The sequence below is a fragment of the Bos taurus genome, chromosome 14 (assembly GCF_002263795.3).
Source record: "Bos taurus isolate L1 Dominette 01449 registration number 42190680 breed Hereford chromosome 14, ARS-UCD2.0, whole genome shotgun sequence".
NCBI classification, from domain to species: Eukaryota; Metazoa; Chordata; class Mammalia; order Artiodactyla; family Bovidae; genus Bos; species Bos taurus.
In genome coordinates, this window is record NC_037341.1 from 3,936,890 (window position 1) to 4,008,978 (window position 72,089).

The following is a 72,089-nucleotide window of genomic DNA, read 5'->3' on the forward strand; positions in this document are numbered from 1 at the left end:
GCAAAGAGTTGGACATGACTTAGTGACTAAACAACAGATACAGATGGTTATTTGGGTGGTTTAATTGTTAACAGATTGTTTCCTATTTAAAATTTTTGTCTTTAGCAATATTGTACTGAACACACTAGTGTTTGCTATTTTTCTTTTCATTAGGATAAAATATAAGACTTGGAATTGTTCAAAGTGAAAACCCTCTTTTCACAAGGACTTTTACAATCTCCCCAAAGATCATGCCAGCTCACACTCCTTGCTAGCAGAACACCTCAATGCCAGCACTCTCATATCCTCCTGCGCCATGAGTATCTTCAGATTTCTGATCTAACCGGGCATGTCACTACATTGTTTCAGCGGTGTGTGTACGTTTAAGAGCTTTTGCAAAGTGTTTCCAGAGACTTTCAGCTGCTGTTAACAAGTACCCCTATGAAGCTCAAGACCCAGGAAAATGTAAGGCTGAGGCCTCTTCGTAACAAATCTTTGATGGATCTCTGTGATGCATTATAGCGTCTAACATGCTTTCCAATATTATATAATTTAAAAAATGAATGAGATTAGGCCCACTTCACAAGGTTAGTATTGGCAGTAAAGGACAGAACACTTTTTAGTGGAATGCTCTTTCTTACAGAAGCATTGGAAACCCCTCAATTTTCAACACCTAGAGATTAGCTCAACAACGTATACCATCCATGTAATAAAACACACTGATAGCTGTAAGGCTGTTGTAGGAATGGGCTTATTGAGCTGGGGAGATGGTGATGATGTTTGTGAAGTGGAGGGAAAAACAGGTTATAAGTAGGCATGCACACTGTGGTTGCATTCTTTTGGTAAAGAATCATATACAAGTAGAAAATGATCTGAAATTACATGCATTTTTATATTCACATTGATTTTTCTGGATAGGTGGGTGAACTTTTTATCTTATGTTTTTCTTTGGATTCTTCTGATGGCCAACGTGTTGGCTGTAACAACAAAAAGGCAATTTCATAAAAACAAGCAACACCAAAATTACTTAAAGTGCCTAATGGGTGCCCAGTAAATACTTATTATCCTCTGACATTTCCGCATCTCTGAGTGAGGGTCATTATCTTCTCCACGTGCCGTTTGACGCTGGGGAAGTTGAACTTCTGGGGCTGCGGGTACTTGACCCAAGGTTACCCAGCTAATGGGAGGCAGGGCAGACATTTCAACCAGTCCTCCGACCCCAAAGAGCACGCCTTTCTGCTTCATTCGTCACTGCACAGCTCGATTGCCCCAAACCCTTCCTCTCCTCTGCCTTCTGGCAACAAAATTCCATGGCAACTTGGTCCTCATCCTACACCTGCTCTTCCAGCACAGGTCAAGAGGACTTTGAGAAGTTTCAGCAGGTGGATGTCTTTAGAAAGGACCCAGGCTCACCTGCATGAATGGGGGCCCTGCAGGGACAGCTGGCCTTCCCACAGCCACCCTACCCTGCCCCAGTCCCCACAGACCATGAGCCAGGATGCTTCGGGCTCTAGGGAGAAGCTAGGATGATGATGCTGTAAAGAGAGCCGCCTCCCCGCCACTGTTGGAGTGGCATGGTGGTTGCTGTGACCCATCCCAAGCGCCATCAGAAAGGTGGATGGAGGGGGCCCTGGAGGAGGAGCCGCTGAGGTTGCCCAGGGCCCAAATAGGTTCTCATGTCTCAGACTGCAGCACCACCCTCACGATGCTGAATGCTTGATGAATAAAGCCTCCGTCTGTGTGATTGTTACTCCGCAGCAGATCACCCGAGGAGGAAACTGGGTAGATGCTAGCATGGTACCCACTTCACATAGAAGTTAAATGGCTGAGACACAGCCAGTGTGTCGTCCAGGTGGGTTGGGACCAACACTCTTCAGGTTCAAGCCACAACCGCCCGATGGAGATGCACTGAGCACAGTGCCTGCCATCAAGGTGTGTCCTCCTTTCTTCGGGCTCCCCTTCCCTGGGAGGCAAGAGCTAGGGGACCCAGAGGGCTCTGTGTTGCAAGCCTAGTTCTACGGCTGTGGTCAGTGGCTTAGTCCTCTCTGAACATCACCTTCTACTTAAGCAAAATGGGGATGTAACTTGTAGGAGAGTCAAGACTGGAGCTGCTGGCTATATGAAGCACCTGTTAAAGCAAACCAGGGTGTAGCATACAGGGCATCCGTCCATGCAGACAGGCCCGTGTGTGAGCAGGTAGAACTTCTGCTCCCTGGCGGTGGTGTGTGTGCAGCGGGGAGGCACTTCAGTGAGCTCAGACTCCCCAGGGCTCATCACTGGCCCCCACCGCTCCCAGAGGGTGTCATGACTCAGGGTGGAAACAAGCCCCCAGCAGTCAGCCAGACACACATTTCAGTCCTTTCTTTGCCACTTCCTAGCCGTGTGTCTTGCGTGGGCTGTTTAATCTCTCAGTCTGCCCATCTGTAGTGAAAGTGAAAGTCACTCAATCGTGTCTGACTCTTTGCAACCCCATGAACTATAGAGTCCATGGAATTCTCCAGGCCAGAATACTGGAGTGGGTAGCCTTTCCCTTCTCCAGGGGATCTTCCCAACCCAAGGATTGAACCCAGGTCTCCCGCATTGCAGGCAAATTCTTTACCAGCTGAGCCACAGTAAATTGAGGGTGATTACACCCACCTGGAGAGATTGAAAAAATTAAATCCAGCAGGTACAAAGTGACCCTCAAGAGGGCAGGGCTTGCTGTCTTTTGTTTGCTGCTCTCTTCCTAGCCACCAGAAGAACTGCTTAGAGCAGACAATAAATATATTGTGGACACAGGGACCCAGTGGAGCATGACGCAGCGTCGGCTGGGTTCTGAGCCTCGTTTTGGAACGGAGGGCAAATGAGCTGACGTCTGTGTGTTAGTCGCTTCAGTGGTATCCGACTCTTTGTGACCCCATGGATCGAAGCCCGCCAAGCTCCTCTGTCCGTGGAATTCTCCAGGCAAGAATACTGGAGTGGGTAGCCATGCCCTCCCTCCAGGGGATCTTCCCCACCCAGGCATCATACCCAGGTTTCTTGCACTGCAGGCAGATTCTTTACCATCTGAGCCACCGGGGACGTCTGAGCTAACATTTACTCTCAGCTTAATGATCACCATATCCCAACATACACTAACATGAACGTGGAAGTCTTGCATCCTGATGGGCACCACATATGAATACTGCTGGTCACTGGCACTGCACGTGGCTCTCAGCATCCCTGCCCCTCCAAGCCCCACAGATTCTGCTTGGCAGGGATGCTCCACCATGCCCCTCGAAGCTCCCCCTGCCTGTATCCTCTCAGAAGAGATGGCCCCTTTACCCTGACTAGCACAGTTTCTCCTTCACCAATGCTCCACGTGCCCGGAAGATGGCGCTTGGCCATCAAACACCAGCTGGAATCCTGGGCCACCAGTTCGGAGGTTGGTTACCTTTGGGTGGCTCACGATCCCTCACTGAGCCTGTTTTCTCATTGGAGTAATGGAGCTACTTGTTTTGCACAGTTGTTGGAGCTAACAATATCTAAAGGTCCCTCCACCCTCCACTCCTCCATACACTAGGAATCCTGCAAGACCGTCTCCACCATCGGCACCAACGGCGAAAACTTTGTCTCTGGTGACACCTACTGGTGCCTGGTCCGTGGGGGTGGAAGACACCCTGAGGCTTTTGGAGTCACAGGGTACGGGGAGCTAGAGCTTAGGACACCCTAGTGTTAGAGCTGAGGATGAGGCCTGCGTCCCCATGGCTGCATGGCGCCCCCACCACTGGGATCACCTCCTGCTCATGCTCATGACCCCCACAAACCTCTCTGCAGTTCAGCAGCTGGGGGAAGCTTTGGGAAGAAAACAAGAGGTAAGAGCCTGCCTCTCCAAGCCTGCCCTTGGCTTCCCCTTACATGTGGGATGAACCCAAGCTCAGTGCCTTGGTGACAAGACCCACCCACGCCCGGCCGCTTCCTCCATGCCCTCCCTGTGCTGGGGACCCTCACAGATCCTTCTGCCTCGGACACTCTTATCCTGCAGGTTCTTTTCCATCCAACGGTCTCTGTTCACCAGCTGCGCAGCCCCTTCCCGAGCATGTGGTCTCTGCCCCAAGTCCACCCTGCATCACTCTGCTTCCTTCCCAGCAGCAGCCATCAGCTCAAGAAATGAGCAGAGAGCAGACCAACGACAGGTCCTAGTTACATCGGTCTCTCCCACTGGAGGGGGCATCCCAGGTGGTGCTAGTGGTAGAGAATCTGCCTGCCAGTGCAGGAGACGTAAGGGATGTGGGTTCGATCCCTGGGTCGGGAAGATCCCCTGAAGGAGGGCATGGCAACCCATACCAGTATTCTTGCCTGGAGAATCCCATGGACAGAGAGGCCTGGCAGGCTACACTTTATGGGGCCGTGAAGAGTCAGACATGACTGAAGCAACTGAGCACTCTCACCAGAATGTGAGCCCCACAAGGTCTGGGGCCCATTTTTATGCTCCGGTGCTGACACACAGCAAATTCAGGTTTGCAGACTCTTAGGTTTTTCATCACTTAGTCACAGTGAGGACACAGGAGATGCAGCACCTCTATCCATCGCAAGACCTCCCAGCTACTCAAGTACAGCTTCCTTCTGCCCCTCACCCTTACAGGTGTGTCTGGGAAGAAAGCTGGCAGTGGGGGGCGGTCCCCCTGGCTGAGAAACTCCAGACCCGTTTTCTCACTAGCCTCTTATGTCCTTCTGGTCCTGTCTAGTCTACTGTTTAAGGGCTATTTACTACCGACTTTCCATCCCCCAACCCCGCACCCTGGCCCTGTGAATTCCCTAGATCAGAAGCAAACCCAGCACACGTGGATCTGTTGATAGATTTATCCACATTGATCAGAACTGCTTGCAGGACTTTTTGAGGTTTCAATACCATAATATGGGTATTGTGTGTGGTTCAGGGTAGCTGGCATTACATAGCTGGTTGGCAAATAGAAGCAGATAATCAGGTGCTGTTTATGGCCTTTCCAAGTCAGTCTGTGTGTGAAGGGACCAGTGTGGCTTTTAAAACGTGTTTCAGGAGGCTCCTTAGAGACTGTGATGGGCTAGACCACGCCCCTTGCCTGTTCTACATCTTGGACTTTGGAGAAAGGTTTTGTTTAAGGAAAACCTCTCTCCCTCCCCTGCAATGCCCCTCCCCATCTCCCCCACCCCTCTCCAAAAGAGTAGAATGTTGAACTGTGTGTCATCATCTGTGTGGAAAGAGGTCTGCTCACCACTCAAGGGTCCTGGCTCTGATCCCAGTTCAGTCTCATCTGGGGGCTGTGACCAGGGACAACTCACTTCTATTTTCTGGGAGTCAATTTCCTGGAATATCCACAAACTATTTCACCTCCCTCTCTGGTATGTGAGGATTAAATTCAGTGTCTGCCTCCCTAGACCACTATTAACCACTTAGCAGAAAGCTGCTCTAAAGCCAGGGAGCCTGGTGCAAATATTCCTCTGCCCGCCCATCTAGCTGTGTGATAGTGGATTAATGTCTTCATCTCTCTGGGCCTCAGATTTCACAGGTGGAAGATGGCTAACCTTAGAGTTGCTGTGAAAATTGATTGAGCCAAGCGTGGGCATGGTGGCTAAAGCACCCGAATCCACAGCTGGCGCATCAGCCCTTGGGACTGAAAAAATGTGACTTCCCCTGCCTCCCAGGTTCTGACCCCAGACTGCCTGGAGCTTTCTGAGGGCTGCTGGGGAGGGCTGCACAGAGTTCTTGTCATCCAGGAAAATGCTCTGCAGCTCTTGGGCAGGACCAGCCCTGGACCTCCCTTGTGGCCCTGATGCTGCTTCTGCTGCTAAGTCGCTTCAGTTGTGTCCGACTCTGTGCGACCCCATAGATGGCAGCCCACCAGGCTCCACCGCCCCTGGGATTCTCCAGGCAAGAACACTGGAGTGGGTTGCCATTTCCTTCTCCAATGCATGAAAGTTAAAAGTGAAAGTGAAGTCGCTCAGCCGTGTCCAACTCTTCGCGACCCCATGGACTGCAGCCTTCCAGGCTCCTCCATCCATGGGATTCTCCAGGCAAGAGTACTGGAGTGGGGTGCCATTGCCTTCTCCGCCTTGTGGGCCTACCTTCCTCCATCTCCAGCATCCTGTGGATGGTCTGCCACACCTGCAGGCAGTGGGAAGTGCGATGGTCCAGCTGGTGGGTTCTCCTCTGTTCTGACACCATGGTGAGCATAGGGGGTCTGCAAAACGTTTCCTCAAAGTCAGAGCTCTGGTTTCTTCCACTGAGAAAATTCTGAGTTAGGACCTGGTCTCTTTCTTTCATAGCGACGGAAAGAAAGGGAATCCAGAAGCATCTGCAACAAAGCCAGCACTGCGCCAAACCACAGGGTACTTTACCTTAATTTCCCCTAAATTCAGGAAATTGTGATCATTATACCCACTTCTTGGGCACTTATATGTGCCAGGTTAGAAACGCTGAAAGTAAAATACTTGTATAAGAAACTGAAGCCCATGAGCAATGCTTTTTGACCAAACTTGAGAAGGCAGAGATTAGCAAAAAGAAGGTAAAAATTCACCCCAAGGGCCAGCACTGTTGACATCTTCAAGTACATTGTTCTGGACTTAGTTTGAAAGGTCCCTGTAAGTGGAGTGGCATGGTGATATGAAAGACTTGTGGAATTACACTCTGAGTTTGAATCCTGTTCCAACTACTTACTAGCTGTTGACCTTCAGTAAGTCTCACTCTTTGCCCTTTATTATCTTACCCCAAAATGACAGTGTTAGTATGGGTGTATTTGGAGATATTACGGGTTCAGTTCCAGAGCACTGCAATAAAGCAAATCACACAAATATTTTTTGGCTTCCCAGTGCCTATACCAGTTTTGTTTCTATTATACTATAGTCTATTAAGAATGCAATAGCATTATTTAAGAAAACAACATACATACCTCAATTAAAAAATACCTCATTGCTAAAGTGTAACTTTCCCAGTGGCTCAGTGGTAAAGAATCTGCCTGCCATGCAGGAGACACCCTGGATTGGGAAGATCCCCTGGAGGAAGAAATGGCAACCCATTCCAGTATTCTTGCCTGGGAAATTCCATGGACAGAGGAGCCTGGCGGGCTACAGTCCATGAGGTTGCAAAGAGTCGGACATGACTGAGCACACACACACACACATTCCTAAAAAAGCTGGCTGTCATCTGAGCCTTCAGCAAGTTGCAGTAGGAACAAAGGTCACTGATCACAGATCACCAGAACAAATACAATAATTAAAAAGCTTGAGAAAAAAAAAAAAGCTTGAGATTCTGCAAGGATTCCCAAAATGGGACAAGAGAGACATGAAGTCAGTACACGCTGTTGGAAGAATGGTCCTGGTAGACTTGCTTCATGCAGGGTTGTCACAAGCCTTCAATTTCTGAAGAAAGAAAAAAGAAGAGAAAGAAATGGAGTATCTGCAAAGTCCAATACAGCAAATCACAGTAGAAGGAGGTGTGCCTTTGTCTACGCAATGGGGACACTGTCAGGAGCAGAGGAGATGGATGTGCAGGTGAAGTACTGGTTTGTGAGAGCTCAGGAAAACCCAGCACAGGTGTGCGGAGATGTAGCCATTCAGAACATGGAGCCAGCATTATAAGCCAGGCAGCTCGCTAAGGACTCGTGTGTGTGTGTGTGTGTGTGTGTGTGTGTGTGTGAATTGTTTACCAAATTTGATTTGACCCTTCACACCACCTGTCATTCTGCAGGTTTGTCTGGGTGAGGAAAGAAAGTTTAACCCAAAGAAGAGCACTCTTTTAATCCCTGTCAATTACTTTTGAAAGCAAAAGGGGGCAAACTGACCCTCCCGTTTTCAATGTGGTGCCCAATGTCTAGCAAGCATCCAAGAAATGTTTGTTTGGTGAGGAAATGAATGGTGGAGCAAGTGAGCAGGTTAATTCTGAGAGCAGTTTTAGATGAATAGCCCTGAAGGTTGGGAGGACAGATTCTAGTTCTCAAAGATCTTGGTCCACAGCAGAGCTGTCCAAGAGGGTACTGTAGGCAGACAAACTGGTGTGCAGGGGCTGCCCATACCCACTGTGTGAGGTCAGGAGCACTTCAAGCTTGGCACGTCTGCTCTCCTATGTGGACTACACCATTTCAGGGGGATCACCTCCGAGCCTCAGTCCCTGGTAGCCACTGTGATCATGATCACTGCTGACCCTCCTGCCAATCCTGGTGTTGGCTGGCTGGCCTTGGGGCTGCGAAGGAACTGTGCCATGAGGCTGCCAGCTGTCTGACTCATCCGTCTCCTCCTTTGCTCCTCCCCGGCCCACTTGGAATGTCATCATCTCGTCTGTGGTTAGCTGCACTCAGCAGCGGCTGTTGGGAGGTGATGGATGGGCAGTGATTGCTTCCTGTCTGCTACCCAGCAGGGCCATCCGTGCATTCTTCCCCAGCTTCTACTGATCCTCTGCCTGGTCTCCAGCCTGCATGTTGAATGTGCCTGAATTTTAAAATATGACTCTCCATTTGGCAGAATTTACCTAATTCTCCACTATTCAAACCTCCAAACATTTCTTTTTTTTTTTTTAATTTGTGCAATGGGAAAAGAAATCTACTCCCTGCGATGGCCATTGTGTGGGAATTACCCATCCCCGTGCTCAGGGGCAGCCTGTTAGTGTTGGCTGTCTGTCATTGCTGACTGTTGGAGGAACATACAGGCAACTCAGAAACAGGAGCAAAGGAAGGACCAGAGGCTGGGTGTGCTTGTTTCTCTGTAGAAAAACTGTCTAAGGATGACTGAAGGTAGATGGTCTTCAGAGATACCCTGTGTAATGCTGGACTCCTCCCACCTACAAAACACACAGCCTCCCATTTTGCCAAAGAGAAAGATGAGCCCCAGGTCACACGGTGGATGCCAGATGCTGGAGGAGAGCCGTGCCTCACAGCTGCAACAGAATTTTCCTCAGAGCAGCAGCTGTGAACAACATAACTGACATCTGCTTGATTGCTTCTAGTAACAGGGAGCTCACTCCCAAGTAGAGGCCTTTTTCACCTCTAGGATTCCAGGAGGGTTTTAGTCATACAAGATCTGAGGGAAACTAAAGTAAATGAGTAGAGAAACTATGGCCCTAGAAAAGATGCTTCCTAGTGGCCAAGCTCATGGTAAGCAGATTTTATCCCTCATATTAGAAGGACAGTGAGGAAAAAAAAAAAAAAATCAACCCACAAAAACTAAATAGATACAATCCCAAATTCTGATAACTCATCCTTTTCTTGGTAAAAGGATTACTTATCTGATCCTAAATGATTGCCAGCTGGACCCGAGATGACTATTATAGTAAGTCCCTCTCTCCTTTACCAGAAAACAAGGTATTTGTTTTTGTTTTTTCTTAACCAGACTCATTAACTGGTTCCAGAAGTCTGGGAGGAAACCCAGCACCCAGATCCACTCAATGGCCTTGGAAAAAAAGGTGCAGTAACAGACACCTGAACTTGAATGATTTAAACAAATAGGTATTGGTGGAAAGAAAGGGATTTATTTTAAGGTATTGGCTCACATGATTTTGAAGGCTGAGATGTCTCACAACCTGACATCTGCAAGCTATAGACCCAGGGAAGCCCGGATGGTTTTAGGATGCAGTAAAGGATTACTCAGCAGGGGTCCACATCCTGCACTTTCTGAAGTCAGAGCCTTGCCTGATTCCTGGGAGGTCACCTCTAACCCCTTGGAATGTCTTACCTGATATGAGCGTCTAATGGCTTTGCTGAATCCCTCTAGTGAAATACTGTGACTGAAGGTGGTTTTGGGGACCCAAAACACAACTATTCTGAACTCATGGGTTGCCTGTGCCCTGTTTATATTTTACCCTCAGAAACACCAGAGTAAATGTTTAGCAAGTGTGTGAAAGTGGTAGAGGATGGATAAACGCGGGCTCATCGGTTCCCTCCACCTTTGCTGCGGATGGAATGGTCCTCCCACTATATGCCGGGGGTGCCTTTCTCAAGGTGACGGTGAGCGACTTTTGTTCATCCATCTGCCCATCTCCCCTTGGCTTTCCCAGGTGTGTTTCCTTGGTATCTGGCCGAAAAGTCCTCTTTCAGTGTGCTGGTGGAGAAACCAAAGCAAGCCCAAGTAAGAATCAACAATTCACATATCATTTACCTCTGTATATATTTTTCTTGATTCTGATGTTCATTTTACCTGAATTTAGCCTCCATCAATAACCCTTTTCTCATCTTCATCAAAAGTTATTATAAAACAATACACACTTTTGTGTGCAGGCTTCAACTCACTCCAGTGGACCATCTTAGGGTAAAGACAGGTCAAGTCTAATTCATTCGACCCCTTCATCTCCTCCAGGCCAACTACTTGCTCCCACTGCCCTGGCCACGGTCAGGAGAAAGTCAACGTCACTTTGCAGGAGCGTCTTTAATGGTCTCTGAAAGGTCCGTTTCCAGCCCTCCTTGCTCACCCCCCTCTTGGCTGTCAGAGTGACATCCTCCCCTGTGGCTCTGATCATGCCTCCTGCCCTCCCTGTGCTGAGCATCTTCCCATGGCTCCCCATTGACTCACATCTTGCAAAGGCAAACACCCCGGCGTGGCCAATGTCCAGACTGATCTGGTCCCCAGTGCTCCCTCCTCCACGTTATCCCCAGGAGGCTTTGCTGGCCCCTCTGCACCTGCTGTGAGCTCCTGACACCCTGAAACAGCTACTTTTTCCAGAACAAACCTGACTCACTCAGGCCCTTAGGCCTTTGCCCAGCCTTTATAGCTACATGGCATTTCCCTCTACCTGATCAACTTTGACCTATCCTTCCAAATTCAAAGCAGGGGTTCACTCCTGCAGGAAGCCCTCCTTGACTTAGCAGCTGGGTGAGGAAAACAACCCATGTGCTCCTATAGCATTTTGGGCATCCACAGCTCATCATTTGCTCATTATACTGAAATGATGGATTTATGGGTTTGTCTTAGTCTCCGTATATTGAACTCATGGAAAGCAGAGATTTTTGTTAATCACTAGAATCTGAGCTAATAGAGGCACACCTCATTTTACTGCATTTTGCTTTATGGTGCTTCATAGATACTATGGTGTTTCATGGGTTTTTGTTTGTTTAAAAAACAACAGAAAAAAAGTGAAAGGCTGTGGCAATCCTGTGTTAAGTCAGTCTGTTGACCCAATTTTTCCAAGGACATCTGCTCACTTTGAATCTCTGTGTCTCATTTTGGGAATTCACACAATATTTCAAAGTTTTTCATTGTTATATATGTGATGATAATCTGATCAGTTGATGTTTGATTCTACTTTCACAAAAAGATTATGACTCACTGAAGGATCAGAGGATGGTTAGCATATTTTAGCAATAAAACATTTTAAACCTTTTTCAGACATAATGCTGTTGCACACTTAGTACACTGCAGTCTGATGCTGTTTCAGTTAGTTCAGTTGCTCAGTAATGTCCAACTGTTTGCAACCCCATGGACTGCAGCACGCCAGGCCTCCCTGTCCATCGCCAACTCCCGGAGTTTGCTCAAACTCATGTCCATCGAGTCGGTGATGCCATCAAACCATCTCATCCTCTGTCGTCCCCTTCTCCTCCCACCTTCAATCTTTCCCAGCATAAGGATCTTTTCCAATGAGTCAGTTCTTTTCATCAGTTAGCCAAAGTATTGGAGAGTTTCAGCTTCAGCATCAGTCCTTCCAAAGAACACCTAGGACTGATCTCCTTTAGGATGGACTGGTAGAATCTCTTTGTAGTCCAAGGGACTCTCAAGAGTCTTCTCCAACACCACAGTTCAAAAGCATTAATTCTTCAGCACTCAGCTTTCTTTAAAGTCCAACTCTCACATCCACACATGACTACTGGCAAAACCATAGCCTTGACCTTTGTTGACAAAGTAATGTCTCTGCTTTTTTAATATGCTGTCTAGGTTGGTCATAACTTTTCTTCCAAGGAGTAAGCGTCTTTTAACTTCATGGCTGCAGTCACCATCTGCAGTGATTTGAGCCCCAAAAATAAAGTTTGTCACTGTTTCCCCATCTATTTGCCATGAAGTGATGGGACCAGATGCCATGATCTTAGTTTTCTGAATGCTGAGATTTAAGTCAACTTTTTCACTCTCCTCTTTCACTTTCATCAAGAGGCTCCTTAGTTCCTCTTCACTTTCTGCCATAAGGGTGGTGTCATCTGCATATCTGAGGTTATTGGTATTTCTCTACCAGGTCAGTAGATGCCCAGTATGCTACTGGAGATCAGTGGAGAAACAACTCCAGAAAGAATAAAGAGACAAAGCCAAAGCAAAAACACTACCCATTTTGTGGATGTGACTGGTGATAGAAGCAAAGTTCAATGCTGTAAGAGCAATATTGCATAGGAACCTGGAATGTTAGGCCCATGAATCAAGGAAAATTGAAAGTGGTCAAACAGGAGATGGCAAGAGTGAATGTCGACATTCTAGGAATCAGCGAACTAAAATGGACTGGAATGGGTGAATTTAACCCCGATGACCATTATATCTACTACTGTGGGCAGGAATCCCTTAGGAGAAATGGAGTAGTCATCATAGTCAATGAAAGAGTCTGAAATGTAGTACTTGGATGCAATCTCAAAAATGACAGAATGATCTCTGTTTATTTCCAAGGCAAACCATTCAATATCACAGTAATCCAAGTCTGTGCCTTGACCAGTAATGCTGAAGAAGCTGAAGTTGAATGGTTCTATGAAGACCTACAAGACCTTTTAGAACACCCAAAAAAGATGTCCTTTTCATTATAGGGGACTGGAATGCAAAAGGAGAAAGTTAAGAAACACTTGGTGTAACAGGCAAATTTGGCCTTGGAGTACAGAATGAAGCAGGACAAAGGCTAATAGAGTTTTGCCAAGAGAACATTCTGGCCATAGCAAACACCCTCTTCCAACAACACAAGAGAAGACTCTACACGTGGACATCACCAGATGGTCAATATCGAAATCAGATTGATTATATTCTTTGCAGCCAAAGATGGAGAAGCTCTATACAGTCAGCAAAAACAAGACTGGGAGCTGACTGTGGCTCCATCATGAACTCTTTATTGGCAAATTCAGACTTAAATTGAAGAAACTGGAGAAAACCACTAGACCATTCAGGTATGACCTAAATAAAATCCCTTACGACTATACAGTGGAAGTGACAAATAGATTCAAGGGATTAGATCTGATAGATGGAGTGCCTGATGAACCACGGATGGAGGTTCATGACTTTGTACAGGAGACAGGGATCAAGACCATCCCCAAGAAAAAGAAATGCAAAAAAGCAAAATGGCTGTCTGATGAGGCCTTACAAATAGCTATGAAAAAGAGAGAAGTGAAAAACAAAGGAGAAAAGGAAAGATATTCCCAGTTGAATCCAGAGTTCCAAAGAATAGCAAGGAGAGATAAGAAAGCATTCCTCAGTGATCAGTGCAAAGAAATAGAGGAAAACAATAGAATGGGAAAGACTAGTGATCTCTTCAAGAAAATTAGAGATACCAAGGGAATATTTCATGCAAAAATATGCACAATAAAGTACAGAAATGGTATGGACCTAACAGAAGCAGAAGATATTAAGAAGAGGTGGCAAGAATACACAGAAGAACTATACAAAGAAGATCTTCATGACCCAGATAACCACAATGGTGTGGTAACTTACCTAGAGCCAGACATCCTGGTATGTGCAGTCAAGTGGGCCTTAGGAAGCATCACTATGAACAAAGCTAGTGGAGGTGATGGAATTCCAGGTGAGCTATTTCAAATCCTAAAAGCATCATTTCAAATGATACTGTGAAAGTGCTGCACTCAACATGCCCGCAAATTTGGCAAACTCAGCAGTGGCCACAGGACTGGAAAAGGTCAGTTTTCATTCCAATCCCAAAGAAAGGCAATGCCAAAGAATACTCAAACTACCACCCAATTGTACTCATCTCACATGCTAGTAAAGTAATGATCAAAATTCTCCAAGCCAGGCTTCAACAGTATGTGAGCCATGAACTTCCAGATGCTGTTGTTTAGTATAGAGTAAACATAATTTGGGGGCTTTCCAGGTGGCGCTAGTGGTAAAGAACCAACCTGCCAATGAAGGAAACAAAAGGGACCTGGGTTCGATCCCTGGCTTGGGATGATGATCTGGAAAAGGGAATAGCAACCGCTTCAGTATTCTTGTTTGGAGCATCCCATGGACAGAGGAGCCTGGTGGGCTACAAAGTCCATAAGGTTATTATAAAGAGTTGGAACACGATTGAAATGACTTTGCATGCTTACATACATTATTTTTATACACACTGGAAAACAAAAACATTCATAAGACTCCCTTTATTGTGGTGGTTTGGAACATACCTCCATGTCTGAGGTATGATAGGTGAATATCCTTTGGATTCCTCTCTTCCGTCTCCACCCGCTCTCTTGATTTCCTTTGGATGAGAGCACCTCAAACAAAATTATATAATTTTCGGGGTGAATGAAACCCTTTTCCAAGCTCACCACCTGTGAGAGGGGGAGAAAGGAGCAGTGATGTTTCTGTATACCCCAGTTGTTACACGTTTGGAACAACTACACCTGTGTGGAGTCAGGAAAGGCCATCTCCACGCGGGCCTCCCAGGATGCGGGGAGAAGTACATGGAGGTGATGGAGCTGGTCACAGAAGAGGCTAGCCGTCAACAAGCAGTTAACCATCCACCATCGGCACTTGAAGCCACGTGATTTGGCGATTTGAGGATTCGAGTGAGCCGCCTTCTCATCATCTCAGCATTAAACAATTGCCTCTTTATCTCGCAGAGCCTCACATAAGAGCCCGCTTACCTCAGGAACATTTTTCATTTCCTTCCCGGGCCTTATTTATTGCAGGCAATTCATCTTTCTCTTGGCGCCCTTTGCTGCCACCTCGTTAATTGCTTGTTGTGCAAAGTTTTTCATGTTTACTTTTTTTATTCAGTAACCAGGAAGCACAGCTTTAAAAGAAATATGTGGGAAACTATACTAGAAAGTTTAGAAAAATCAGGAGTTTAATGGGGGTTCTGAGAGTTAGCCGTGATGTATTTCAGGGGCGGTAGAAGGACAGTACAAGGAGAGAGAAGTAGACGGGACCTTGGGGAACCTGTGAGTTTTTCCTGCTTCACGATGTATGTTTCTATTTATTCCACATGTCATTTGTGTCCTGTGGGTCTTGGGAAGGAACGGCCTGGATTTGTGTCCATGGAGCTTGTTAGAGGCAGAGGCAAGCACAGAAGGCCATCTCTCCTTTCTCATCAATCAGCCATTACCTTCCTTTGGGACAGTGGTTTAAGTCTGAAAGCAATTGCCTGGTGAACGCGCATCTTCTCAGGAGAGTCGGGCAGGCAGGAAGCCTCAGGAGGAAGCAGTCACCTTGATGAATTCTCTAGCCCTTGGAGACTTGCAGGTTCAGAGATAGCTTCAGCAGCCCACGGGGTTTGTGCTTTGGCTCAGTAGGGCACTCACATTAGCTGACTGCGCGGGAGTGGCTATGTGAACCAAATCCACTTTATCATGTTACAGTGAGAAGCAGCTCTCTCCACTGGCAGGCTCGTGTTAGTGTGACAATCCCATTTGCTCCCTGTAGATGGACCGATCAAAGGCAGTCAAAATACCCAAACGCTTTGAACAAATCCATGGAAGTAGGTTTACAAATTTAGGAAATAACCAGATACGTGCACGTAGATAATTCTGATGGTGTAATTTGTGGGTGGAACTGGAGACCATTAGAATGTCTTGCAGTGGGGGAACTGGTAAGATTGTGGTATAACCAAACTGTGGACTAGCCTGCAAGAGTTTAAATTTATATTTATAGGTGGTTCTTAAGTGTAGACAATATGTTCATTTTACAAAACATATTGGAAAGCTTGTATCAGCATTGAATGTGTGTGTGTGGAGAGGAAAAACTAAGGGGCAATACCTGAAATTTGTAATTTTTTATTTTTTTAATATAAAATTTATTTTAATTGGAGGCTAATTACTTTAAAATATTGTATTGGTTTTGCCATACATCAACATGAATCTGCCACGGGTGTACACGTGTTCCCCATCCTGAACCTCCCCTCCCACCTACCTCTCCATACCATCCCTCTGGGTATCCCAGTGCACCAGCCGTGAGCATCCTGTATCATGCATTGAACCTGGACTGGTGATTCATTTCACATATGATAATATACATGTTTCAATGCCATTCTCTCAAATCCCACCCTTGCCCTCTCCCACACAGTCCAAAAGACTGTTCTATACATCTGTGTCTCTTTTGCTATCTCGCATACAGGTTATCATTACCATCTTTCTAAATTCCATATATATGTATTAGTACACTGTATTGGTGTTTTTCTTTCTGGCTTACTTCACTCTGCATAATAGGCTCCAGTTTCATACACCTCATTAGAACTGACTCAAAAGTATTCTTTTAAATGGCTGAGTAATACTCCATTGTGTATATGTACCACAGCTTTCTTATCCATTCATCTGCTGCTGGACATCTAGGTTGCTTCCGTGTCCTGGCTATTATAAACAGTGCTGCAATGAACATTGGGGTACATGTGTCTGTTTCAATTCTGGTTTCCTCGGTATGTATGCCCACCATTGGGATTGCTGGGTCATATGGCAGTTCTATTTCCAGTTTTTAAAGGAATCTCCACACTGTTCTCCATAGTGGCTGTACTACTTTGCATTCCCACCAACAGTGTAAGAGGGTTCCCTTTTCTCCACACCCTCTCCAGCATTTACTGCTTGTAGACTTTTGGATCACAGCCATTCTGACTGGCGTGAAATGGTATCTCATTGTGGTTTTTATTTGCATTTCTCTGATAATGAGTGATGTTGAGCATCTTTTCATGTGTTTGTTAGCCATCTGTATGTCTTCTTTGGAGAAATGTCTGTTTAGTTCTTTGGCCCATTTTTTGATTGGGTTGTTTATTTTTCTGGAATTGAGCTGCAGGAGTTGCTTGTATATTTTTGAGATTAATTCTTTGTCAGTTGCTTTATTTGGTATTATTTTCTCCCATTCTGAAGGCTGTCTTTTCACCTTGCTTATAGTTTTGTTTGTTGTGCAGAAGCTTTTAATTTTAATTAGGTCCCATTTGTTTATTTTTGCTTTTATTTCCAGTATTCTGGGAAGTGGGTCATAGAGGATCCTGCTGTGATTTATATCAGAGAGTGTTTTGCCTATGTTCTCTAGGAGTTTTAGTTTCTGGTCTTATGTTTAGATTTTTAATCCATTTTGAGTTTATTTTTGTGGGTGATGTTAGAAAGTGTTCTAGTTTCATTCTTTTACAAGTGGTTGACCAATTTTCCCAGCACCACTCATTAAAAAGATCGTCTTTTCTCCATTGTATATTCTTGCCTCCTTTGTCAAAGATAAGGTGTCCATAGGTGCGTGGATTTATCTCTGGGCTTTCTATTTTGTTCCATTGATCTATATTTCTGTCTTTGTGCCAGTACCATACTGTCTTGATGACTGTGGCTTTGTAGTAGAGCCTGAAGTCAGGCAGGTTGATTCCTCCAGTTCCATTCTTCTTTCTCAAGATTGCTTTGGCTATTCGAGTTTTTGTGTTTCCATACAAATTGTGAAATTATTTGTTCTAGCTCTGTGAAAAATACCGTTGGTAGATTGATAGGGATTGCATTGAATCTATAGATTGCTTTGGGTAGTACACTCATTTTCACTATATTGATTCTTCTGATTCATGAACTCAGTATATTTCTCCATCTATTAGTGTCCTCTTTGATTTTTTCATCAGTGTTTTATAGTTTTCTATATATAGGTCTTTTGTTTCTTTAGGTGGATATATTCCTATTTTATTCTTGTCGTTGCAATGGTGAATTGAATTGTTTCCTTAATTTCTCTATTTTCTCATTATTAGTGTATAGGAATGCAAGGGATTTCTTGTGTGTTGATTTTATATCCTGAAACTTTACTCTATTCATTGATTAGCTTTAGTAATTTTCTGGTGGAATCTTCAGGGTTTTCTATGTAGAGGACCATGTCATCTGCAAACAGTGAGAGTTTTTCTTCTTTTCCAATTTGGATTCCTTTTATTTCTTTTTCTGCTCTGATTGCTGTGGCCAAAACTCCCAAAACTATGTTGAAAAAAGCAGTTGTAAAAGTGGGCACCCTTGTCTTATTCCTGACTTTAGGGGAAATGCTTTCAATTTTTCACCATTGAGGATAATGTTTGTTGTGGGTTTGTCATATATAGCTTTTACTATGTTGCAATACCTGAAATTTTTAACATTATTTATCCCAGAATGATAGTCCTTACATTTAAAATTTCTACTTATTTCACAATGAACATCCATTATGTTTATACTTATAGGATGTTTATATTTTTATAGCTTATAAGATGCATGTTTACACATTTCATATTAAAATATAACGATAGAGAAAAAATCTGATAGAGTATGCTAGGAAAAAAACTTTTAAAATGAGGCAGACCTTGTTTATTAAATCATTGATTCTGCCATTTTCTAACCTCAGACCTTAGATTTAAAACAGCAGTTCACCTTTGAGTTGTTTATTCGAATGGGGATCTATAAAAACTCTGACACAATTTCTGTGAGATATAGCATAGAGCCCTTAGCACATCTGCTCAAATAAGGGAGCTGTTATCACATTGTTAGAGAACAATAACATTCCAGTTTTCTTCTGTGCAGGGACTTGCACGGATGTGATCTTGTGACTCAGAGCAAAGGATGCTGACTGGGGAGCCGGGTTTCAGTGTGAGGCTGCCGGGGTCCTGGGCCTCGGGGCACCCAGGTCCTGGCAGAACCTGCTGGCATGGCCACCGTCTGCCTCCATGACTGCTTTCTCTGGGTGCTCCATGGACCAGCCTCTCCTGCTTTGCAAGTTCTCTCCCGTGCACGATGATGATAATGACTTTAGTTAGAATGGATGGCCATCCTTTCCCCTTCAGGTAGGAGGGAGGTCTCTGCTCTCATCCCTTCTTCATTCTTGGGGACAGCTCTCTGAGGAGCTCAGATCTTACTTATTACATTCAAAACCCAGAAACAACTATGGCACTACCTCTGAAACCCCTGCCCAGGAAGTGCATTTTTTTCCTTTTCCTTTTGTACTGGGGTATAGCCGATTAACAATGTTGTGATAGTTTCAGGTGAACAGCAAAGGGACTCAGCCATACATAACACATGTGTCCATTTTCTCCCAAGCCCCGTCCCCCCCAGGCTTCCACAGAACACAGCAGAGTTCCAGGAAGCATGTATTCTGATGTAGGGCCCGGCAGTAGGACTCTCCGACTTCCAGCAGTCTCACCGATCCTCTCTCGCAGTTGGGGAGCTTTCTAAACAATATTTAAATTCAAGCTCTGCCTAGTCTTAGCTGATGATTTGGGGTGAGTCACTTCCCCAGGCTGGGCCTTTGCCAAGTCTCATCTCCCCACCTGGCAGGGCCTTTATGCATCATCTTGTCCAAACTCCTCATCTCGACAGATGAACAGTCACTCCGCCCCCGGCCCCATCACTCAGCAGCCCCACTGATCAGGCTGGGCCCCCCCTCACCCCTCTGCTGGAGAAGCGGGGGCTGGGGCATTCCAGGCCAGCAGAGGCAGTGGTGACTCACGGGCATGGAGGGGGCCCCCCCCACTGCAGAAAAGTCTATTAATCAGAGTTGCAATGTGCCGAGGAAATTCAGTGTGAAGTCTGACTCCAAGAAATATTTCTGATTTGAGTTTTCTGTTATTTATGTTGCTGATTTCAGGAATGAGTATCATGTATGGGATCCCTACTCTATGCTAAACAAGGGAGAGATATGCTAATACTTCCTAATTCTTCCATCAATGCTTCAGGAATATTAATGTTATCCTCATTTCAAGGAAGAGGTTATTATACTTTAGAGAGATGAGATGGAGAGATTTAGAGATGGCCAGCTGTCACAGTTGGTAAGTGGGCTATAAAATGCAATTGATGGTTATTATTGAAATAAGGAGCTGAACTCTTTAAACCCCATTTTTTCCTTTTCACAAGTGAGGAAATTGAGGTTTCAAGAGGGTACCAGGTCTGGGGTCCCCAGAGCTGCTTTTCCGGATGCTGCAGCTCCTTGGCGTTCTTCACCACGTGCAATCGCTTGAGGCCGTGTTCGTGGCCTCTGCCCCTCGTTTTGGAAACTCACCCGCTCTTCCATGTTCAGTAATGTCTATGGATCTAGGCGTGCCCATCCGTTGTTACAAGGCTTCCTGGGGGGGAAATCTGCCTTGATGACAAGATGAGGCTGTGGTCTCAAAGAGAGACTTGCAGCCTGAGCTGGGGACATGGAAGGAGAGAAGGAGGGTGTGGATCCAGGTGGCCTCGGGGACAGAGGAGCCAGAGGAAGGTGCTTCTCTGAGTGCCCGTGAGGTGAGCTCCAGGTTTTTGTTTTGTTCGTTTGTTTTTTCCCATTCTGTTATTTTTGATGACCGGCCTTCCCCTCATCACCTGTGTGCAGGAGTGTCTGTCTTCTTTGTTCCTGAATAGAGGACTTGGAACAAGCTTGGTATGAGCATCACCATAGTTCAGACTCATGTCAGAGTCTATTGTTTGTATATTCAGTGTAAATGAGTAAAAAAAAGAAAATAAAGAGTAAAAAATAATACAGCAGGTGCCAACAAAACAGTACTAAGAGGAAAGTTAAAAAAATAAAGGCCTACAATAAGATCAGATAAAAATCTATCTTTATGTCTCAAGGAACTAAGAGAAAGAACAAACTAAGCCCAAAGTTAGCAGAAGGAAGCTAAGAGCAGAAACACATGAAATACAGACTAGAACGATAGACCAGTGAAAATGAGAGCTGTTTTTTTAAAAAATAATTTTAAAATGATTCATATAAATGTAGAAATGAAACAGGAGACATTACAGCTGATGCCACAGAAATATGAAGGACATGAAAAATACTACTAGAGCAGAGTGGTACAGGGAGGTGGAGGGGAGATTATTTTTCATTAAGTTTTTGGTTTTTATTGGGTATAAAGTTTTTGTTATGTGAGATGAATAAATTTTTAGAGATCCACTCTACAACACAGTAAGTTTAGTTAACAAAAACTGAAGGTTAAGAGTATGTGCATTTAAAGTATGCTCACTTTAAAATGTTAAGAGGAGAGATCTCGTGTTAAGTGTTCTCACCAAAACAAAAACCCATGAAAGAACATAAGGACCTTTTTGGAGGCGATGAACATGTTACTTACCTTCACCATAACCCAGGTACTAAGTGAAGTCGCTCAGTCGTGTCTGACTCTTTGCGACCCCATGGACTGTAGCCTACCAGGCTCCTCTGTCCATGGGATTTTCTAGGCAATAGTACTGGAATGGATTGCCATTTCCTTCTCCAGTGGATCTTCCTGACCCAGGGATCGACCTGGGTCTCCCGCATTGTAGACAGATGCTTTACCATCTGAGCCACCAGGGAAGTCATCACAGGTGTAATTATATGTCCAAACTCACCAAGATGTGTACGTTAGATGTATGCAATTTTCTGTATATGCAATTTTCTGTATACCAGGTATACCTCAATAAAGCAAATAATTAAATTCATTTATAGTGAGTAAATGAGCAAATGAAGAAAAATCCCAACTTCCATACATCCAGATTGTGACCTGAGGACCAAAAGGAAGCTCCACTCAGTATGAAGACCACAGGTGACACCAGACAGACTTGACTTCAAATGCTGGCTTTGATGCATATTAGTGGCTCCATTCTTTGAGTCTATTTCCTTTTCTCTAAAAGAGGGTAATAATTCTTACCACTATGGTTGTTGGGAAGATAAACGTTAGCTTTTGTTTATGTTGTTCAGTCGCTCAGGCGTGTCCAACTCTGAGACCCCACGGACTGCAGCACGCCAGGCTTTCCTGTCCATCGCCAACTCCCAGAGTTTACTCAAACTCATGTCCATTGACTCGGTGATGCCATCCAACCATCTCATCCTCTGTCCTCCCCTTCTCCTCCTGCCTTCAATCTTTCCCAGTGAGTCAGTTCACATCAGATGGCCAAAGCATTGGAGTTTCAGCTTCAACATCATTCCTTCCAGTGAATATTCAGGACTGATTTCCTTTAGGATGGACTGGTTGGATCTCTTTGCTTTCCTTATGTTGTTATTCTATGACTAATTTTCAGTCCCATGATGACAATGATTAAGCTGGTCACCAGAGTCATCTAAGTCCATCAGAGGGGCCGGAAGCAGGGGCCAGGAGCTGCACTGGCCTGCAGCAGACTGTCTCCAGATGTCTAGTCTTTGACCTTGTGAAATACGACCATATAAACAGAAGTGGACTTCAGGGTAAACCTTCCTCGGGGGGCAGCTGAGCCGTATGGTTTAGAATGATGTGGATTCCACCGAGCTATGCAATCTTTGAGTAGAAAAGGATGTGGGCTGGCTTTGTTGCCTTTTTAAAATTATGCCAAGATCTATTTCAGTGAATCCTGAAAGACCTTCTGCTCTAAAGACCAGAGCCAGACTGGATGGAAGAACCCCAGAGGGGACACCCAGCGCCGCTGCTTCCTGGGCACACAGCGCCCTCTAGTGTCAGGGAGCCCAAGTGTTCTGGCCGCTTCCTTTGAGCAGCTGTTTCTGAAGGGATGCTCCTGAGATTCCCACCATCCTCTGAGCTGTTCTGTCTCCCTTGGGAGCCTGGAGATTTAAGAGGGAAGGAGGACAAGGGGAGTCCTCTCATTGTGTTCAGATGTGGGCTCATGTAATGGATCTGGGCTGTACTACGAACTTGCTGAAGGATCCACAATTGTTTGCCTGGCCTCAGTATTTGTAGGAAATTAGAAGACAGATAATGCAGGTGTAAGCACCCTGAGCATTTCCTGACACTCCGTAGACTCACATTAAATAATTAGTTGCCTTGACTTCAATATTTTCCTTTCTAAGCTAGATGAAATTGCTACGGTCCAGAAAAAAGTCTAAACCCTTCCATAGATGTTAATGGAGTGCTGAAGAGTGGTGGATTCACAGATCTCTAAAACCTGACCACCCTCCGCCCCCAGGAGCTCATAAACTCAACGGAGAGAAAGCACTGTACAAGAATACAACTTTATTTTTAAGATGGTTGCGTGAAAGTGAACCTTCTTAATGTATTGTTAAGCTAGTTAAGTTGAGGCTGTGGTCTCATTGTAATTGCATCCCTGCTTCAGAGATGGGAAAGGAGTTAATGGTTCTAATAACCATGCCCGGTCCATAAGGCACACACGAGAGGGAGGAGGCAGCAACAGTCACATGAGAAGAATCCCTTTGGAGTTAACTTGAATCTACTGCACCTCGAAAAGAACAATTAGGAAATGCAATTAAGTATGCTATTGCCTTTGACCCAGTATTATATTCCCAATAAATTATTCTAAGCAAACAGTTTATATGAAAGTTTTAAAAAGGAATTAGTCACATGCAGAAGATACTGTTAACAGGACTTGGTAAAGGACACAGATATGGACATAATCTAACTGAACAGAATTACAGTCAGAGGGACCCTGATGCAGCCATACAAAGTTAGAATTAGGGAGATACTGAAAGGTGGAAAGATGTATGCGGTTAAGTACAAATATAAGAGCAGGTATTTACAGCTAAAAAAAGATGTACCCTCAGTAAGAGGAGATAGTATAGTAAGATGTAATTTGGGATACGGTCTTTTGCTAACATGATAAAAATTGAGGAGCACACTTTCACGCAAAGATACAAATTTTATGTGAAGGTTTTAATCCTAATACAAAGTGAATAAATTAAAAATACAGATTATTAACTGTGCAAAAGTAAGAACCAAATGATGACATGATTTCAGAATGGTGAGAGGTCCCTTCTGGGTTGGGTGGTTTGTGCTGCCATCTGGGAGTTGGTGACTCGTTTTCTGAATAATGGAAGTAGGAAAGCTGTAGCTGTCCCTGGAGATGGAACCACCCAGGGATTAGGAACATAGGCTTTGGAGCCAAAGTGGGTAGATTTGAATCCTCCTCTGCTTTGCTGCTCCACCTTCATCGATATTTAAACCTTGCTACTCAGCATCCTTCCTGGTCCTGTGAGATCATAAGAGGACTTAAATGGCTCTTAGGAAGCTCATGTTGGTTAATAGATGGGAAGAGTTCAGTGCATAGTTAGCATTTTTTGATGTCTTATCACCGTAATTCTCATCACCATTGTCATGTAGTTTGAGAGCTAGGAGAGGCTTTAGAGACTGAAAAGGCTTGGATATGGGACAGCATTAACCTTTATCCAGTCACGATTTCCATGGAGTACACAGTAACAGATGATGTTACTGGGCAGGTCTGTGCAGGCATGTAAAAATCCAGGGTACACTCGGATACCATCTCATAGGGACCTTTGACGTTCACGGGGAAGATATGGGGACAGAAGGCAACATGTCCCATAAAGACATGCTTATATCAGCCACCAAAACCTCAAGATGTGGCTGGCAGCAGCGTTACCAAGAAGCCATTTCTTTAGCGTCTTCACTGAATTGCACGAAGCAATAAATAAAAACCTCATATCGATTTTATGCTCCAATTTTATGCTTGGGATGCTGGAAAAAGTTCAGCAAGTGAATAAAAGAAATCCAGCTGAATTTTAGAGTTGGTGGATTCAGCATCAGACTTTTGGATTGCACAACCCTGAGAGTTCATTGTCCTTTAAGTGTTAGTCAGTCAGTCGTGCCCGACTCTTTGCGACTCCATGAACTGCAGCCCACCAGGCTCCTCTGTCCATGAGATTTTCCAGGCAAGGATACTGGAGTGGGTTGCCATTTCCTTCTCCAGGGGATCTTCCCGACCCAGGGATCGAACCCGGGTTTCCTGCACTGCAGGCAGATTCTTTATCGACTGAGCTGCAAGGGAAGCTCGTTGTCCTTTATGGGACCATAAGCCTGGCAGGGGATGAGGGTGGGGAACGGGGAGACTCTGAGCTGAGACAATAGCCAAGGAAGCTCTGTGTCCAGAGGGGCTACCTTCCTATGGCTTTTCTGAGGGCTCCAAACCAGAGACTCCTGGTGCAACAGCGATCAGCACATGCGTGTTCTACAAGCGAGCACCAAGGCCCCACGCGTGACTGGCCACATAGGTGATGGGAAGAGAGAACCCAAGGTTCAGATCAGGAAGGCTGTGCAAGACGTAGGTTTCTATCCACCAACTGAGCACAGTGGTGCTGCGAGCGCCGGGGCCACAGAGGAGTCTGGTTCTAGGCCCATTTGTTCTAAACCCAGGTCTCCCCAAGGTCCCTAGGTCCCTAAACCTCCTTCATAAAATTCTCCAACATCTTCACGTTATCAGAAGCCAAAAAGGATCCTCCGCACTCTATGGACTTCGAGGCAGATGGCCTTGCTAAGGTGCAGTGACTCAAGTTCAGCCTTTGGCTTAAATAGAAGCCAGTACCTGAGAGGCAGTGGCACCCACGTGGCTCCAGCCCTGACCGCAAAATCCATGCCCCACAAGAGGGTGAGACTCCTGCATTTTTCATGGCACCAGATGCCCTTTTGAACTTGTTTTTTCTTGCAAAGTAGTTCTTAACAGAACAAGTGTTAATCTCCATATGTATCATTGATTATCCACTGAGAAGTCCCATTAGCTGATATGATGAACACTTTGCACCTGAGGTTAAGGGGGAAAAAAAAAAGGACCTGATCCTAGTTATTTCCTGGAAGGACCCCCTTTGTCCACAGGAGGAAGTGTTGACCAGGAACTACAGCTGATTGGATGTAACAGAGTAAATGCTCTGATAGCTCTGAGTTACCTCCATGGGCACCCAGAGCAAAGGAACCCATGTCCCATTGGGGAAGTAGGTACAGGCCTGGAGTGCTTCCTGGAAGAGGCAACACTTTAGCTCAGTAGAAGTTAAGCTCAGGATTTCTCAGTTTTAGCAGCATGGGCATTTTCGGCTGGATGAATCTTTGTGGTGGGGCGTTGTCTTGGGCACTGCAGCATGTTCAGCAGCATCCTTGGTCTCTGCTCAGTTATAAAAACCAGAAATGTCGCTAGATATTGCTCCTGTCTCATTGAGAGCCATGGATGGAGCTCCATGAAGGCAAGTGGGGGTGTGTCTAGAAAACATAACTCAGCTTTATCTGTAGGCAGTCCTTGTGTGTCCTGCTGTGAGGCTCAGCTGGCAGAGGCAGTAGCTAGTGGTGATGTCGCCACTCAGCTCAGCTTCTAATTAGGGAGAAGTTTTGGAGCAGTCACTGGTCGGATCCTGCCCCAGGTGGCTTTTCCTACAGAACAGCGCGTCCTCGTGGTTTCTGGGCAGTCCTACATGGATCCGTGATGTCAGCATCTGATTTCAGTGTGGTGTGGGCTTCCTCCTACAGCGTAGACAGCACGTGAACAAAGGGAGTTTGAAAACAGGAGAATCCAGGTTCTGGTTCCAAGTGAGGGTCTGTTCGAAATTCTGAGATTCAGAAGTTTGGGAGCTAGAAGTTGGCCGTGGAGGCCATCTGATCCATTACGTGGGTGGTCAGTAGAAGGGAGGGGCTCAGATAACAGTCTTTTCCCCCAAAGACCCTCCACACTTCAGCAGTGAATTTATATGAGCTCCAGATGCTGGAAGGGGACTTTTACTTCCCTGGGTAACAGTCCAGGCAAAATAAGCGGTGACAGGGACAATGACACACCCTGTTCCACCCTGTTCCTTCTGGGTGCACACAACAGGGGCATTAGCCACAGCAGGACAGAAGACGTGCAGCCGTTAAGAATTATTGGCCAACACTTTGTTGTTACACAGTAGTGAGTAGTGAGTTCTTGCTTAAAAGAAGGCATCTCCAGGAGGCAGTACCTGTCGTTGAGCTTTGGTGTGCTTAGTCGCAGAGTCGCGTCCAGCTGTTTGCAACCCAATGGACTGTAGCCCACCAGGCTCCTCCACCCATGGGATTCTCCAGGCAAGAATACTGGAATTGGTTGCCATTTCCTTCTCCGAGGGATCTTCCCGACACAAGTATAGAAGCTGGGTCTCCTGCATTGCAGGCAGATTGTTTACCATCTGAGCCACCAGGGAAGCCCATTACATCCTGAGCTATCAGCAGACCTTCTCCCAAGCTCCCAACAACTCTGGAGAAGACATGACCTGCCAGAGGCCACACAACGAGCAGGCGACCCGCGCGTCTGACCCCAGGTCCCCCGCTCCTAACCCCTATTCTGGTCAAGGTGCTTCCTGCCCATTCCCCATTGATAATTTAAGGGCTGGTGAAACTGATGACATGTGAAGTCATTTTCGAAATAAAACCATGATTCTTAGATAAAACAGAGTGACCTGGAGGACTTGTTAAAGCAGATTGCTGGGTTTTTCCACCCCGCCAGAAGTTCACCCTGGGTGATGGTGCCAATCCAGCCTGCTTGACGTGGTATGTGGCATCTGCATCTGAAGATGCAGGAGATGCGTGTTTGGACAAATATCTTGGAAGTCCCACACATACAGTTTACCCCGATCCTGGTTGCTCACAGCTGGCTGAATCAGCGCCCCCGACTCCTATTCTTAGCCTGTGCCTTCATGTGCATTATTCATGGTTATAGGGTTGGATAACTGGTCGAGTGCCTTCTATTCTTATCATAATTAAAGGGTTTTAGGGGAAAATCAGTATAACTGCTACATGCCCTCACATAGCCTTGGAGGGTTGGGACAGAAAATGATGGGGGTTAGAATGAAGCACCACAGGCCTGTCCATGGTGACGAAGCCCACAGACACTTCAGTGCAAGAATCTCCCAGCCCAGGCAGAGGTGGAAGGGGACAGTCGGTCTTTCCTCCAGCTCCATCTGATGCTCACGAGTTTGCCAAGGGAATGGTCCTGGGCCCCTGGCACGGCTGGGCTCCACACTTCAGCTTAAGTGTAGTGCACAGAGATGACCCAGAGGTGCCCACGGCTGAGGCTAGATCAAGGTCGTTGACCATCCTGCTCCACTACATACGCCCAACCTGCTTCTCTGATGGTTGTCAGGGTGCTGAACCCAGAGGCAGGACAGTTTGAGCCTGTGGACTCTAAACATGATGGGTTTATTCAAACCCAGTGTGGAATTCGTGAGATTAGGAATAAGTTACCCCATAAGACTTGGTTTCCTCAGCTCTACGTTGGCTGCTATAACAACTCCTGCCTCAGCATTAATGTGAGTATTAAATAAAAGATAATCACATATGGGAACACTCAAGATTAGTTGTAGCTGTGCTTACCCCAGAGAATTATTGACATTTATGTATACCTTGTACACCTAATGGTGTCATCTACACCCTCTAAGTCAACGTCCCCCAGAGGCTGGCCCACAGTTGACCACATCCAAGCTCTGAAGAGTCACCCTAAGGATTCCTTCTTAATGCCCACAGCTTCTTGAACGTAGCACAGAGCTTCTCAATGAGCACACAAATCGCGTGGGTCTCTAGTTAAAACGCCTGCACTCCTTAAGGTATGGGCCCTCGACCAGGAGCCTTGACATCACCTGGGAACTTGTGAAGACAGCAGATCACAGGACCCACGTCAGACCTGTTGAATCAGAACCTGCCTTTTAACTAATGCTGCAGACAATTTGCATGTTCACTAAAGCTTGAGAAGTCCCAGCTTAACAGGCAAATCCTATTAGTAACTGCTTTAACTCGGGGTGTTTTAGAAGGAAATCACTCCTTGGCTCATGGTATTGATAATCCTCTTTCTTCCATGGCCATTTACATCTAATACTACTACTGCTCATCACTTACTGTCAGATTACATATATACACATGTATTCGTGACTTTAATCCTTGGAGCAACTCCATAAGGTGGATACTGCAATCTACAGATGAGCCAGCTAGGAATTGGTAACTAGATGACCTGAGGCAGGTAGTGTTAACTCTCCCAACCACCAGGCCAGGATCTGACCCCAGACCCTTCTTACGGTCAGTGCTTCACTATCCAGGACTCACCGAGTGGAGGACCTCCATTTCTGCACAAATTGGAAGAAGATACAGTCCGAGCGGCAAACAGATGACACAGTATCACAGTTACACAAAACTGTAACTGCAAACAACAAAGCAACCTCTTTGTGAAAATTCGATAATGAAAACTGATAGTAAACTGAGAGACACCAAGAAGTCTTCCTCTGACCTCTAGGTCTTGCCCCTTGGTGTAGACAGTCCTTAGACCCCCAGGTGCTGAGAAGTGGGGTGGTGGTAGATTTCTTCCATGATGTGAGGCTTCTGCAGGAAGGGGGGATATTTGGATGGCATCTCAGAATCAGAAGGTGCCTGCAGAGGCCAGGTGATCCTGGTGAAGAGGCTACACGAGCCTCTATAACCCCTGGAACTAACGGAAGTGTTTCTATACACTTACCCAGCTTTTTAGTTTTCAGAACATTTCATATTATCTAATTCCATCCTCCCAACCTCATGAGTAAGCCATGTTTGAAATTCTGATTTCTGTTTTACAGGAGAGAAAATGGGGACTCCCACCTTTTCCCCCTCAGTGGCATTCCTGGTGCCATTTATAAATCAGCATCCAAAAACATTTTCACAAGCAAAGTCTGGAAACATCACTGACTCCCTTGTTAGCAGTACAAACCAGATTTGGGAGGCCGAATGACTTATCCCACCCACCTAATCTCTCCAGATTCAGTACGACAAAACCAATACAATATTGTAAAGTAGCCTCTAAGTTAAAAAATATATATATGATTGATTTGGTACCATGGGAAAAAAAAAAATCACACGTGAGTCAATCAGACAACACCTTAGGAACAGTTTGTCTCTGACCAAACCACAATCCTCACCATCACCAGGGTAACAGTCTTGCAACCCCAGGAGGTCTTTCCTTCTGCTCCCAGCTCAAGGGGTCTGTACAGACCCATTTCCAACAGGGAGACAAGCCATGACTCACCCCTATGGAAATGTTAGTGTTCTTAAGATGTACTGCACAGTCCTCGGTCAGGTCCCCCATTGACGTGCATTTGAAAGTAAAAGTATTGAGTCTGAGACTCAGAGCTTAAGTGACCTACTTCGTGGGTACAGAGATAGAAAGCTGGAGCTCCAAACTGAACACAGTTGTTCTGAACGCATGCATCTGTACCAGGATTCCTCAAAGGACAGTCCACAGGCTCATCACCAATGAAGAATGGCTTCAGTACTTACTATACTACTGATTCCTTGGTACAGACAATAAGATACTTGATGAGAACCTCCGGAGTGGGGCTGTCACCTAGAGTGGGGTTGGCTGCTGGCCGCTCAAAAGCCATTAAAGAGGCCGGGTTGGTGGAAAGGAAAGTTTATTTTGGATGCCAGCAACTGGAGGGGAGGGGAGACACCTGTCCAAAGGCTGACTCCCCCAGCCCCACACACTGACAATCAGGGGGGCGAAAGCTTTTATAGGCTGAGGGAAGGGGCTACAGCCAGTAACAGCACGGTCAGCTCTGGCAGTCATCTTGACATTGGTCATCAGTTGTTTGACCAGCATCGTCTTGGTTGTTTTATGCACAGTCTTCAGTTCCAGGGTTGGTATGTTCCCATTTCCTGGAGGGAAGTTCTTGGATTGTTTCAGCTTACATCATGGCTTATGTCTGGTCATGATGCGTGTATTCAACTTCCCCACCTGGTGGGAGTTTCCACATCTATATGACAGCTTATAGGGTATGGCTCAGAATATCATCTATAGCCCTTGAGAAGAAATTAGAAGTTGCTGACTTTGCTCAATGACCAAGTATTATTATTTGGTCTCCTCTGTTGCTTCTGCATTTTCTCACTTCTGATTTTTCTTTAAACTTGGAATAGATTTAAAATTTTTCCACAGACAAAAGGCAGGCAGAGGACGTGGGGGCAGGGGCAAGGACCATAGGGTCACGCTCCATTTCAGGGCCTGGGATCTGCTTTTTAGAAGCTCACCAGTATCTTGCTACTCTCTCAGCTTTGAAAGACAGCCATCAGTACTGCCAGGAGCCAGCGTGAGGCACTCCGCCCGTGGCAAAGGTCATGAGAGGGAGGCTCGACATACGCAAAGGCGGGATGGAGCCTCAGGAGTCCCCCTGGAAATTCCCGAGCATCTACCCCCCAAACCAGAGTCTGCCTACTTTACTACTTTGTGCTCTCACCTACACCTCTGACTTTACGGGGGGCTGTCCCCCACCACCTCTTTCAGAGAAGGAGTTAACTTAGAGCTCCAGTTAAAAATTCCTGGGCGTGACAGGAGTGTTTCAACCTACAAACTCCTCTGAAGGTTCTCTAGCCTGCCTGACAGGCTTGTCTGGCCACATGTGATTGTTCACAGCCTCCCAACCGTGAGAGGCACGAGATGCTCTAAACTTTCTAAAAACAGGTTCTTCAGAGAAGTTAGAAAACTATTAGTATAAGTATAATGAGCTGATTAGAAATTGTATTGGTGAAGGGTTTTTCGTTTGTTCAGCCAATGTTTGCTGCTAAGTCTCCACATCCCCTGCCCTTATACACATTAATGAATATATAGAAGAAATAAGTATTAACCTTTGATATTAATCACATTAGACCTTAGGCTAAGCAAATTCTTTCCTTCAATTAAAACCCACTGCACCCTCACCCTATAGGAATGTAACTTTATCTGGTACCTTCGGAAGGTGGCGTCTGTTTTAAGAATAATCACCCCTGGAGAAATAAGTGTTCTGGTTGACTGACCGCTGTCACAAGGAGAGGGTCATAAATTGTTAGCAGGCCCCCTGGCCAGAAGATGATGTAACACCCCTAAGACCTCTGTATACATTTGTATGAAGCACCCGACTTTAATAAAAGTCAGGACTGCTGACCCCGTGTGACTTTTGTATAACATCTCAGTGTATAAAAACAGATCCTGGAAAAATAAAAAAGGGGATCAATTCCTCGAAAGACTGGTCTCCCCATGTCGTTCTTTCTCTCACCTTTTGGCTGAATTTCCATCTGAAATGTGGAGGCTCGTCAAGCCTACTAATTATGCCTGGGCTTCTAAGATCTGACTGGGGAGGCCTTAGTTAGTCTCCTCTCCTTCGGGAGAATGGGAGGATGCCTGCGGCCTACGTAGGTGACGTAAATTCCTCGCCTTGGAATTTTATTAGCTTTCCACGTAAACCAAGTTATTCAGCCTCTTTTCTCCACTGAATTTTCCCACTGAGCTATCCTCATTCTATTACTCTTTATATCTCTAATCAATATTTAATTAAAGCTATTGTATCCAGTTCGCCGAAGCCATCTCCCCTTCGAATTCCCTGGATCCACCAGGGCTGGACCCCGGCACAGTACAGTTAGCACTTCTGAGTCAATATAACCATCATGTCACATTTTTCTCAAATGTCTTTCCTCGCAATGTCCTCCCCCTGCAACTTTCAGGAAAACCATTGTCCTTTATTCTACTTGATGACTTCCTAGTATTTGCCGTGACATTAATAGGTGGCTGCTCTGAGATGATTTGTTACCCTTGTCTGAGACATCAGTAATCCTAATGAACAGATGTGACAAAGACTTAGGGAGATTAAGGAACTTCACAGTAGGCATTACAGCTAGTAAGAGATGGGCCAGCCTGAATTCAAATGCAGGAGGACCTGATGTCAAAGTCCAGTGTTTGAGTTTAACTATCTCAGTGACGATACAGAACAGCATTTAACACACGGTGTGTGCTTGATGTTTGTTGAATGACTGAGTCACTGCATCCTTGGTGAACTCATTTGTTCTGAGCTCATTCATCCCATGTTAGAACTCAGGGAGGGTCACACCTGCAGTGTGGCCATGAGTACAAAATGACAGGCGATGTGGAGGGTACCGCAGGGCACCTGCACTGGTAATTCCCCTTCAACTCCTGACCAGGGCTGCCTCTGGCTGCTTCAGAAGGTATTTAGGCTGAGCTGAATTGCACTCGAGAGAGAAAAGCTTGAAACCTTGGGAGAAATAGGCAGCATCTCCTGGAGACTTCAAGCAGCCCCGGGCAAACAGCCTCCTTCTAAAACCCCCCCAGGGGAAGCAGGGGGGTGAGGAGCCCCTCCCCTAGGCTCACCATAGCTGGTGGTGTTCACACCTCTCCCCCAGGGCCAGCCCCCAATGGCAGCCTGGCTTGTGAGCACCTGCCCAGCAGGAGATGTGAGCCAGGGCACATCCACTGCTTGTCCGAGCACCTCCCTGTGCGTCTTGCATCCTTGCATCGAGGGTCAGAAGGGATGGGAGTGCCTGGTCTCTCGGGCTTAAGATCCTGGGCAGGAGGCTCCAAGCGGAGCTGCCCAAAGCCCTGTTTTGGAGAATACAGTCAGGGGCAGAGAACAGGGATCAGCATGAGGAAGTGCGGTGAGGGCCCCGGAAGGTTGAGACCTTGCAGTGGCTTCTGGAAACTTGTCCAGGAACATGGAGGATGGTGTTCCCAGAGCCCAGGTTGGGGCACAAGGAGCTCTGCAGCCGATTTTCCAGTCAGTTCAGTTGCTCAGTCCTGTCCAAATATTTGCAACCCCATGAACCACAGCACGCCAGGCCTCCCTGTCCATCACCAACTCCCGGAGTCCACCCAAATCCATGCCCATTAAGTCAGTGATGCCATCCACCCATCTCATCCTCTGTTGTCCCCTTCTCCTTCTGCCCTCAATCTTTCCCAGAATCAGGGTCTTTTCAGATGAGTCAGCTCTTCACATCAGGTGGCCAAAGTATTGGAGTTTCAGCTTCAACATCAGTCCTTCCAATGAACACCCAGGACTGATCTCCTTTAGGATGGACAATGTTCTTGACTTGATCACTGAGGAAACCGAGACAGCAGACAAGATGCACACCAGAAGCTCCCTGGTTACCAGCTCACAGAAACAGCCTGGAGGTCCCTGATGCTGCCACCCCCTCATGAGGCCAGAGCCAGGCTCTCTAGTGGGGTGGGTGGCTTGGACCTGAGTGCGCTGCTGAGGCCTGTTCTCTATTGGGTTAACATTTCATGCAAGGCACAGTTAGACCAGTTAACTGGAAGTCAGATATTCCTAGAACAGGCCCATGTTAGCCTTTTGGTCAGCCTCAGACAGGGAGAATTCTTTTAACCCCACATTGGAAACGGGTCATCACATTTGTCCCTGAAGCTGCCATAAAAAATACCGCAAACTGGGTGAGTCAGAAACAAAACTGAACCACGGCTCTGGATGACAGGAGTTGGAGGTCAGGGCGAGAGCGGACTTGGCTCCTGCTGGGGGCTCTGAAGAAGGTCTGTTTCACTCCTCTTCCACGCTGCTGGTGGTGGCTGCCAGGCCTTGGCTTTTGTGTGATTCCCTTCAGTCTCTGCAGCCGTCTCACGTGGGTTTCTTCCCAATGTATCTTGATCTGTGTCCAAGTTCCTTTCTGATAAGGACAAAGGTCATTGAACCCCAGTTCACTGAATCCAATAGGCCCTCATTCTAAAGGTGATTACATCTGAAGAGATCCTATTTCCAAGTGGTGTCACATTCACGAGTACTAGAGATTAGGACTTGAACCTGTGTTTTGAGGGTCTTAAGTGTGATTTTGGACCGAACTAAAATTTGGTCCCTAAGGATTCAGGCTGGAGGGTACTAAGTTCTTTTAAGGCTTATGCAACATGGATAACTATTTAGAACATCTTTGGCTATACATCATGGATACCACCTATTTCTAAAAAAAGTCTATTTCCCATATCCAACATGTTAACTAGAAAACCACTTAGTATTGCTCACAAGTAAAGCCTACCACTACCCATACCTGGAGGGGTTTTCTGACTGAAATGCCACTCGAACATCTGAGATGCGATTTCCTTAAAACAGTAATTTCCCCTCAAGAGGTGGTATAAATTCACCAGCACCCCTCAAGAGGTGGTGTAAATTCACCAGCACACACATTGATAACCGTTTATGATAAAGCGTACGTGAACTTATGTGTAAGCGTAAGTGATGTTACAGCTTGATGCTGTAACATCAAGCAACAGTCGTATCTATTTCACTTGGTTGCCAAGGTAAAAATAATACATTCAATTATCTCTGGTTAATAAACAACTCGAGGAAGAGATATGAAGCCATTAGCTTAGAAAACACAGTTAATACATCACAGGGGGGAAGTGAAAATACAGTCTATGCTCCTCAGTTTCTCACTGAACTTAGACTCATGTCTTATTCCTTACCCACTTGACAGCTGAGCGACCTTGGATGGGTCGCTTGCCCTCTCCCAGTGGTGGTGTCCCCAGCTGTTTAAAGATTGAGAAATTGCTTTCTCTGCCAGGGACTTGTCGGTCAATGGAAGGAAGAGTGCTCTGTGGACCCTAAGCTGATAGGCATCCCAGGAGGTTTGTGATGAGGCGTTTTCTGCTTCCAGAATGGTCTAATGTCTTAGCTCTTTTATCAAGCACTAAAACAGGTATGGGAGGTCAGGCATCTAGGTCTAAAAATAGTTTCTCTCTGTCGATCAAGGAAATGCAATGGAAGTTACTGTTTGAAACAATCTTCCAGCAGAGTCTGATCACAAGAAGGTGGGCAGGACTTTTTCTTAGAACCAGGTTTTATGGGTCTCCCTGTGTAGCCAATCTTCTACACAATTTTCTCTAGGAAGGACAGTCATTGAGACGACCAGATGTTTCTTCATGGAGTAAAAGTCTCCTCTTATCCCCTTAGCTCAGCCATACTGCAAAACATATTTATAAATTACAAGAGGTTTTTTTTTTTTTTTACCATTTTAAATATAGCTACATATTAGATACCTGAAAGCCAGAGAATAGCCTGTAACATCTCCCCCCGACCCATCACAATAATTATCTGTATTGGTTTCAGGACATTCTTACATATTTCAATATTTACATAGATGAAATCATTCTGCTTTTTATCCTGTTTTTTCCCTGCTTACATCATGGTGTAAGCTTTTTTCCCATGTTATTTTAGAGTTTTAACTCATTTAAAAGAGCTGAGTGTATATACTGAAATTTATATACCCATTTCCCTATTATTGATTATTCAAGGCTCTTTCTAGTTTTTTCCCCATTAAAAATGCCTTAGGGAATATATTTATACATAGATGTTGCTTTTGTGTCTTAGACAAGAAATTACATCCTTAGGCTCAGTTCCCAGAAGTGAGTTATTGGGTCAAAGAATATGAGTAGTTCTTTGCTTCTGGAAGTATTTGCCAAACTGCTTTCCAAAATAGTCATTTACAAAAGAGGGACAGGAGAGTTCTATCCCAACTCCAGTGATTTTTATTTTCTCCTTCAATCACTGATATTTTAACAAGCAAAGCATTTTTCTTTGCATTTGGCTTTCTTTGCATGTGAGATTGGCCATTATGTATCTATATGCTTCCTGTGATTTCTATAAAGCCTATGACCTTCTTTATATGTGGTATCAGGCCTCACTGGAGGTCTTTGCCACCCCCTGGCCTGTAGCCCACCAGGCTCCTCTGTCCATGGGATCCCCCAGGCCAGAATACTGGAGTGGGTCATCATGCTCTCCCCTCCAGGATATCTTCCCAACCCTGGGTTGATCCTGCTTTGGCAGGCAGGTTCTTTACCACTGAGCTACCTGGGAAGCCCACAGAGGTTCAGGCACAAGGCAGTCCGGGCTGATTGCAGACATGGGGTCCAAGTGATTGGGAAGGGATCTGAGCCTTGTGGTCAGTCATAAGCAGGGTTTAGGGAACTGGTGGGTAACAGAAGCAAGGGGAGGGCGGAGATCCAGGGTGTATAGGGTGTGGTGCTCTGCTGTAATCCACATCCCCAGTGGCAGAGAAAGCCTGGGAATGAGGAGTTAGATGGTGGCCACTGTCTAAAGGTGCAGGCTCATCCCCTAGCTGGTGTGTGTCCCTGGAGCTGAATCATTCAGCCTGGGGCGAGTCTGCCGTGCACCTGGCCCAGCATCAGTACCTGGTCCCAAGCAGCCCACGTGAAGTGCAAGCCCTGTCTTCAGCGCCCAACGACAACCTTCAGAGGGAAGGTCACAAAAAGGGCCACCGAGTCCCCAGAGCTCAGCACAGTGCTCACCACAGTGGCACACCCTTGCTAAGTATGCATCACGTTTATTAGCAGGTAACAGTAGAACAGAAACAGTGACAGACTCTTCTTGGGCTCCAAAGTCACTGCAGATGCTGACTGCACCGTGAAGTTAAAAGACACTTGATCCTTAGAAGAAAAGCTGTGACAAACCTAGACAGTGTTTCGCAAAGCAGAGACACTTTGCTGACAAAAGTCTGAATACTCAAAACTATGGTTTTTCCAGTAGTCATGCATGGATATGAGTTGGACTGTAAAGGCTGCTGAGAATGGAAGAATTGATGCTTTTGAACTGTGCTGCTGGAGAAGACTCTTGAGAGTCCCTTGGACAGCAAGGAGATCAAACCAGTCAGTCCTAAGGAAATCAGTCCTGAATATTCATTGGAAGGAGTAATGCTGAAACTCCAATACTTTGGCAACCTGATGTGAAAAGCTGACTCATTGGAAAAGACCTTGGTGCCAGGAAAGATTGAGGGCAGCAAAAAAAAGGGGACAACAGAGGATGAGATGGTTGGATGGCATCACCAACTCAATGGACATGAGTTTGAGCAAACTCCAGGAGATAGTAAAGGACAGGGAAACCTAGAATGCTGCATTCCATGGGGTCACAAAGAGTTGACATGACTTAGTGACCGAACAATGACAGCAGTTGAATGGTTAGCATGTCTGTGATGGTTAATGTCCTGGAACCAGACCCATGCATCAAGAAGAAGGAACCAGAATTGTTACAATTAGAGCTGAGGCCTGTGATGTGATACCATTTGAGTTTTAGCAGCTCAAGAAAATCCCAAAGGAGATGACAGCTGGAGACTGCTCTTTCCTTCCTATACTTGGTAGAAAGTTGCAGTAAAATGCTAAGAGCATTGGCTTTTGAGTCAGAACCTAGACTCCTACCTTGACTTGGCCACTTACTAGATCTTAGGTTGTTCAAACATACTTAATGTCTAGCCTCCCACCTCAAAATTAGGGAGGAAACCACACCTCTGAGAGATTCTGAGGATTAACTAAGTGAAAACAGTTGGCATCTGGTGGATGCTTCATAAATGTTCAAGCAGCAGTCAAGTTTGAAGGGACTGTAATCATGATCCATCCGACTGGTGGGGACCCTACCGTCTTTACCACATTGGTTCTAACTGCCTTATATCATCTGATCAGAAGAGCCATCACATCCAAACAACAATCATGAGTCTTGGCAGGGATTTCAGATGAGTCTTAATTCAATTAAGTGTTAATTAAACAACCTTTTCCTGGATGAGGGATTGGTGCTGAAGAGACAGGTTCACTTATCCATTTATTAAATACTTGCCAGAACCTACCATCATAAACAATGGGGAGAATCTAGCGAGATTCCTATCTCTTTAGCAACAGAATTCACATCTCGAGAACCAAGAGATTGACAACTTGAGCTCTCAAATGCCGAGTTGTGAAACTGGCTACCTATTCAAGGAAAAATTGCTTTTATAAATTGGCTTGTTTTACAATTTCAACTGAGACTACCAAAGCTTTTCTCATGATGCCATGCCATTATCTGGAGCATGTTGGTCCTGGACATAGATTTTACAGTGACATTTGGAGAGCAAACCCAATCAAGGGGATCTTAAGTAACAAATACTAGAAGAAGAAAAAAAAAAAAAACCCTTTGGGTTCATCCTTAGACCACCTGGAAAGCACACAGATTTCTTGTTTTGTGGGATTGTAATCAGGTCTGTGCGGGCTTGCTGATTGAGTCATCTGAATCATTATTGTAGCCCCAGGGAATTTCATGGAACTTGGAGCAGAGTTGTCGCTCGAGCTATGCTTATGGAATGACAATCTCATAGTCATAATGGAATCAGCCAAAGCAATCCATTTATTTGTTCATCTTCTTGAGTGTTCATTGAGCCTTTCCTGTCTGCCAAGCCCTCTGGAGAATATAAAATTGAATCAGATGAGGGCTGTGCTCACAGTCCAGTAGAGAAGACATGCCAAGTACAGAGTGGAGAGAACTGAGACCTGGGGGAAGAGTTGATAAAGTTATTCGGCTTTAAGAGAGATTATTTCTGGATGAGATGAGAGGTGGAATAGGAGGCCCAGACCATCTTCATGAGAGCAGTTGAATTGAGTTATATACACAACAGCAGAAACCAACACAACATTGTAAAACTATATTCCAATAAAAATTGAATTTTACTTTGCCAATCTGATAGGTAAAAATAATATATATAACACACATACCATGCATTTTATCCACTACATATCTGGCACTTCTCCTATGATAGCTTATAAATTCTGACCCCGCCCCCCCCCCAAAACAAAACAAAAACTCAAGTTGGTGTATACACGACTCCCATTTTATGTGTAAAAAAATAGCTCAGACGTTAGCAGTGTTCAAGACCACTATGGAGTACAGATGTAACGGGAGAGAGTTTGGAGCAAGGTTAGTCTGTCCCACTCCAGCTCTTCTCCTGGCACCGTGCTGCCCACATCTATTGGCTGGCCGACATTTAAACGGAGCCCAGACACGGCCAAATAGGGAGGCAGGATGTGTGTGACTGACAGAGGGCACCGCACCAATGGTGGTGGAGTGAGCAAGAGTGGAAGGTGTACGCTTTCTCTTGCAGGCAGTGGGGTCTGTGGAAGTCTGTCGTCTGTGGAAGAGAAACAGCTGGAACAGAATACAAAGGTAGATGAAGGTGAAGAGACATAGCCTTAACGATTGAAGCTGGATGGGGAGCCCTCAGATAGAGGGGAGGACCGGGCTAAGCCTGGGTTAGCACAAGGACGAGCACCAACTCCTGCTGAGGGGTTCAGAGCATGCCACCCCAACGTGCCCCACCCCGGCATGTTATTTTGAGCTGAAAGTACTTGAGAAACAGATGTAGGAAGGACTGCTGGCCTATCCACTTCTGCCCTTAAAGCAGGTCATAAAATTTTCCTGACCAAAGGTCACACTACGGCAGGCGGGGAAGGACATGCTTGTCACTGGAGACAGTGGCAACACCGAAGTGAACCTGTGGGAGCCAACCTACTCAGACAACCCTTCTCTCCCATTCTTTCCCCATCCGTTTCCTGCTTGCTGGCCTGTAATTCACTGCCCTTAGACCAAGCCCCTTAGTCTCCTCACATCCCCACAATCATTGTGGATAAAGAGATGTGAAAACGTTTTAGGACCAGCGACTTCTTCAGATCTTCATTTTGCTTCTGAAGACTCCTGTGTATGTATTAAAGATATTAAATTGGCATGTTTTTCTCCTGTTACTCTGTCTTAGGTTCTAAGAATCAAGCTGACAAGAGGGTAGAAGGAAGCTTTGCTTCCCTTACACTGGGGAGGCTGGAAGCCCTGTCTCCATTTCTAACCTGCTGGTGCTTGTCAGTTTCCTATGAGCTTCATCACCATGAGCTTGTACGTGGTGAAGGAGATGAAGACAGACACACAGAGCCCCGGACCCCTGATGCTCACAGACAGGCAGGACCCTCGCTCATACACACACTGGATGCTCGCCTCATAGATCATAGGATGCTTTCCAAATTCAGAAACATGGAAGAAATGCAGAGATGTGCAGCTTGCATGCAGGTACCCACGTTTATTGCTCCAAGTAGCATCTGCGCTCCCTCTACTGATGGAGTCAAAGACTCGCTGGTGGATGGCACCAGGACCGTCCCTCCCTGGCCTCCATTCTGAGGTTCAGGAGGGTTAAGATGCAGCAGGTTCAAGTCTGCACGGCCGGGAAGAGGCAGGGCCAGGACCAGCCGGCCCAGTTCTGTCAATTCCTGTTTCTGTAAGATAAGGCCTAGTCTTCAGGAGCTTGTGGGCATTAAATAACGCATGCACACTGCTCATTTAGGAGCTGGCAGGTGCTCAAGGCACAGGAGTTCATTGTAACTTACTGCACAGACACACAGAGCTTCCTGTCAATCACAGGATGTTAGAACCAGCGACACCTCAGCAATCTTACAGCCCAGCTCCCTTGCTCTGCAAAGAGGAAGTGGAGATGCCGAGATGGTGGGGCCAGGGACTGGCCAAACTGGAGTGGAGTGCTCAGGTTTCCTGACTCAGGCCAAGGGATTAGCCTTTGAGCTGGTGGAGGAAAGACTTGGCCAATTGACATGAGCCGCCCCCCGTCTTTGGCCTCCCCATTGCCGACACAAACAGCACATGAACCAAGTGACCAAGGAGGCAGGCACGGGCCAAACAGCATGGGCTCTCGCTTACCAAAGCTGAGTTAATGACTTTGAATCTCTGGCAAGGACCAAAGTCAAGTCAGGGGTTAATAGCCATGAGAAAATCACCACAGGAAAAGAATAAAAGCAAAATATAGCAATACAGCATAACCCAAATAAAAGTTCATTGGGTTGATCAGTTGGGGTCGTCACACCCTGCTAAGCTAAGGAAAAACATAGTGTGGACCTTGGAACGCCGGGTCAGCGCAAGTTCAGAACGCTGCTTGTGCGCACACCAAGATGTTTCCCCAAGGCATATGCGGGTTTATGACCTCCAGCTAGGTGAGAGCCCTTGTAGAAGAAAATAACAAAGATAGCTTAATCAATAAAACGGGAGACGTGACCAGGGACACGGGAGGCTGACTTCATCGTAGCACAACAGATCCTTTCTGCGTGCCAAGACACTAAAGAAAAGTGATGTGGCTCCAAGGAGCAGGGCTCTTGATCCAAGAGGTCTTGAGTCCCCTGGTCCCACCTTTAAAACTTTACTTCTGTCTCTAGTTTCTTTTTCCCAAACTGTGCATCGACCACTTCTGATCCCTACCTGCTGTGCTGGCCACAGCAGTCGAGGCCCTGGCCTGGCACCGTCATTCTAGGGGACCAACTCAGAGCTGAGCGGACTCCTGGGGTCCCTCTACCACTGAGGAAGGAGGAAGACTGCTGATAGGAGCAGGCATTCGGGGCATGGGCTCGTCTTTCCTTTGGATTTTAGCCAGCGTCCTCACCAAGTCCTTACTGACTGAATGTTTGACCCACTGGCCTTGGGTCCTACTTAACATATCATGAGAGCAGGGTACCCGTTTTACAAAGGGGAGGACCAGTGGGCATAAGAAATGCAAGTCATGTGACAGGCTGACACCCAAGTGCTGCCTGCCTTCATAAAGCGTGAAGTGGCCGGCTGCAGGCATAGCCACAGCCCCAGCTGAGAGGTAATCCTGTGAGAATTTGGGGCCAGCCCCCAGGATGCAGTAGATGTACTGAATCAGACATTAAGTCTCTGTCCCCAGGAGGAACAATATATAGATCTGGGAATAAAGGGGTATAAGGCAGTGGGGTCTCACTTAACATCTATCCAAAAGACTCACAATGGCAAATGTGTGTTTACTGAGCCCATAACTCTGGGCTTTGCAAGATTAGGTGTACTGGTCCCCTGGGGGGAATTATTTCACCAGGAGGCAATAGAGGTTGGACTATAAGCTCTAGCTTCCTTTAGGAACTTTAGGCTACTTGTGATCAGAGACCAGCAGACAAGAGCTGTCAGCACGTGAGGAGGAGTTGTTAGTCCTGATCAGGAGATGGGGGCCGCTCTGATGTAAGAAGGGCAGGAAGGAATATGGTCGGGACCTGAATCATCCATCTGGATACTTCTTGGAGCTCCTCTGCCCACTGTGATGGTAAATGGGTACATAAGCAAACTGGTTCAAGTCCCCAGGGATAAGAGTCTGGATCCAGCAGAGGTGCTAGGTGAGGGTGATATTGTCTAGGATGGAGAGAGGAAGGGGCACCACACGTATCCATTACAGGTTTGAGATCAGGTGCCACGGTGGGGAGGGATATTTCATCCCACCCTTTAAGCTCCTTGCCTGTAGGCGGGCCCATAGGAATGTCTGATGAAGAATACAATGGCCCTCCCTTCCCTGTAGTCAAATTCAACCTTCACCAGCTCTCAGCTGCCTATGGATCAGCCAGCAGCTTGAGGGTTTGTAATGCCTTCAGTTGAAGGTGAGGGTTCCAAGGGTTCCACATACTACACTGTCTGCTTCTGTTTCAAACTGTAACAGCCTCTAATATTGCTGGAGTGTATACCACATAAGTGAGTGCCTGTCATAACTTACAGGTCACACTGTGGACTCCATAAGTGGTTTACTGTAGTTATACCTATGTTCTTGCAAGTAATTTCTGAGATGCGTGTAATTGTCCTCCAAGGTAGGGAAAAACAACTCAAATTGTTCAGTGAGTAGGTGAGACCTGCAATGGAAAACCAGCTCTGGCTCCACTGGGTTGTATCCCTCCTCCAGTTATTTTTTGCATATTGAGCGAATGGTTGACTGTTAGCTAATAAGCATTTGACTGTGTTGATTTTGCAGATCATAAATCTGACTCATGAGTTATTTCCTTTGATCCACACAACCTACCATGTAGGCAATCCTCTTTAGCCCTCATGCTACAAATGAGGAAATTGTGGCTGGTTCTCTGTTGTTCCTCCATCTTCTGCCTGACCAGGGTTTGGAAAGTGATCAACCAGGATGTTAACTCTAAAACCCTACTCATTCCTTAGTGAACAAGAAAATGTTAGTGCCACTTATGTTTTAGGCACATTAAGAGATCAGTTAATGAGTTAGCTAAAGTTCTGAACCTCAAGTAAGATAATTGTATGTAAAAATTGTTTGCACCCTATAAAGGGCTATGCCAATGGGTTGACAATGAGAACCCATTTTTGTAAGCATTCTGGAATTTCTAGATAATCTTGATTTCCAAGGGAACAGGGGTAGTAATATAATATCATGCTCAGTATCATAATGGAAATGGGTGGTGAGAGGCAGACCTGTGTGAGATAAAGAATGGTTTTTACCCAGGCTCACAGCACTTTAGGAGACTTTCAACACCGTAGATAGAAGATAAGTTGGAAGATGGACGGGAACTCGGCTATCCAACTCAACTAAGACAGAGGCACATCCCTTCTACTCGGCGTGATATAGCAGAGCTCATGTGAAGGTCATTGCCTGACTCAGACTAGTCCCAGCACATCCTTAAAAATAAAGGAAAATCTGTTTCTGACACTTTTGGAAGGAGACAGGGTATGCATTGCAAAGAAATATTCCCTGTACCTGCTGTGAAACCTCAGCTCAAGAATGCAGACAGAATGACGTTATCCTCCTAAACTCCCTCCCATGCAACTCATCTCCAGGAAGCGAGGCCTCTCTCCTCTAGGTTTCCTTTGCTGCTTTATGCTACTATTTTAAAAATAGCTCTTAAAACCTGAAGACTCACTGTATGTCTGCAAACTGGTATCCGGATTATGATGTATCCCATTCATTAACTGACAGGTGAAGGTGGTGGTGAATGCAAAGGTGTCAGTTGAAGCCAGATGTCTTGTTACTGCTGCTGCGTGTGTGTCTGTACATGTGTGTAATTTGCACGTGTGTTTAAATACAATCTAACCACCTTCCTTGTTTGTTTCACACCCCTGCTATTTAGGAAGCAAATCAATACATCATAAATAATAGGCAGAGAAGGGAGTGTTGGGTAAGTGAGGCTTATTTTCCTGGGAGAGTTATTAAAATTAGTATTAGAAATGTTTCTGTTAACTCTTGAGAGAAGGGAAAAATCTTCAGGGTCATGAAATAGAGGAAAACAGGTACGTTATAGCTCAGCCAAATTCCCCTCTATTTCTAAAGGGTGAGAAGGCTGAAGTACAGGAAGTCCAGGTGATCTAGGCCAGGCTGCCCAGTGGATGGACGAGGACGCAGGACTCGGGTTAATTCTATTTGGGTGAGGTGGGAGGCACGGATCCCAATACTGGGCTGCCCACGACTTGTGCAGTGTTAAGAGATTACCTCTACAGATTTCATAGCGCTTGGTTGTCTCTAGATAATAGGAATAAAAATGCTGAAGGAAAAAGATTCTGACCTCAAAACTTACTGGCAATGAGACTTTGGACTTTAAGTTTCTTGGCTTCTCTACACCTCAATTTCCTTATCTCTGTATCTCTAAAGAAGAGATCTTATGGCTCCTTTTCAGAATCAAGTGAGCTCAATGTGTACTGGACTCATCTCTTTCCCATCAGAGACAGAAGAGCCCCTTCAGGGAACAGGTGAGATTGCTACACAACGGCTACAGCAAAAGTGGCCAAGCGGGTGTGGGGACTTGCAACCTCCAGCACAGGTCAGTCACTGGCTATGGTCCCCGTGGGGAGATGTGGACTGCCAGGCATTTCTAGCCACCTGTGCTCCAATCAGAGCAGCCCAGGGTCACAGTGAGGAAGTCCACCATCCTATGCAGTGACCCGCTTGGCTTTTGAAGGGGTCCGTCTAGGGCTATGGTGGGCCCAACGACTCCAACTCAAGGGCACCATTCACCTCTTTCATTCCACAGGAACCTCAGCTGGGGTTGGGGTCCATTGGGCCTTTCCTGCCATTATGGCTCCCTACCCCACCAGTCAAGGAACCAGTGAGCATTTGGCCAGTTGCTGGGTCCATCCTGATGGGGTACTTGGAAACTGGGGATGTAATGGATGGGCCTGTGGACCATTCTGAGCTCTATTGGTCAGAGCTGGGTCAGATTCATTTGTCCCTTGACCTTCAGAAGTCCTTACTCTCACGGGGGACTTTGGGACTCCTAGAATCATGTCACTCTCACATCCCTACTGCCTAGTTATTTGAGAACACCATAGGATCCTTTGAGCAGGAACTGCAAAATAAAATCTGTGGTCACCTATAGTGATTTAATGCCAGGTGCTTACACATTGCTAGATCCATTCCAAAGGAACCTTTTCTTTCAATATGTCCTCAGACAGAACTGGCTCAGTTCTGAAAACTGAGGGATCAAGACTTTCCAGTAGCCTCTGCTCACTCTCCCTATCTCTAAATGCTTATGTGTGCATTTATATGTATTTTCACATATCACATACAATTATTTTGCTGGCTGCCACTCCTGTGTTACATTTATAGATACAAGATCCCTTCATCAGCAGCCTACTCGTCTTGCCCTTATGAATGGTGTGGCCCACTAGATTCCTCTGGGTAAAGGCCCCTGGGTATCGTTGTGGTCTTGCATCTAGTCAGTCATGTGATCCTTGATTTTGCTGGTTGGTCATGGCCCCTCCATGGCCTGTGCGTCTCTGTAAGCCTGTCATCTCAAAGACACCAGCATTTCCAAACGTCACCCTTTAAGAGCTGACAGCACGGCTCAATGTCAGCACCCAACCCCAGCACACTGAACTGAAACGTGTTCTCTAGAACGCCCAGAGAATGCTGTCGGTTGATGGGACTTTCTGGTCTCATATCATGGATCCTTCCTAGTATGTCTTCTTGCCTGAGCCTTCCTTCCTGGGGACAGAGTTCCAGCATCCCGTTGAGACCTTCTCCCCACTCATAGCATTCATCATCTTTCCTATCATGCAGTAGAACTGTCTCGAGGACCCTTGCCAAGGCATTAAATCCCAAGCCAAGGAGAATGCCCATGTTACTCATTCATCTTTTTACCTTTTTCTTGTTGAGGATCCTGAAGATCTCTTCTCAGGTATATTTCCCCCGGGTTCTTCATAGTAAGTACACTTGAGTCATGTCTTAAAGCTGCTTTGATAAATAACTTATTCCTTGAACACTGTTAGCATTACCCAATCTGGTCACAGTGAAACTGACCCTAGTTAACATGTACGACTCATGGCGAACTTCTGCTAACTAGAGCACAGTGTGTATGCACATTTGCTTTTGTCTTTAGCCTTGCAGATGCCACTCAAGTTTGGTATCTCATTCCCCTACCCTCTTTTAGTGAAGTTCATTCTTCTTTTTTCCCGACAGAAGGAAGGTGTTTATTCTTATGGGGAAACAAAAAGTCTTTTCCACATTGTTCATATTTTATAGGATTCCTGTCCAGTGTGAATGTTTTCGTACACCAGCACATAAGAGAAAGTGAAGGTTTTCCTGAATATTTTTCAATCATTGGATGTTTCTACAGTATGGGTTCTTAGATGTTTACTTACACATTCCTTACATTTATAAGGACCATCTCCAGCATGCGTTTCTGGAGGCTTTTCCATATTCTATACACTCAGTGTTTTTCTCCACTGTGGATTTTTTCATGCCTTTGAAGAGAGCTGGGCCAAAAGAATACTTTAGAACATGTTTTACATACATATGTTGTCTCTCCTGTGTGACGTCTTTTGTGTCTCTCTAAGGAACTCAAATAATGGAAGGCTTTACCACACTGCTTACATTCATAGGGCTTCTCTGCCCTGTGAATTCTTTCATGTTTTTTAATACTTTCAGGACCTTTAAAGGCTTTTCCACATTGTTTACATTGATATAGTTTCTCTACATTGTGACTCCATTCATGCTTTCGAAGATCACAGGAAAAAATGAATCCTTTCTCACATTTCTGACATTTGAAAGGTAAATCACCAGTGTGTGTTACCATGTGTCTTCGAAAAGTTACTTTCCACATGAAGGCGTTCCCACATTCTTTGCATTCATAAGGTTTCTCTCCAGTGTGAGTTCTTTTGTGTTCTTGGAAAGAGTTTCAATATGGAAAAACTTTTCCACATTGTAAACACTCATAGGGTTTCTCTCCAGTGTGATTCCTTTCATGTATTTTAAGAGAATTGAAATTAATGAATGCTCTCTCACACTCCTTACATTTATAAGGGCCATCTCCAGTGTGTGTTATCATGTGTTTCTGGAGGCTTTCCTTAAATCTGAAGGCTTTCCCACATTGTATGCACTCATATGGTTTTTTCCACTGTGGATTGCTTCATGTATTTGAAGAGCACTGGCACAAGTCAATACTTTAGAATATATTTTACATACATATTGTGTCTCTCCTGTGTGAACTCTTTTGTGTGCCTTTAAGGAACTCAAGTTATTGAAGGTTTTCCCACACTGGTTACATTCATAGGGTTTCCCTCCCCTATGAATTCTTTCATGTACTGGAACACTCTCAGGACTTTTAAAGGCTTTTCCACAGTGCTTACCTTGACTGGGTTTCTCTCTATTGTGTTTCCTTTCATGACTTCTAAGCCAACTGGGAGTAAGGAATGCTTTCTCACACTTCTGACATTTGTAAGGTAAATCTCCGTGTGTATTAACATGTGATTCTGGTAAGTTATTCTCCACAAGAAGGCTTTCCCACATTTCTTACATTCATAGGGTTTCTCCCCTGTGTGAGTTCTTTTGTGTTGTTGCAAAGAGTTTCGATATGAAAAAACTTTTCCACATTGTAAACATTCACAGCATTTCTCTCCAGTGTGATTCCTTTCATGTGATATGAGAGCACTGGGAGAAAAGAATGCTTTCCCACATTCTTTGAATTTACATACCTTCTCAGGGTACTTTCGATGTTCTCTTGATTTGTCTTCAATGTGACATTTCATGTATCTAGTAAGGGATGAACCACTCATGACGGTATTTTCATATGCACTGCATTCCCATGGTTTTAAATCAGGAGTTTTCCCCTTCATTTTGAGAGTTGTAATAAGATTGAAGTTTTCTCCAAAGGAACTAATGTCTTTACTTTTACAGAGTTTCTCTATCATTGGCCTTCTTAATTTTTTCCCATGGTTTTTCTCCTACTCAATGTCATGATGATCTGGCCGTTTTGCCACTACTGATGCCAAATTCCTGATGTTTTCCAACATCACGTCTCTGTGGAGTTTCTTCTGTGAGGAATCCAGTAAAAGCCACTCCTCCCAGGTGAAATTCACAGCCACATCCTCAAAGGCCAATGAGTCCACTTTGTTCTGTTACAGAGATAATTAGCATATTCTTTTAGGCAAGGGAGAGTCCAAGTCCGGAAGCTCTTTTATCCGGGGGTCTGGTTTTCCATTGGTATGCCATTTCTATAGACACTGGGCACAAAGTTCAGAGTCCATTGGGAGGGTGACCGTGCATGTAGCTTAATGTCCGTAGCCTGGCCTAAGATGGGGTCCAGCTCTGTCTGTTCCCTCCTTCCCCCTCACGCACTACTCTACCGGGGATGCCACCCACGTGAGACAAGACAGGTTTGGTCCCAGACAGGGGAAGCGGGCGCGGGCGGTCACGGTCCAGGACCAGGTTGGGGGTGCAGGGTCGGGGGTGAGGCCAGCAGCGACGGGGAGGGGCGGCAACCACGCACAGCGAGGGCCACGGGACAGGGTTGCATGCGCTGTCCAGGGACCAGAAAGGCTGAGACACGGACGGGCCACTAGGAAAACAAGCGCGGGGTCCCACCACCACACACAGGACGGCGGCCCCCGCGACGCCTGAGACACCGGACGGCCCCGTCCACCCTCGGAGCCTCCCACAACCCGGCCCCACCACCCAGCCTGGCGTGCCACAGCCCCACCACGTGCAGCGGAGGGGCCCTGTCTACCCATCTCCTCCATCTGTCCTCAGCAGATCGGTCTTCATCTAGTCCGGCCCCGAGGCTCACGTCCTGGAGACGAGCTCTCCAGCAAAACAGCTCAGCCCGTGCCCGACAACGATACCGACACCGGTTGAGACTCGGATGGAGGGCTGGGGTGACAGGCTCCTCACGGCTGCTGGACTAGGGTGCTGCACGGGGAGTCCCCCTCCTCCTGGGCTCACCAAGGGGGTTGTCCACGTGCATCCATTCTTTTTTAATATATACATTTTTCATCACATTCTGAACTGAATTTGATCCTGGGGCGGGGGGGTGGGGGTCTCCCAAACTCTTTTCTGAACTCAAAAATTAAGGTTCAGTCTTTCATGCCTTTGTAAACTGTCCAAAAAGAAATTTAAAGCACAGTATCTTCACCATTTCATATGATACAGAATTGTTATTATACCATATATCCAGAGCTTCATCTATTCTGCCTGTCTGGTTTTGGTATTGTCTGACCAGTAATTCTAACCTTTTATCATGAATTGTTACCTCTGCTTTTAATTTCTGGAATAGATTAGTGAATCAGTACCATTTCTTCCTTAAATGTTTACTAGAATTCAGAGCGATCTGGGCCTGGTACATTTAAGCTTTAATTGATTCTATGATACAGGGCTATTCAGAGTGTCAGTTTTCCCTGCAAGTTTTTGTAGTTTCTCTTTCAAAGAGTTTGGTCAGCTTCACCTAAATTATCAACATGGTGGGCCTCGCATTGTCACAGTCATGTTCTTATATTATTCCTTTAGTGTCTATGAGTTCGGCAGTGATAAGAGCCCTGTTTCATCTGTCACTGATACTTTGTTCTCCATTAGCCTGGCTAGAAGTTCACTTTTATTGATCTTTACAAATAACCCATTTTCCTGATTTCAATTCATTCATTTTTTCTCTATCGTTTTAGGCTTAATTTGATCTTCTTCTAGTTTTAAGATATAAGTTCAGGTTATTGACTTTAGACCTTTAATCTTTCCTAATACATTTATTTAGTCTACAAGTTTTCCTCTAAGCATAGCTTTTGCTTCATCCTAGAAGTTGATATGTAGAATTTAGTTCAAAACTTTAATCTTGATACTTTGAAAAGTGTTTACAAGTATGTTTAGTTTGGATATGGAGAAAGCAATGGCAACCCACTCCAGTACTCTTGCCTGGAAAATCCCATGGACGGAGGAGCCTGGTAGGCTGCAGTCCATGGGGTCACTAGAAGTCGGACACTACTGAGCGACTTCATTTTCACTTTTCACTTTCATGCATTGGAGAAGGACATGGCAACCCACTCCAGTGTTCTTGCCTGGAGAATCCCAGGGACGAGGGAGTCTGGTGGGCTGCCATCTATGGGGTTGCAGAGTCGGACACAACTGAAGTGACTTAGCAGCAGCAGTTTGGATATGTTTGAAGATTCTCCATGTATCTGTTATGTCTAGTTTAATCTTACAGTGTGAGAACATTTTATGGTTTGTTCTTTTAAATTTAAGGTGCATTCTAAACCCCGAATGTGATCTATTCTGGTGACTGTATCATGCAGGCTTGAGGAAGGTGTATTTTGTTGAAATATTCCATACAGGTTGATTAGATCAAGTTGATTGACAGTGCTGTTCAGGCTAACTTTAAAGTTATTGTTTTTCTACTTTTCCATTCAGCTCCCTGTTTGAGGAATTCCTGTGTTCTCATTAGGCAGATAAATTTAAAAATTGTTATGACTTCTTGAAAAATTAGTCCTTTATCATTATGTAATGCCCCTTCTATTCCTACTAAATTTTTCTTGTTCTAAAGTCTGCTTTGTCTGAAATACAGCTAGTTTTCTTTTGGGTAGTTTTAACATGGTCTTTCTTTATCCCTTTACTTTTAACCATTTAGTGTCTTTAAGAAGTTCACTTCTTATAGACAAATTATGTAGGCCTTTCCTTAAATCCTCTAGAAATTTCTTTTAGTTGGTGTATTTATACCATTTAATTGATATATCTTTATGTTTCTTAGTCTGCTCAGTCTGCTATAACCAGATGGCATAGACAAGGTTGCTTAAACAACCTGGAGGCTGGAAGTTCAAGTCACCAGCTGATTTGGTTCTTGGCGAAGGCATTCTACCTGGCTTACAGACACCCAGCCTTTTCACTGTGTCCTCTCATAAGACAGCAGAGGTGAAGTCTCTGTGTCTCTTATAATAACACTAACTATACCAGATTAGGTTGTATGTCAAAGGTCTTTGATCTTTATACAATTTTTTTTTGCCCCCTTATAACTATTCAGGATGTGGTTTATATTATTTTCTCCCAATTTATACATGAGAACTGAAGGTGGTTCTTCAACATCTAGAAGTCTTTAAATTTTAAGTTTCTCAAAAGATGCACTTTTAAATAGAACCTACCTATATAGCATAGGCTTCCCGGGTGGCTCAGTGGTAAAGAATCCACCTGCAATGATCCCTAGGTCGGGAAGATACCCTGGAGAAGGGCATGGCAACCCACTCCAGTATTCTTGACTGGGAAATCCCATGGACAGAGAAGCCTGGTGGGCTATAGTCCATGGGGTTGCAGAAGAGTCAGACTCAGCTTAGCAACTAAAAATATAGAGTATAGAGCTAATACGTACTAAGGACCCTAATATTGAGTGTCATACTCTGCAAGTTGGCTTTTGCAACATTATCTCATCAACTCCAAGGGTGCTATGAAGTGGGCATTATTGATCCAGCTCTGTTGGTGAGGAAACAGATTCAAGGAAATACAGCAATTGTTGTGTTTCATCTACAAGGTATGAAAATGAGGCTTTTCTGGATCTAAAACCTTCTGCTCCAGGCTGCCACCTCCCTTGGAGTGTGTTTCTCACACACCCAAGCTCTAGCGGGAGGATCTGTGGCTGACTGGCCATGGGCAAGGCCCTGTGACATACTTGGCCCGTGCTGGTTTCACCTGGACCGCACACCTTTCTGTGCACCATCAGTGAGCTGACAGCGATGCTGGCTTTCGAGGGTGGGACCCTCGAGCACCCAGAAAGGGTCATGGGAGTCTTGCCAGTGGCAGGCTATGTTGAAATTGTTTCATTTAGGTTTCTAGCCCATCTGCTCGCTTTTCCTGCTCCAGATGGCAACAGCATCTGGAATGAAGAGGTTTGTGGTACTTTGTGACAGGGATGTGCTTTATGTCAGGGGTTCCAGGTGTTTGAGTGCTGACTTCAGCCTGACCTAGCAGAACACAATGCTGTTTGATGTTTGAAGACGTGAAGAATGGAGACCAAGAGAAAGATGAGGCAGCTTAGAGCCTCTCATGCAAACAATTTGCCAGAATACCCCTTCTCTGGGCCACGTGAACTCCTGGCTTAGGAGTTGCTGCCTTGAGTTTCCAGGCTTCCCTTTTCCCTGTGCATACAGGCTGCTTTTCAACTACCAGCTCCATTTAGCACATTGGCATTCAGGCTGGTACGATAAAGCACACCTTTATCATAAGTCACAGATTAAGCTGCTACACTAACAAGATATTTGTGGACATGAGGAAAAAAGGCAAGGAGTACATTCCTCAGCCTCAACACAGTTCTTTAGTTTTGCTAAGTTTGCCTTGAGAACACTTGCTTCATCACCACAACCAACTGTAGGGACCCAAGGAGACCAAAACAACACATCCCATCATTGATATGACTTCTACAAGGATGGTTACTAGCATTATAAGTGTTCACTACATGCCCAAAGTTAAGCACTTTGCCTGCTATTTTAGCCTGTCTAGGACACCATAATGAAATGTCACCACCTGCATGGTTTATGTAAGAAATTTCTCACAGCTCCAAGATCAAGATGCCAGGGTGGTTGGGCTCTGGTGCGAGCCGCTCCTGGCTGGCAGAGACCTCCTCCTATTGTATCCTCACATTATTACTGACCAGGGTTCTTGGCTGCCTTAATAAAAATTAACCAGAGGCTAGACAAAAAGTTCAGGCAAGGTTTCATTGGGACCCCTGATGCAGAGGCTGTGCCTGGGTGTTGGGTAGGAGGGGTCGCTTAGGTGGCTTGCTCACCCTTAGGTAGTGTTGTGTGCAGGGGGCATTGGCCATGTTTTTGAATTTGTTCAACCCCCTGCTTTTGCTTCAGGCTGCTCAGAAATGGCAGTTGGGTTGTTTGTCTCCTATCTTGTGTCCAGAATTTGTCCCAACTGCTCATGTATGCAGTGATTTTTAGTCCCATACAACTTTTGTATTTTCTTGCTCGAGAAACGTCTAGGTGCAAGCGTTCCAGCATTGCAGAGGGACGTAGGTCCAAGCCTGTCTCAGCATTGTGCTTCTTCCTCTTCTAAGGACACTAATCCCATCTTGAGGCACCATCCTCATGACCTCATGTAAACCTCATCACCTACACAAAGCTCCATCTCCTAGTACTATCACACTGGAGGTTAGAGCTTCAACATGAGTTTGGGGGATGAGGACACAGATATTCAGTCCGTAACACGTGCATTACCTTCCCACTGAATCTTCACAATAATCCCATGAAATTAAACTAGCCCTTAGCATTTCCATTTTACTGATGACACAAGCAGTTAAAAATTTTATGTCAGTCCATACAAGTAAGAGGTTGAATGGAGTTTCAGACTCAGGTAATGAGTGATACCCCTCTGTGCTGGGAAACAGTACAGGAGCCCAAAGTGGGAAAATAGCTCTACAGTCCCTTCCTTATTCATCTTTAAGATGCTCCTTTTCATTGTTGTCTGTTATATTTGTATATTTATCTTGTACAGGTGGCTTTCACAAGCATTTCCCCCTTTATTCCTACATAATGAGTTCCTCCATCTGAATTATAATTCAAAGGCTCAGCAAGATTAAGTGGGTTTTCCTTCCCTATCTCATCAACATGTTGATCTTGAACTTGGAAACTTTAGTGACTCATGTTACACAGGAAAGTAGAGAAGGCTACACCGATCATTATGTAGGTTTCCATAAGATTCTACAGCCATGTTAATATGCACCCAGAACTTTAAGATTACTAGAGAACTGCACTTTCACATTTCCTGGAAAGAAATCTTAAATGCAACCTGTATTGGGCCTTGAACAGATTGATAAAGCAATACAATTCATCACCATGTCCTTAGCAAATCCTCTGTGCCAGGTGTGGGTGGAGTTCTCAGGGAAGAGGAAAGAAAGTGCTCCCTTGTTAGGAGCTGAGTGCCCACAAGGCAAAGCAAAATGGGGCATGTGCTGTGGGACTCCGGAGGACAGCCTACTTTCCCTGGACAGGCAGAGAGACTTTGGGGGGGAACAGGGACATTGCAGTCAGGCATGCCTGGGTTAGAATCACCTTCACATTCACAGCAAGGTCTGGGGCTTGTGAATGGCATTAAAACATGTATAATATCATATAAGAAACAAATCGCCAGTCCAGGTTCGATGCAGGATACAGGAAGCTTGGGGCTGGTACACTGGGATGACCCAGAGGGATGGTATGGGGAGGGAGGAGGAGGGGGGTTCAGGATGGGGAACACGTGTACACCCATGGTGGATGCATGTTGATGTATGGCAAAACCAATACAATGTTGTAAAAAAAAAAAACAGACTCTTGCTGCCTGTCCTTGGGGCTTAGTTCTACCATAATCACATTTCATCACACACTCAACCAGGCTTGATCCTAGTTCAGGTTTATCTGTGATATCTAAGATCACTATTTCTGCAGTCACAGATCATCACATTCACCTGGGGAGATTAAAGAGCCCACAGATCCAATAGAGCTCCTCATGGTTCATGTCCCTGGAAGGTTTTGACTTTGTCGCACTGGGGAATCAGCAATTCTAGCTTGTTTTGTTATTGAGGTTTCCTGGGAGGGGAACACTCAGGAAGTAGAGCGACACAGGAAAATAAATCGGCAAAGCCACAGAAGCAAAGTTGAAGCAGAGATAAAGCCATCACTACAGCCCAGGCAAGATAATCACAGTGACTTGTGCTGGAAGAGTCAGCAAGGATTGGAAGTGGTTTGATTGACAGTGGAAGGGAGGATGTTCTAAGAAGGTTTAGAAGAGAATCAGCTTTCTAGAAGTTAGAGCATGTTATCTAAAACATTTTACTGGCTCAGTGGCTCCCATGACTGAGGCCCTCCAGGGCTATTTGTGACCTACCCTCATCACCCCAACTTTCCTGCCTCATTTTCAGAAACTCTGCATGGGATATAGTTCCTTATATATGCAGGCATCTTAGTCCTCTGAGCATTTGCACACACTGTTCCCAGTATGTGAAACACCCAAAAATCCACGTCCAATGTCTTCAGTGATCTAAATTCTAAATTTGAATTCAGAAAATTCAAATTCACAACTGTAATAGCACGTGTTATGGACTGGATGTTTGTGTCCCATAAAATTCATCTTAGACCCTGACTCCCAGTATGGCTATATTTGGAGAAGAGGCCTTGAAGAAGTGACAGGATTATATTAGGACTCTATCAGTTTGTAATGGTGGATCTCTGGTCTGATAAAGTGAGAGTCCCTATAAGGGAGACCAGGTAGCTCAGACTGTCACAAGAGTGAGCTGAAGACCATTGGCAAGCCAGAAAGTCTCACTAGAAACCAAATTGACCACAGCCATGAACTTGGCTTCTGGCCTCTAGAACTGAGAAAATACATTTGTATTTAAGCCATCCAATTTGTGGTATTTTGTGTGGCAGCCTAAACAGGGTAATACAGCACGTAAATTGGTAGGGAGGTAAGGAGTTAGTGCTCTAGGACTTATGTTCCTATGCATGAGAAAGTGCTAGTGTACATTAGACCTTAGTATTCCAAGAGTGCAGATTAGAGTGGTCCTAGAATAAACTGCTAGACAATGGAAGAGGCAAGAGGAGAGGGGAAGAGATGAACGATATGACTTATTTTGATAATCCAGAATAAGAACAAAAAGAACGCAAGATGAGAGTAGAAAGAATACTCCATAAAACACTAGGAGTAGCTGAAAAATGCCCCAGAGCCAAAGGCAGAAGAGGAAACTCCTCAGATGGCGAACAAAATGACATTTTTCAGAGCTCAGTATAGATATAATCAGTGTATTTCTAACAACAACTGCTTTCACTTCGCAAACTACCTACATTGTCCCTCAAATAACTAGTTTTGACCCCGGGATGTGGACAATTTATTTGGATGGCGGAAGCCCCAACAGCTCATCAATGTGGGTTTGGGAGAGTCAAGTAGAAGCGGGTGCAGACTCTGCCTCCCTGGAAGGTCTGGCTTAACCGCTTTGTTGCCATTCATGTTCCCTATTTCCAATTCCATAGTTTTGGCCTTTAGTAGAGGCTGGGGCTGCAGTTTACCCCTTGCAGGCTTCATGTGACAGTCATGATGTAGGATCTGTGACAAGGCCTGACAGAGCTGGGGGCCCTTCTAAGTCCATGGCACTAAGAAGGGTCCTTCCATTATTTTTTCCCTGAAGGCAGGTAAGAAGCATGGTACAGTGACATGGTTTACAATGCCCACGAATGTCTAAGTTCCTGAGCAGTCTACTACACAGCCTGACACCTGGACATTCAGTTTCTAGTGACAAGGCTCCTGGCTACTCAGGTGAGGCGTTGCTGACAGATTCTCCTTGAAACAGCCAGAGAAGAGCAGTGAGGAGCCATGGAATCTTTCTGCTTGAGCAGGAGACTTGCAGCCATGTCTGGAATCTCTATTTTTAAGACGTATCTTGAACTCTGGGCACATTTTCCCTCTCGATCTTGACAATGTAGAATGTGTACACACCTGGGTCTTCTGTGACCTGTGATGCAGGACTTCGTGTCCAAGGACTGGTGCAGCGAGAGACCCTTCAGGAGACCCAGTGAAAGGCTGCAGCTATCTTGAAGTAATCAGAAGGGCAATAAATGCAGGCCCCCAGACAGGAACCTGGGTTCTTCCTGCTGCTGCTACTGCTGCTAAGTCGCTTCAGTCATGTCTGACTCTGTGCAACCCCATAGACGGCAGCCCACCAGGCTCTCCCATCCCTGGGATTCTCCAGGCAAGAACACTGGAGTGGGTTGCTATTTCCTTCTCCAGTGCATGAAAGTGAAAAGTGAAAGTGAAGTTGCTCAGTCGTGTCCGACTCTAGCGACCCCATGGACTGCAGCCTACCAGGCTCCTCTGCTCATGGGATTTTCCAGGCAAAAGTACTGGAGTGGGGTGCCATTGGGTTCTTCCTAGCACACTGCTAATTTACCTTCCTAATGCAGGAATCTGAGCCTAAATGGAGAAAAGACACCCAAGGCTTTCCCACCTTAGGCACCTGGTGGAGAGAGGCTGCTAAACCCAGTCTTGGCCTCTGTGTCTAGTCAGTGACTGGTCACATGGCCAGAACCTCCGAACAGGGAAGGTGAGAAGTTCCAGCTGGTGTATTCTACTACAACACAGCTGTGGTGAGGGCAGATTGGCCACGGGACATAACAGGTGTTTAATATCTATGTGGCTTTGTAAGAGGATCATGTTAATAACAGAAGTTGTGTCCACAGCATCTTCATCTCACTGGGGACCCAGGAGCTTAAGTGCTCAGCTTCCTTAGCCTAACACGTGTGGGGCACAGGACTGCAGTGGGCTGTGCACCTGGCTCTCCATGGAGCTGAGCTCTGCAGCCTGGAGAAGCAGCGCTGTGAGCAGGTAGAGGCAAGGTCTTGTCAGACCTGAGGATGGGTATCTCACCAAAACTCAACACGGAGGAAATTAATGCTAAAGGCTTAAGTCTAAAAGGGCCTGTCCTGGGCAACGGGATGTCACCACTTGTCTTTTCATGTTACCAGAACTTAGTCTGATACCTCTTGTTTCAGCAAAGGTTGCTGAGTATCCTCCCCACCCCCACTTGCTCAGAAGCAAAGCAGGCAGTGCACATTTCCACTTAGCAGGTGTGGTGACTCATTCATCCCGTCCCTTCCTAAAGGTTCTCCCTCAAGTCACCTGAGGTTCCCTCATCCTGGTCCCCATGCAGTCAGGAGAGTGCCTCTTTGCCCCCTGCCCTCATCCTGCCCATCAGGAAGAAGCACACCAGAGTGGTGGGGAGAGCTGGCCCCACACAAGCCCTAAGCCTTTAAGATCTGACCACAAACCAGAATGAGCCCTAAAAATGAGGTGCTAGATTCAACACCTAGGAAGCATTACTACCAAAGCTAGAAGAGATGAAATTTTAGCTTGGTGATTTAAAAATCTTAGATGCTGCTGTTAAAATGCTGAGTCAATTTGTCAGATTTGGAAAACTCAGCAGTGGCCACAGGACTAGAAAAGGTCAGTTTTCATTCCAATCCCAAAGAAGGGAAATGCCAAAGAATGCTCAGACTACCACACAGTTGTGCTCAATTTGAATGCTAGCAAGGTTATGCTCAAACTCTTTTAGCTAGGCTTCAACAGTACATGAACCAAGAATTTCCAGATATACAAACTGGGTTTAGAAGAGGCAGGGGAATCAGAGATCAAATTGCCAACATCCATCGGATCAGAGAAAGCAAGGGAATTCCAGAAAAATATGTACTACTGCTTCGTTGACTATGCTAAAGCTTTGATTGTGTGGATCACAACTGGAAGATTCTGAGAGATGGAAGTACAAGACCACCTTACCTGTCTGAGAAACCTGTAAAGAGGTCAAGAAGCAAGTGTTAGAACCCTACATGGAACTAGCTGGCTCAAAATTGGGAAAGGAGTACAACAAGACTGTATTTTGTCACCCTGTTTGTCTGTGAAGCCTCTATTGCAAGATGGTGTCTCTTTTCTTTGAGCAGGGAAAGTATGCAGGAAGCCCAATTGTGGAGAGCTCAGCTCTCTTTATTCTTGGTTTTCTGTTGCCTTCCTTCTACAAGTATATTAGAGAACCATTGGAGAGAGAAACCTATGAGGGGTTGCTTTTTAGAAATGACTATGAAAGCTTGTATCACTGCTGCTGCTGCATCGATTCAGTCGTGTCTGACTCTGTGCGACCCCATAGACGGCAGCCCACCAGGCTCCCCCGTCCCTGGGATTCTCCAGGCAAGAACACTGGAGTGGGTTGCCATGTCCTTCTCCAATGCATGAAAGTGAAAAGTGAAAGTGAAGTCACTCAGTCGTGTCCAACTCCTAGCAACCCCATGGACTGAAGCCCACCAGGCTCCTCCACCCATGGGATTTTCCAGGCAAGCGTACTGGAGTGGGTTGCCATTACCTTCTCCCTTTTATACCCTTAAAAGCCTAAGCTCTACGCTTTTTGAAGTTTTAGGGAGAGTGAGCCTATAACTTCAAGATACCTTAAATAGCAAAATTTGAACCATGTCTTCCAAGTGCCATTCTTCATAAATCTATTTAGAACCAAGCTTAAAAATCACCACTAGCAAATCATTTTCATAGCCTATATGGCAACTGAACTTTCTTCTATTTTTCAGCACTGCTTTATTATAAGACATAGGTTGCAAAAAATAAGCTATTTGTATTGTAAGCTGAGAAGAATGAGAATCAGAGTAGATCTGCAGCAATCTCTTCTGAGGATGGCAAGAAAAATAGACATTTCAACTGTGCCTTTAGATTCACAATCAGGTTGATGGAAACAAAGAGCCCCAGGTCATTCACCTTAAAACCTAAACAAACATCGGCCAACCAGAGGTGTAGAATTTAAAGACTCGAAAGACAGTTTTCTATAACAGGTTAACCTGGGGTATCCTCTAATGCACATTAATGAAGTCTCCTTTATGTACAGTTGGGAAGGTCCCCTGGAGGAGGAAATGGAAACCCACTCCAGTATTTTTGCCTAGAGAATCCCATGGACAGAGGAGCCTGGCAGGCTACATAGAGTCCATGGGGTCGCAAAAAGTCAGTCATGACTGAGCGACTAATACTTTACTAATACTATAGAGGGAAGTGAAAGTCACTCAGTCATGTCTGACTCTTTGCAACCCCATGGACTGTATAAGTCCATTGAATTCTTTAGGCCAGAATACTGGAGTGGGTAGCCTTTCCCTTCTCCAGGGCATCTTCCAAACCCGGAGATCCAACCCAGGTCTCCCACATTGCAGGTGGACTCTACCAGCTGAGCCACAAGGGAAGCCCTATATGTAGAGAATGTCATGTGAAATACTAGGCTGGATGACTCACAAGCAGGAATCAAGGTTGCCGGGAAAAATAACTTCAGATATGCAGATACCACTCTAATGGGAGAAAGCAAGGAGGAAAGCAAAGAGCCTCTTGATGAAGGTGAAAGAGGAGTGAAAAATCTGGCTTAAAACTCAATATTCAAAAAACTAGGATCATGATATCTGGTCCCATTATTTCATGGCAAATATAAAGCGAAAAAGTGGAAGCAGTGTCAGATTTTATTTTCTTGGGCTCCAAAATAGTGCAGACAGTGACTGCAGTGGTGAAATTAAGATGCTTGCTCCTTGGAAGGAAAGCTACGACAAACCTAGACAGTGCATTAAAAAGCAAAGACACCACTTTGCTGACAAAGTTCTGTTTAGTCAAAGCTATGGTTTTTCTAGTAGTCGTGTATGGATGTTAGTTGGACCATAAAGGCTGAGCAACAAAGAATTGATGGTTTCGAACTGTGGTGCTGGAGAAGACTCTTGAGTCCCTTGGACTGCAAAGGGATCAAACAAGTCGATCCTATAGGAAATCAACCCTGAATATTCATTGGAAGGATTGATGCTGAAGCTCCAATACTTTGGCTACGTGATGAGACGAGCCAACTGACTGAAGAGTCCCTGATGCTGGGTAAGACTGAGGGCAGGAGAAGGGGCAGCAAAGAATGAGACGGCTAGATGGCATCACCGACTCGATGGACGTGAACTTGAGGAAACTCTAGGAGATGGTGGAGTGGAGGACAGAGGAGCCTGAAGTGCTCTAGTTCGTGGGGCTGGCTACAAAGTCAGACATCACTTAGTGACTGAACAGATTCGACACCCCAACTCTTAACATGACCACAGTGGACAAACATTTGATTTGTCCAGAGACGTTGTTGCAAGCATCCTTCCTCTGCAGCTGTTTCTGTTTGTGATGTAGTCTTGCTCTCTGGGAAGCTGGCTCCTCCCTCACTCCTGAGGATCTCAGTTTAAGAAAACATTCTATGGACTTGTGCTGATGGCCTGAAGTTACATGAGCCCCAGTTTGTAGAAGACTGACGGAAGGCATCTTGTTCTTATTTATGTGCAGAGATTTTCCTCCGGACTTCAGTTGTGCTCCTTCTCAGAGTTCTATTCTGCTTGTCTCTGATGTGTCTGCTAAGCACTGAGATCCCAGGAAATAAGGCAGCCTGGAGACCAGGCCTGGCTGCCCTCTCTGGACCATTCAGGGAGCTACAACTGGCCAGGGTCACTATTGGAGAAAGAAGTGTCTGCTGCCAGCCAGGACCTCCATCGTCATGGAAACCCGAGCTCCATCCTCAGCCATCCTAGTTGTCACAGCTTTAAGTTAAAATTCACCCCCATCATTCAGACATCCAATGAGTGACTCACCCACATCCCTTCTGGAAAACGAGACCTTGTTAAGCCCTCCGTGATTCCCACCCTCACATCCCATTCCTTTTATTACATGGTGAGATAGGACCTAGGTGAGAACAAGTCATTCCATCAGTCTTGCAGAGAAACCAGGACTCCCATGAATAAAACATTCTAGTCAACGTTAATAGTTTTTGAAAATAAGTGAGTGAGTGAAGTCACTCAGTCGTGTCCAACTCTTTGTGACCCCATGGACTGTAGCCTACAAGGCTCCTCTGTCTATGGAATTTTCCAGGCAAGAGTACTGGAGTGGGTTGCCATTTCCTTCTCCAGGGGCTCTTCCCGACCCAGGGATCAAACCCGGGTCTCCTGCATTGCAGGCAGATGCTTTACCATCTGAAGCCAGGAGCAAAAGCTCACAGGCTTCTCCATGGAAAGATTCTATAACTCAAAAGTCTGCGAAGCTAAGAGGAAATGTAATCATTTAAGGCATCATTAATGCATCACCTGCACTTATTCCAAAACAGGTGTGCCCTGGGCTAAGTCGATGCATGCAGGAGCTGAGGGCTTTAGGTAATGAGACATGGCTCATGCAAGCTGCAGTGTCAAAGTCCATAGAGCCAGTAGGACAGTTTTTTCCCACAGTGACAAGGACCTGGGTGACCCTCTGGTTACAATGCTGTAACAGAGGTGCCGAACATCCAGCACAGCAAGGAAAACCTCAGCCATGTCTGATTCACACTCCAGCTTGTGTCCTGGATGTCACAAAGCCCCCTCCCCAACACGCCCACCCTCCAGTGATGGGGTTTGCTATCCCAGAAAAGAGACTAAGGTGAGAGCAGTTCCCTTACCTTCTGGGCACCAGCACCTCCAATCCTCCTACTCAAAGACTCCCTTCCTGACACAAACACCATGATAAGTCTGCATCAAACCTGGTTTCTAATGATTCACCAGAGGCTAAATGTTAAGAAAAATTCTGAACCAGCCCTCTAGACCACCATTTTCCATAACTCCGGTTTCCTCGTTTGAAGGAAGTGGTTGGATCAGCCTCCAGAACATCAGACATCACTCTGGAGAGCAAGCATTCCTTCACTGCGGGCACAAGGTGGTCCCCCTGTGGTGCCCAGCTTGTCGAGTCCATGAAGTCAGAAAGGTCAGGCTCCGTGTGGATGTGCAGTGACCTCTTCCCTCCCACTCGACTTGTCCTCGGGCGTCCTCGAACAATCGAGGAAGATCGGAGGCAGCCAGTGCAGATCACAGAGCAGAGACAAGGTCTGAGGGTTTTACAGAGAAGTTTACATACGTTTAGAAGCCAGTTCATTTTTTTATTTTACATGAGAACCAGGAAGAGTGTGGTCTACACAACCTGACTAGGATGAAAAGTCACTTCAACGCTCCTGAAGTTGACCGGGAAGGATGACAGAACAGGCTTCTAGAAAAGGAAGCAAGCCTGCTAAGATCAGAGACTGCACCATTTCTAGACCTGGTACTTTCTGCCTTCAGGCCTGACCCACACGTGCACATACGCCCTCGGCACTGTGCCCTATTCTCAGGGCCTGACCCACACGTGCACACACGCCCTCGGCACTGTGCCCTATTCTCAGGGCCTGACCCACACGTGCACATCCGCCCTCGGCACTGTGCCCTATTCTCAGGGCCTGACCCACACGTGCACATCCGCCCTCGGCACTGTGCCCTATTCTCAGGGCCTGACCCACACGTGCACATCCGCCCTCGGCACTGTGCCCTATTCTCAGGGCCTGACCCACACGTGCACATCCGCCCTCGGCACTGTGCCCTATTCTCAGGGCCTGACCCACACGTGCACATCCGCCCTCGGCACTGTGCCCTATTCTCAGGGCCTGACCCACACGTGCACATCCGCCCTCGGCACTGTGCCCTATTCTCAGGGCCTGACCCACACGTGCACATCCGCCCTCGGCACTGTGCCCTATTCTCAGGGCCTGACCCACACGTGCACATCCGCCCTCGGCACTGTGCCCTATTCTCAGGGCCTGACCCACACGTGCACATCCGCCCTCGGCACTGTGCCCTATTCTCAGGGCCTGACCCACACGTGCACATCCGCCCTCGGCACTGTGCCCTATTCTCAGGGCCTGACCCACACGTGCACATCCGCCCTCGGCACTGTGCCCTATTCTCAGGGCCAGTGGCCTTTCTCAGCCTTACGATTAGCCCCAGCCATCTCTAGCCACAGGCCGGCTTGTATCTAGCCCCACATGGAACCAGACGAGGTGCCATCCCTCACCACTCAGCCTTGCTCCAGGGGGTTCACTTCAGACCAGGACACTATCATCCGGCCTCTTTTGCGGGGATCGTAAGCCAGTTCAGAGAGGAGTATGAAATGCCAAACAGATACAGTGTCTAACAGGATGCTCCCTTGGTCCCTATCCAAGTTTCTGGGGGTTCAAGGACACAGTACATTTTAGGTCCAGATGTTTCTCCACAGAAATCTGTCTAGTACAGAAGTCTGTTTCAAACAGCCCTCTTTGCATTTATGGACATCACAGCACTGGTGGGATAACGGTCATCTTGGTCCTGGGTAATGGGTCTTTAAGGGAATATTCTCTATGCACAGTTCTAAACCTGCCATGGGTTCTGAGAGGGAGGTGGTGGACGTGGGTCCTGGCTTGCTGCCTTGAGCAAATGGCCATGCGTCTAGAAGCTGATGCCGGTTGGCAGGCCAAGACTACCCGAGTCGGGAAGGGGGAGATCAATATTGGGCCAGGAGTGTACAGAGTGAGGTCCAAGGACAGTCAAGCCGAGGGCATGGACGGGCCTCCTGGAGCAGCGTGCAGCTCTGGAGGGGCCCCTCGCCGCCTTCACGCTCTCACTGAGCGTTGAGCACCGTGTTTCAGTTCACACCAGCCCTTAATTTGAGATCCCATCTCTGCAAAAGATTCTTGCCCCTATACTTCAACACCTTGGATTTCTCAGCTCTCTGGATGGGTCCATACTGGCAGCTTGGGGGGCCCAATGCTGGCTTGGGATCCAGCGTGTGGATTTTATCCTGGAGACAGTCACCACTCACCTCAGGCCGTACCATCCTCTGACTTCAGATGCGACTACCCTTCCTCCCACCGTCCTTGTAAAGGCAGCATCACTCCCTGTCCTCTTTCTGCAACTTGTTTGTAAACTATGGTTGACTTACAGTGTTAGTTTCAGGTGTACAGCTTCAGATTCTTATTCAGTATAGGTTGTAACAAGATACGGAATACAAGGTCCATGTGCTCTACAGTAAATCCTTCTTTATGGCTTCCTGTATTCTTAATGGGTCACTATTAGAAGAGACGTTCGTCTCTCCAGGCCTGGGAAGTCCTGTTACCCCAGATGTGTCACCCCTGGCTTTCTTGCACCTGTGCCAGCCTCTTAGCTGATGCCTGAGCTGCCTAGCGTCTGCCACCCACACCTCTGTAGTGAACAAGGGTAGAGCAGCCAGTCCAAGAAGTCACTTCACTGAAGTCAGTGCCACTTAGTGAGGTATCTGTTCCTACAGGTCCCCCCTTCCCTTTTTCTTGGGCAACCTGGTTTTGCAGAGGGGTTCCTCTCAAACTCATTTCCTCCCAAACCACAGGCTACTGAGGTGCCCGAAGTCCTAAGTGTTTAAAAAAAAAAAGCCTTTGGTGCCTGAATCAAGAAGGCCAGTTTCCCCTGTACTAAAGAGTTTTGCCAACCCACTGCCACATCACAACACTTCTAGTTTAGTATATACAGTTTATGTTTCATTAAGAGAACTCAGCTTTACTCTTGACACTTGTTTTATGACATTCTCTTAAACTTGTGCTTTGAAAAGTCTGTTCATTTGAGATACCACGATCTAGGTCGACCCATGACTCCCTGGATATCTAGCCATGGACAACTCTGAACATCACTGCCCGTCTGGGTTTCAAGGACACAAGGACCAGGATGAGGCTGAAAACTCCTCTGCAGCATCTGGCATCTATGTTGGTTTATCTTTTAAAGAGAAGCAGATTTGGACTTTGACATATGGACCAATGCTCTCAGACCCTCATCACTCAAGGGTTCTCACAAAATAAAAGCAAACTCAGAGAAAATTGGTATTTGCCAGAGGGGAAGAAAATGGGAAAGGCTGGGTGAAAGGCAGGGCCATGACACACTTCCAGATATAATCAAGGGGACATCAAGTCCTCTATTACTAGAGCTGCCATGCTGTATATCTAGAAGTCAGACAGAGCAAACCTTCAGTTCTCATCACAAGGAAAGACACCCTTGTTACTTGAATGGTGATCAGTGTACACAAATCATGATTTTGTATACCTCAAACTTATGTCAATTTGACTCAAAGTTATGAAAACTCAGTGACACTCAAAACAGGCTCATGCTAATAGAAGTAATTTCTAGTTCGGTAAACGCTTCTTTAGTGACAACAAGAATAGGCATGCTTCACTTAAGACCAAAATAAATGTTTGTTGAAGTGGCCCTGGGGTTTTTCCTGGCTCAAGTGACTCGATGGTCTGAAGTTCAGAAATATCTTCGAACCTTCCAAGCCTGGAGTACGAGAGAGACATTCCTACTCTTTCACAAGGTAAACACGAAGTGGGGCTCTGGCTTTGGTCTCTCGTGGGTGAGCCTGGAGAGGGAAGGCCTGGTGTGTCCTGCGTCTCGTGCAGTGCCCTCATGGAGATGGAGTCCTCTGTCCGACTCCTGAACCACATGCAGAGGAGCCACAAGTCCACCGATCCCATCACCATCTGTCTCAGAGGCGAAGAGCTGCCCCAGAGACACCCCAAAGCAACAGTGGCTCGACCACAGTGCCTTTAGGGAGGGCAGTGGGCGTGGCCTGCAGCTCCCCCAGGGCCTGGCGGGCAGCTGAAGACTGTGCAACCTGGAAGACAGGAGCACTGAGCCCCGACAGACAGCCCAGCAGCCTCAGAGCCAGAATTAGAGGAAGGAAGGTGCTCACAGAGGACAAGGAGCAAAACAGGAGAGACGGAAAAGTGATACGTTTACTGAGGGCGAGTTACGAACAGACATAGGGATAGGGGACCTGGGCCGCTGAGCAGCCCTGCCGGCAGGTGGATGCGAGTGATCCCTGGTTTCAGAGACAAGCAAGACCTCAAAAGCAGAGCCTAGTGCCAATTCCTAAGGAAAGAGCAGTTGCATCCACAAGAATGGCCTCAAGCTTGGGCTCAGGAATGCTTACAAAAAGCAGCCAGGGGAAAGCAGACATTGTCACCCCATCACAAACACCAGTATCCTCTCCAAGCCTTCAAGGACCAGTTTCCTGGTATTGCTGTCAGGGAAGAACAGGCTAGACAGGCAGGCACACCTCAGAATCCAGGTGAGAGGTGGGCATCTAGAGGTGGGCCCTGAGTACCTCAGGAGGCCCCGGTCCCAGGCCTCAGCCAACTGTTCCCCTGGACCAAAGCTCCCCGTCCACTGTCCCCAGAGGCCCCCCCTTCTGTCCCACCATCTTCTCAGGAGCATCCAATCATTTGCTCAGCAGAGCTCTTTTCTCCCCCCACACTTTGGTCCTCAAGTTCCTCTGGGGGCTTTGGGGGCCAGTCACAGGAAGGTCCAGCCCATCCAGACTGTAGGAGAGAACTCACCCTCCAAGGACATTTACGAGGTCCCTGACAATAGTGTGACCCAGGGAGGACCCCCCTCCCATCTCTCCTCTGGGGTCCATGACTTGGAAATGGCAAGGAGCACAGTGGCCTGGGCTCACTGCCCACCCCCAAGACTCCCTTCGAGCCTGACTCTGACCATCCTCAGCAGTGGGGGCAGCATTTGAGTCAGCCAGGAACATTCCACACACTAGACAGAGGTGGGATGAGCGGCCCCAGGTTGTCCTTGTAGAGGGGAGGGGGCAGAGGAAGGGGACAATCCTGTAGCTTCGACACACGTGACAAGCACCGTGTGCCAAAGAGCTACAGCCCTGACAGCCCCAGAGTCGGCAGAAACCTAAGTTAAGCCCCTTAGATGGGAGCTCCTCTCCACCACGAAGCCCCAGGAAGGGGCATCACCTCTTCTGCATGACAAAGAGCAAGAAGAGGATTTTACGAGACCCTCTGCAATGAAGAATGTCAGGCTCCTCTGGACACATTGCAGAGCTCAGGAGAAAGGCCTCAGCTTCTCTCCTCCACCCTCATAGGACTTCTTTCCAAGGAGGCAGAGCCAGTCTGACAAAGGAGCTAGGATAGCCATCATGTTGAACCAAGACAAAGGCAAGAGCTGCCATCCCCTGGAAGCCCAGAGAGGGGTTCCTCCGTCCTGTGGGTGGCACCCTCTCTGCTTCCCTGATGGTCGCCAAAGCTCGGACGGCCTCTGCAGCCCGCCACGGGTACCAGGCAGTGGATGTCCTCCTTGGAGTCTGAATGAACCAGAGCATTCTGAGGACACAGGATCCCCTCCCTGCCATCTCCATGATGCCAGATCTGAACATGGCAAGTGTAGATCTGAAAACTCACCCAACACAGGTGTGCCTTTGGGCAGGATCAGAAGTTGAACCCAAAGGTCGGTTGGTGTACAGAAGAGGATGCTCCACATCTGGGCTGTTGGGAGTCCAGGAGCATGCTTGTGTCCTAGCCGTGAGCACTGGACCTGGCGATGGCCTGATCTTCATCTAGCAATGGCTAGCTCAAAGGTCAAGCCCATAGGGTGCTGGAATCTTTAAGTCTTGGAGCATTTAAAACATGCAGAAAATAGCAGACGAAGGTATAATAGCGACTCTATGAAATCCCTCAGTTTGTGAAACTGACTCTTTCCATAGTTGTAGCAGCTTTGTACATATGAGCACGCATGTTTACCCATGATCTTTCCTCGTGTCTTTATGAAGTGTAAGTTGTCTAAGTCTCTTGGTGGTCTTTATCTGTCTCCTCCCTTCTTTAAGTGTGAACTTGGAAAGATACAGCCTGGATTATCAAGATATGTGACTTTCCATTGGTGCAAGTCTTTGTAAATTCAAAATTGTTCTCAGATTCATACATAAAGCTGACTCCGTGAACTGAGTGTTACCCTAATTCTGGGTTGTCTGAGAAATGTAATCAAAACCTTTGCATTTGTTCCTGGATAAATGTCAGGAGTTATTGACCCTCTGTACTTTCTAGAGGTTCTTCTTCCATTTTTCTCTTAAAATTGCCACCTGCCAATTTTGGCAGACACCAGCTCTGTGGCAGGTAGAATACCTTAAAATCTCCCCCCCCCCCCCACAGCATGTGAGATCTTAGCTCCCTGATTGGGGATCAAACCTCTAGACTCTGCAGTGGAAGTGAGGAGTCAACCACGGGCCCACCAGGGAAGTCCCATTCTATCCCATCCTTGGGGTCTTCAATCAGTGTTATCATGGATGGCAAGGACCTTCTGAAAGTTTCATTTTGTAAAGCTTCTTTTATGATTAAGCTACAGGCTAGGCACACACTATTCCCTACTTGACCACTCTCAGTTTGTCTAGATTTCAGAGATTCAAATTTTTAAAAAGACATTCAAGGCAGTTACCATAGATGCCCTAGTGAGTTGTTAGGCTTTTGGTGGTACCAGAGATCCTTGCGTGAACTGCCTGGAGGAAGAGACAGCTGGAGGTCTAGTAATGTAGGATTTAGACATCAAGACAAGTTTCATATCAAAGCCAGATTCCATCTCACACTGCAGGGTCCTTTTGTTTTAAACTATTATCTCGATTTCCAGCTTCTCCTTATGAAAAAGCTAACAGACAGCCTGAAATCTTACATGAATAGAAAAAGGAATGTAAGCGACTACTGAAAACCCTGGCCTTGTGGAAGTCACATCCTTTTCTAATCTTGCTGTGGACACGAAACCCAGCAGGCCTCTGTACTGCCCCTGAGGGCTGTTGGCCCTGCAACTTCATAGCGTTAAGTGTTCAGCTGCACTTGCACCGATGGCAGCCACAAGTTGTCAAGACGTTTCCTCCTAGAGGGTGTGTTTGTATCCGTGTGTGTGTAGATCTGGTCTAGTTTCTAGAGCTCTGCAGTAGTTTAACACCTCACATCCCTTTAACCTGTCACCACCACTGTCCTAGAGATTGTTAGCAGAAAGCCTCTTGAATCCTGGCTAACTCACAGATTAACTTAGTGAATGTAATCAAAGCAGGAGATGCCATCAGCGAGGTGGTATCAAGAGAAAAAAAGACAGAGAAGTAGCATAGGGAATGTGGGACGCAGCAGAGGAGAGGGCTAACCTGCATGCGGCTGTGGTCTCAGCAGGAAGAAGGTAAGACAGATGATATAATAGCAGTTTCCCCAAACTAAGATCTACATTAACTTTTGCCTTCAGTGAGAACTATTTGCATTTTACTTTAAATGACGTCTGCTGTAAGCCCCACATCCTGATCCAGATCCATCACATTCAACCCCCATCAACCAATTCCTAAAAGTATACCGAGTGTCACCAGAAGCCAGGACTTGATATAAAAAGCTTGGCTTCTAAACCACTGTGACATAGCCAGGCAGGTTCTGGGGATCTCCTGGGCTCTCATCTGCCACCAGGCCCAACACAGGGCACAGGAGAACACCCAGTCCTCGTCCACTTCTAGAGAACCTCCTCCTTTGGATAGGACTCCCAGGTGGCCAGGCTCTTGGCATTGAGAACTGGGGCAAATATGAAGAGATAGGAGTCATTCCCTTGGTTTGGAAAGACGCAGGAGATGGTGGTTACGCTTAAACGGAGGGATAAGAAGTCCACAAATATAGGTCCCTCCAAATCACTTCCTGGAATAATCTGAAGACAGATTTGTAAAACTGAAGCTCAGTTGTGAGGCTCAATTCCAGACACACAATGTTCAGGAACGTTCCCTGAGAAACCTTGTGGTACTGCTGGGAGAAGCAACTGAGTGGAGTTTTAGGAAGAATTCTTAGGATTTGGAATTAAGATGGCAGGGTAGATGTTTCCAGAAAAGATTATCCCTCAAGATACATCCTACCAACACCCAGGATGTTGTTCCCTTCTCCACACTTCCTCAGAAGCAAGTAGCCCCTACTTTCCCCACCATATAGCCAATATTTTATAGTAGCTATAAAGTATAACCATCAGGCTATCAGTATATTGTACACCTGTAACAATGTTGTATAGCAACTATAATTTGATAAGAAAATTAAAAACGGTAATGTGAATGAAAGTGACTCCATACCCAACAGCACATGGTTTGTTTTTTTTAAACACACAGGGATTTACACTTGTAACCATCCTGGTACCCCGTTACCAACCTCATCTGTCTGTCCCTCATTCTCTGCCTGCTAACACACCCCTGAGTGTTAACAGAATTGAGGAGCGAGGTTGGACTGCTGACCTCAGTTCCCTGTATCTTTAATACAAATACGAATTTGCCTAACCCTTTGTGATCACAAGATGGGTAGAGACAGTTTTGAGTGGAGACACCACAGATTTTCTGAGTAGACTTAATGCAAGTTGACAAGAGAGCGTATTACAGGGTAGACAGGATCTGCCTGTTAACATAAGGCAAGGTGACTTTCTAGGATGAATGGAAAGGGCTCATCTCATCCTTGGGCTTGGATTCAGAGTTTATTTGGTTCATCTTAAGTATAGGAAAGGAAGACACCTAATATCACTTCTTCCAACTGCCATTTTCAAGGACTAGGGACAGAGGAATATAGTAGATTCAGACACCTGCCAGTTACTCCCACTGGCCACTCAACTAAGACTTGAATTTGGGCTCTCTAGACTTGAATTCGAACATATGACCCAGATATCAAAGTCCCACTAGAAGTGGAGGTCAGAGGGCAACATGAGCTCGCGAGGGGCAGTTGGCACCACGTCAACAGGCACCACAGAGGGGGAGAGTCACCCATGAGGGACCGAGACGACCAATGAAAGCAGAGCTGATAAAAGGTGGTCGATGCCGCCAGTTCACTCCCTGCATTTTGCTTCATTTTTATGGGCAAATAACCTTGAGAACAGATTTTCACATCAGGCAGCTGACGGAAAGTATGGGAGACTGTCGTCAGAGTCTACCTTTAGACTGTAGGTTAGCTACAGGACACCATGTAAAGAGCCCGAAGTCACAGTTCTAAGCCCTCCTGTCACATGGCTGCTTGTGCTGCCTTGGATCTGTAGGTCAGTGTGTGGCTCATGCAGGATTTCTTGCTGAGCATAGAACCGGACATAGATGACCATCCTCAGGGCAAGAAAGACACACCCTAGTGACAGGGAGACCTTGAAGCCATCCCTCACTGATTTTAGGGCTCAGGCTGTTTACCAGGAGCTTCCCTGAAAGGCTACCCTTCAGGGGTATTAATATTTTAGTTACTCCTATTTGCAGCATCATGAAGCCTTCCAGAAAAATCTAGGGATATGTTTGGCAGATGCCAGAGAAGGAAGGAAGTTCCACAAAAGGACACCACAGTGAGTAGAAGAGGTTTCTTAGGTGTAGACCTCCCAGCACGGGAGGAGATACGCCCAGGGAGCCCTGAAGAGTGTACTTGGGTCATTCAGGTCCAAAATGCAGAGGGACCACTTTTATAAAGTCTAGAGTCAGAAAAGCTGGACCAGGACCTCCAGGACTGTATGCCAGCTACCATCTGCCACCAAAAAGGATGTCAGGGGAAGCCCCTATGTGAAGGGCTATAAGTGGTCAAGAAAATTCTATTAGGTTTTGGGAATAAAAATGTCAGCGGCTTACAGCTATTGTGGCCCCATACTGAGTTTTTCACGTTAAAATGGTGGTGAGTCGGCACCCA